Source organism: Dipteris shenzhenensis, chromosome 26, assembly GCF_047967505.1.
Source record: "Dipteris shenzhenensis isolate YYH24624 ecotype China chromosome 26, Dip_SZ_1.0, whole genome shotgun sequence".
Lineage (NCBI taxonomy): Eukaryota > Viridiplantae > Streptophyta > Polypodiopsida > Gleicheniales > Dipteridaceae > Dipteris > Dipteris shenzhenensis.
Genome location: NC_141621.1, coordinates 42,941,771 through 43,013,859, shown reverse-complemented (window position 1 = coordinate 43,013,859; position 72,089 = coordinate 42,941,771). Strand labels below are relative to the sequence as shown.

At 40.4% G+C, this 72,089-nt stretch overlaps 1 protein-coding gene and 1 non-coding gene across 2 annotated transcripts; both read right to left on the bottom strand.

Moving 5' to 3' along the window:
- Positions 1-26,335: 26,335 nt before the first annotated feature.
- On the bottom strand, positions 26,336-26,638 carry LOC147885116 (signal recognition particle RNA). The gene has a single exon (XR_015543597.1).
- Positions 26,639-44,073: 17,435 nt separating this feature from the next.
- On the bottom strand, positions 44,074-58,142 carry LOC147885115 (uncharacterized). Its single transcript, XM_087397273.1, has 21 exons — positions 57,831-58,142; positions 55,832-55,877; positions 55,612-55,742; positions 55,377-55,472; positions 52,571-52,732; positions 52,199-52,339; positions 51,923-52,060; positions 51,310-51,453; positions 50,906-51,043; positions 50,438-50,587; positions 50,194-50,343; positions 49,789-49,905; positions 49,568-49,711; positions 49,385-49,473; positions 49,166-49,283; positions 48,740-48,867; positions 46,393-46,471; positions 45,809-45,897; positions 44,981-45,183; positions 44,829-44,906; positions 44,074-44,512 (listed from the first exon to the last, which is right to left on the bottom strand). The coding sequence occupies exons 1-21, from the start codon at positions 58,140-58,142 to the stop codon at positions 44,484-44,486; spliced, it is 2,682 nt and encodes an 893-aa protein (XP_087253399.1). The 3' UTR covers positions 44,074-44,483.
- Positions 58,143-72,089: the final 13,947 nt, after the last annotated feature.

The following is a 72,089-nucleotide window of genomic DNA, read 5'->3' as shown; positions in this document are numbered from 1 at the left end:
CATGAACTCGGCAAATGAGAAAGCTGTCCGATCACAAGAACCACACAGCTGCCCCTTGAATAAAATAAATAGAGAAGACGTATCATGGGAACTCAGCTTGTGTTGCTCGCCGTCCCACCAAGCTAGGTACCTCTCTGAAGTACCATCCAGTGCAGTGCACTTGCGTAACTCATGCTCCCACTGATGACCTCTAGCTCATCAGCCCCACTCTAAATGTGCACCTTCATCTTCTCTTTACTGGTCTTCTAACCTCATCCTTAGGTCTGGTTATTGATCAACCTCCACCAGCCTCCACCTTTACCACAAAGTCCAGATCTGTAGACCATATGTCCACCATGAAAACTGTCACACCTGGGTCTGTACAATCTAGCTCAGGGATGCTTTAGCAAAGCAACCACTAAGAAAAGCTCTTCAATTTCCATGTTTACACATACAATGCCCAACCATCTTTGATTGGTCCTTTTATAAGTCAGCCTTCTTCTTCTTGCAGCCCTTTGCAGAATGTCTAGGCTTGCTGTAGTAAAGGCATGTCTATTTGCAAATTTTAGCATAGAGAAAGTGGATGTGGATCTCCATATCCCTTGCTCCCAAAGAGAGAATTAGAAAATATATTTATTTTGGTGCCATTATTGGTGATTTTCTTTAGAACAATCTCTTGGATGACTTTTAAAAGCCATAATTGTTGCTACAGCTGAGGGTATGATTGTTTGATTCAAGTGTGCATGCTTTTGGATAAGACTAAATAGCAAAACTATAGAACATTATAAACTATTAGCATGTGTTAGACCTATGAGAAAACCAACTCAATCCTTGTTTTTCATATGTCATATAGCTAAAGAGATCTAGAGTTGTCTGGTATACCCCTATGAGTCTCTGTTGAAGTTGAAACTAAACAGAGATTGGAAAAGGGAATACACCCCACAGATTAAAGGGGTTATTTTTTTCAAGTGTAATCGATGAGTAATTTGAGGTACATGCAAACCCGAATTGGGGTGGAGTTTTTAAAACATATAAAGATTTTGCCATAGTCGACCTTTACATCTCTCTATGGATGGCAGTCGTGGGCTTTGTGAGATAGCCTAGCATTGTGATGTTGCCACAAGGTTGTCACAGATGGGGTGAGAGCTCATTGGCCATGTGTGCAATCTCCAATTGAGTTGAGGTCTCTAGAGGGTAGGACTGGGTAAAGGGCTCAATGACCTATGTGCTCGATGAACTCCCAATTTATTATGGGCTTCTCTTGTGAAGAAGTTTGTGATCATATCTTATTGAGGGTCGTCCCAAAGAGGGGCCTCACAAGCGTGGGTCGCAATCTAGTGATCTCATGTACAAAGAGTGTAGTGCATTTGAATCTAATATCTAGGGCACCTCATACCCCTCCCTCTCACCTCATGCATGTCATATAGAGTATATAGCCTGAAGTCTCTACAACATTGCATGATTGTGATTTCACACTCCGCCTCCATCTTTTTGAACCTAGAGAAAGAACTTCCATTAATGCTTGAAACATGAACCGTACAAATCAGCAATCCAAAGGCACTGATTCGGGGCAAAAAGACAGAAAACACAGCTAGCTATCAGAAAAACCCAACTCACCTAGGAAATCTCTAGAACAGGGGCTTAGACAACCAGGGTTGAGGTATATACATCCAGAGAAGGCCTCTTGCGGTAATGCCATAATAGCTTACTCGTAGGGCCAAGCCTTGTAGAAAGACGCCTTTCGGCGGTCGCTCTAGAACTTGAAGTCTCATGCTCTTAGATGGCCTGCATGGTGTAAATGATATCTTGCCAAATGGTGTGGAAACCATCTCTCATAATGCAAAGGTTGTTGGCTCCAAGGAGAAGCTGCATCATATGCCTCTATTCTGCAAATTCGTTGGCCCTAGATCCTAGAGGATGGAGAGGTTGGGTCAATGGAGAAGGCATTGCCTCCCTCCATCAGCCATGCAGCCATCACCAAGTGAAGTCACTCTACATCCTCTACGTACTAGCCACAATCCGAAGGATCCCATCCAGATCCTCTATGTTGCTGCATAGACCCGCAAACAACGCGAGATCATCATCTACCATCTACCTGCATTTACTCCAACCAAGGACCAATGGGCAAGTCTCTGTCCGTCACCATCTAGATGAAGTACGAAATCTTCGAAGGCCAAGGGATGGTCAAAAGACGTGATAAAGAAAGGGAGATAACCTCACGGGAACTTGTTCTTCTAATCAATGACGCTCTCTCGAGGCAAAGACATCACCCTATACGAGTCATGTATGAGAAAAAGGGCACCTCCTCCAATCTGTCTGATCGCCCTACATGGACATGCCAAAACCACTCACTCAGCTCCCACTGAATGGTCTAGTCCTTGCCCAAGCGACTTAGTACCATGACTCTTTTCCACTCAAGCCAATCCAAAACCTTGTCGGCCTCAAGGTCCTCATAGTCTCAAGATGGAGGAGGCCCCCTGTTTGCATTGCTAGGAGCCAAGGGACTATTGCAAAACCTGAATCCTGAGAGGCACCCCAGTGCTCTCAAAACTTCCCGTACCAATTTGGGGGGGGGAGGGGCAATACGCAATCCCTCTCACATATCTTGGGGATTGCGCGTCAATCTCTACCATCCAAGTGCCTATATCTCCCTCAAATGAAAGAGTGCCTATCCTTGTGAATGTACCTCCACGAGAAGGCTGTTTCATGTCCCAAAAGACCTTATTGGACGCCACTATCCCATTGTAACCAATTGATGTCTGTCTGTTGCCCTGGCATTATTCTCTTTTGGTCCCACACCTTCAGATGCTAGATGAATGGTTGCCTCTCAAACTCCCAATTGAAGGCAGAGTTTACTGATTTGAAATTGCATTTGGTTAATGCATGACAACCTAGAGCACCCAGGAGTGAGGATAGGCCTCGAGATAAGAGTGGAGTCCCTCGTGGTATTCGACCGCTGCCAAACTCCCAATGAAGGCTCCTCATCAGGGGGAGTCCTTCCTTGTAAGGGGAGCCTTTGAAAAATTCACCTATGGGACAGTTACCACTAACCTCTCGTATGGGGGGGGGCTTGTTGAGAAATCCACACTGAAGCTAGAGCTTTCAGGGCTTAGAGCTTGGGGTGAGACCACGTACCACTAATCTCTGAGTCCTGAGTTTTTCACCAAGTATCATTGACTGTAGCTCTTCTAGTGTTGGAATTTGTCGTTGAATGGCAATACTTTGGACTAGATTATGGTATTCCTCTCCTAGTCCATTCAGGATGACTTGAACCATTTCTATGGGATTCATAGTCTCTCCAGCTACTGCTGTGAGTTAATTGTTGTAATCCTTGATTCTGAGTGCGTAAGCATGACCAATTTCATTGCTATTGCAAAAACTCTACTTGATTTGATTTATCAATGTGAGAATCCCGGATGTGTTCTTAGACTCATAAAGAGTTGCAAACATATCCCATGCTTCTTTTGATGTCTTCATTGTGTTGAGCTGTCCAAGCATGACATCATGCACGTTCTGGTTGATCAAATAATATGCATATTTGTCTTTCTTATCCCATTTTGCCTGTGCTCTGGCAATGGCAGGATCTATTGCAGATGTGGACATTATTAAAGCAGTTGTACGTCCATATACTTCTGCTACGGCAATGGTGGGAGTTGATGCTGGACCATTTGATGGTATAGGTGAAGACCCACAAACATACTCCTACTTGTCTTGAAGTACAAGAATGGTCTCCATTCGGTATTTCCATGTGCCGTAGTTGGAATTTTCTAACTTAGCAGATGTCTCCAAATTGAGGTTGCTTGTGATAGACATGATGCAAGATAGTACTCGAATTGACTGTGAAAAACATTGTCTTAATCAAATTCAATTTGAACTGTCGATGAAGAAAATTTGCAATTTATACCAATCTATTATGAGGCTTATGTGAAAAATGATGCCAAGAATAGCCAATAGGCTTTACACGGCTCAATATAGCATGAACAATGAAAAAAAAAAGCCAATAAGGCTTTACAATGGGGGAATGTGAGCGCATAAACAAATGATGTACAATCTGTTCTACAATCTATCCACTAATCAATGTGTCGATACCTTTAAAAACTCTAAAGTGTGCGCACTAAAGTGTGGAACGTCAGGTTTTAGAATGTGATGATGTGAAACAGTATGTGAGTGCAGGGACTAACTTCAAGTAGGAACTATTAGGGAATTTTTGGGCATGGCTTCAATTGGCTACTTTGGAGTTCTCCCCTCTATGGATGAACTAGTTTACTCTAATCTAGAGCTAGACCAACCGTCGAGCAATGAAAAGCAGCAAATAATTCATTTTTCTTTTGTTCACTTTAGTTGCTGGTGGGTCAGATGCGTCGATGTAGAGATTGAAATGTGTGTAAGAAGTGGATTTAATGTCGATGCTAAAAGTGTGATAAAGGTACCAAAATATGCGCGTATTGTAAGGAGCACATAGAGCATGAAAAATCGAGCATTTTTCCTTTTTGAAGCACCCTCAAATTCTTCTTGGATCAAAGGATCGATCTAAGTGGAGGGGGGAAAAAGAAGAAATGATGATGTGGCAGCTAGGTGCACATGGAAGATGCACAACGCGCCTAAGAAGAGATTACTATGCCTCTGGAGCACTATAGAGGTGGCACTGCCTAGGTGCACATCCAAGGTGCTGAGTGTGCCTATGAAGGGGGGTGTGTGCCATGCGGCACTGATGAGGTGGTAGGGTGATGTGGCACTGGTCTTAATGATGTGGCATTGATGACTAGACCTATTGATGTGGCAAGGATGGCGTGCCACGATGATGTGGCCAATTGATTGCACCAGTGATGTGGCAGATGATGTGCCATGGGTGGTGACGTGGTAGTGTGCAAGGTCACTAATGATGTGGTAATTGGCGAGGCATGATGACATGGCTGATAAGACATGGGACATCTGGTGGGTAGCTGATGACGTGGTAGGATAAGGTAGTGTGACACATGTTAAAAGCTCAAGGTACTGACATGTCACTTGATAGGAGGAGATAAGCCGAAATCTGTGAGATTCACATGGAATCTTTTAAAGATTCCATTGACAAAAAAATCCATCAGATAAGTCTCTCAATAGAAGTGGGCTCTCACAGAGAACACTGAAGAGAACTCACTATCTCACAATATCTCTCACACGAATGGTGCCTCAGTGGAAGGTACATCCATGCTCTGATACAATGAACAAATATAGAGGGAGAAGAGGAGAAGAGTGGAGATGAGGAGAGAAGACACAGCTAGAGACCACACCACAAATGACTAACCATACACTAGATTTAGTTCGAAAGATGACCACAGGATGTTGAGTTGAATCCTTATCACTCTTTCCTTTTTAGCACTCTTTTGGGTTAGTGCTATGCACAGATGATCACATGATGTTGAGTTGAATCCTTAGCACACCTAGCTCCCTGGAGATCATGCTCCATCCAGGAGTTGAGAAGGGTTGTTGGAGGTCAACCTCTCTTGATATCACATGGCCAAGCTATGTAGGGAGAGAGTATCTTGCTTGTGGATGTGCATGCCTAGTGAGAGGTTAGGTTAGGTTGAAATGAGGGCCTTTGTTGTGGGTGTGCTCGGCCTCTAATGAGGTGTTTCATGCTGGCCAGGTTTAGGGGCCTCTGTGGGGCCCAAGCACATGACCCGCCCCTTGGAGGCCCTTTCTAGGCCGAGGTGGGCTGACCTACTGGTCAACCACCTAGGCCAAGCATGGAGGGTGGGGAATCAACCCCTATAGGTTGTGTGCAGCAGCCCTTATAGGGCAGGAGAGTGTGGCAACGAAGGGCAAGACCGTGTGGCAGCCATGTTGGCCCTATTGGGCAGTTTCGTTGTCTCTAGAGTCGGAGGTAAAGATCTTTGTAGGGCAACATGGCATCCCCTACATATAGGGCTTAAGGGTTCGGCCCCTAGATACTGCTGAGTCGGCTCTATAGGCTCAAGGGAAGCCTCCTTAAAGGGTTGTGTGCTAGTCCCCATGGGTTGTAGGGGGGGTCGGCCCTAGGAGGTGGTGGGTTGGCCACTTTAAGCCTAAACACTATTCCATATTAAGTGAGAAACATTGTGTGTTACCCACTTTTAAGATTCCCACAAAATAGTACCAAAATTTTAACTAAATTTTGAAATTGATGTGAAATTTAACCCTATCTATTTAAAAACATAATAGTTTTATATAGATTTTGTTTTGGGGATAATTTTGAAAATTATAAAATAAAAAAGTCATTGATTTTTAAAATGAAATAAAGAGGTAATTTTAAAATCCTTTATAATTATCAACCAAATTTTTTGATAAGATGCACTTTGTGATTATTATAGATTAATATTTATGACTTTGTGTAGATGGTAAAATTGTTTGCTTGAGAATTCCTATTTTCATAGAATTTGTGACTTATTGTACAAGATACGATGAACACTTTAATGTATATAGAAGTATATAATAAGACAACCTACAAATACTCTTAAAGGGAGACTCTCTTTGAGATGAGAAGTACTGTATGCTTCAAAGTTGTTATTCATTGAATTAATCAATGCTACCTCAATCCCTTTTCCCTCCTACAAAGAGAGTTGATTATATTACTTTATTTTAATCTTTCAAATTTGAAACTTTGTACACTTTACATTTGGAAGCCTTCATCAATTAGATATTAAGTTTAAAGAGGAGGCTGCCTATCTAAAAATGATAAAACAAAGATGATATGGAAGTTTGAAGACAAACACTCTTATTTGAATAATGATAATCTTTAAAAGTACATTAAAATATACATTAAATCTTGCTAAATAATATATTAATAAACAAACTTTAATTTATTTATTGCAAAATAAATGTAGAAATATTATAATAAAAAAACGTAATAACACCTAAACATTATAAATTAAAGAAATAATAATAAATATACTAGACTTTCAAAAACTTAATTACCATGACGATTGCATACTATGAAAGAAAGAAAAAATCTTGATTATAATAACACATAAACATTATAAATTATATAAAAATAATAATTATACAATACTTTCATAAACTTATTACCATGACAGTTACATACTATGAAAGAAAGAAAAGAGAGCTCATATTAGATAAAAGAGTATAATGTCATTACATCAGATATGTACTACATCAATTGAAAGATTTGACATCTTAAATGTCATACAATTGCTCATCAAGTCTCTCATTTCTTTGCTCAATAGATTCCAAAATAACCACTTTAAGTGTTGCTTCCTCAAATAGCTTCTTTATTATTAAAGGTAAGTAAGGGCTATCCAGAAGCCAACTCTATTGCTGCATTGTACATACTATATTTTATTCTAACTTCCTGATCAACATCAGAAAGATTCTTGATGATCAGCATCAGAAAGATTATTGATCGCACAGAAGGATCTTTCTCAACAACAATACACTTCCTATGCTTTTGCAAAGTGCACATTGTGGTCATTCTGTCCCTGTAAAGAAATCACAAAACGAGTCATCTTGCATTGTATATAAATCCAAAAGCTTATTGATTAGAACGATGTGGCTTCTGGTATGGGTCGATGATAGATTTGGTACCATCAATATACCTAAGTTTTTGAGTGAATGTAGGAAAATCAAAGATATTATTTGCATTCTGACGAGGACAATGTAAAACTATTTTACCCTTCTTTATTTGTAGAGAAGTATCCAATGGACATCATTTCAAATTCATGCATCATTTTGTTTCTTGGTACATGCTTCAAATTGGCCTTCACTCTGTTAATCAAATCAATGAAAGCAAACATTATAATCTATTTGAATGTTTCAAATTAAATCGCAGCATGTATAAAAACTAATGAGCAAAGCTATATAGAACATACATGCCAACTAAAATCAGTTTCTTTAGTTGGCGTGGCATCATTTTCCTAAGAGCTAAAGAGATCAAACAACTACACACTTTTTCTTTTGACAGTATGTCAAAATTCATTTTAGTAAAATGGTATGGCTTTGTTGCAGCTATCAAAGTTATGGGCATATGGCTTCGGGATGTAAGCACATGTTTGTCGAAGCTTTGTAGTGTGGCTTGTAGCCATCTAGTTGGATGTCAGTTGAGTGTCCAAGTGTTTCCTGCCTCTGTGCGCTCGGATAGCAAGCGTCAAGCAGGGAATTGGCTTCCAATTTGAGTTTGATTAACATCAACAGTTGGCTGTTAGACATGAGAAAATAAGAGGAAATTCATGGCATGTGTCCAAGATGAGAGTAGTATTCTTAAAATCTTGATGTGATTGTGCACAATCCTGGCAGTACTCGAGGCTTGCAATCACCTACGTTTACATCCTAGGAACAATCCCATATATTCTTAAAATTTTTTTGTGATTGTACACAATCCTGAAAGTACTTGAGGCTTGCAACCACCAATGTTTACATCCTAAGAGCAAGACGACCTGGTAATCTTACGCTCATGGAGGTTGACACATGCGATTTAGGGCTTCCAAATTTAGCTAAAAACTAGTGCACAAGCTGATATCTTCTTGCAAATATTGGGCTCCAAAATGTGAATGCAGCATGCTCCAAGAGGATGAGGTTGCAAAGTATGCACCTACATATATTAAAGCATGTAATAATGTTTTACTCGCCTACATTTGCACATGAGGGCTTAATTGATCACGACGAAACTTTTGACCAATCTCTACAGAGGGAATTGATAGAGAACCAGGAAATTCTCATCCAAAATGGACGAAAATTCTTTCAATGCAATGAATGGAAAGTCTCTCAACAGAAGTGGGCTCTCACAGAGAACACTCAAGAGAACTCACTATCTCACAATATCTCTCACACGAATGGTGTCTCAGTGGAAGGTACAACCATGCTCTGATACAATGAACAAATATACAGAGAGAACAGGAGAAGAATGCTGATGAGGAGAGAGGACACAACTAGAGAGCACACCACAAATGAGTAACCATACACTAGATTTAGTTCAAAAGAAAGAATATATACAAATCCCTCTAGGGGGGTTAGGGTTTCCAACCCTTTCCTTTTAAGCACTCTTTTGGGTTAGTGCTATGCACATATGATCACATGATGTCGAGTTGAATCCTTAGCACACCTAGCTCCCTAGAGATCATGCTCCATCTAGGAGTTGAGAGGGGGTGTTGGAGGTCAACATCCCCTGATGTCACATGGCTAGGCTATGTAGGGAGAGAGTGTCTTGCTTGTGGATGGCATGCCTAGTGAGAGGTTAGGTTAGAATGAAATGAGGGCCTTTGTTGTAGGTGTGCTCAACCTCTAATGAGGTGCTTCATTGTGCTGGTCAGGTTTAGGGGCCTCCGTGGGGCCACTCATAGAGCACGTGACTCTTTTCTAGGCTGAGATGGGTTGACGTACTAGTCGACCACCTAGGCCAAGCATGGAGCGTGGGGAGTCAGCCCCTATAGGTTGTGTGTAGCAGCCCTTATAAGGCAGGAGAGTGTGACAGCCCTGTCGAAGGGCAAGAGCATGTGGCAGCCATGTCGGCCCTATTGGGTAGTCTTGTCGCGTCTCTAGAGCTAGAGGTAAATATCCTTGTAGGGCAGCATGGCATCCCCTACATATAGGGCTTAAGGGTTCGGCCCCTAGGTGCTGCTGAGTCGGCTCCATAAGCTTAAGGGGAGCCCCCTTAAAGGGTTGTGTGCCAACCCCCATGGGCTGTAGGGGCGATCGGCCCTAGGAGGTGGTGGGTTGGCCACTTCAAGCCTAAACACTATTCCATATTAAGGGAGAAACTTTGTGTGTTACCCACTTTTAAGATTCCTACAAAACAGTACCAAACTTTTAACTAAAATTTGAAAGTGATGTGAAATTTAAGCCTATACATTAAAAAACATAATAGTTTTATATAGATTTTTGTATTGGGGATAATTTTGAAAATTCTAAAATCAAAAGATTCCTTGATTTTTAAAATAAAATCTTTCAAAAGAAAGAGGTAATTTTAAAATCCTTGATGATTTATCAATGATAAGATGCACTTTGTGATGCATATTTATTTGTTATAGATTAATATTTATGACTTCGTGTAGATGGTAAGATTGTTTGCTTGAGAATTCCTATTTTCATAGGATTTGTAACTTACTATACAAGGTATGATGAACACTTTAGTGTATATAGAAGTACATAATAAGACAATCTACAAATATTCTCACACGGAGACTCTCTTTGAAATGAGAAGTACTATATGCTTCAAAGTTGTTCTTCATTGAATTAACCAGTGCTACCTTAATCTCTTTTTTCTCCTACAAAGAGAGTTGATTATATTACTTTATTTTAATCTTTCAAATTTGAAACTTTGTACACTTTACATTTGGAAGCCTTCATCAATTAGACATTAAGTTTAAAGAGGAGGCCACCTATCTAAAAATGATAAAACAAAGATGATATGGAAGTTTGAAGACAAACACTCTTATTTGAATGATTACAATCTTTAAAAGTACATTAACATATACATTAATAAATAAAATGTAATTTATTATTAAAAACATTATTGCAAAATAAATGTAGAAATATCATAATAAAAAAAACGTAATAACACATAAACATTATAAATTAAAGAAATAATAATAATTATACAAGACTTTCAAAAACTTAATTACCATGACAATTGCATACTATGAAAGAAAGAAAAATTATTGATTATAATAACACATAAACATTATAAATCATAGAAAAATAGAAATTATACAATACTTTCATAAACTTATTACCATGACAGATACATACTATGAAAGAAAGAAAAAAGAGCTCATATTAGATAAAAGTGTATAATGTCATTACATCAGATATGTACTACATCAACTGAAAGATTTGACATCTTAAATGTCATACAATTTCTCATCAAGTCTCTCAGTTTTTTGCTCAATAGATTCTGAAATAACCACTTCATGTGTTGCTTCCTCAAATAGCTTCTTTATTATTAAAGGTAAGTTGGGGCTATCTAGAAGCCAACTCTATTGCTGCATTGTCCATACTTTATTTTATTATAAGTTCTTGATCAGCATCAGAAAGGTTATTGATCGCACAGACCCTTTGCAAAGGATCTTTTTCAACAACAATACAGTTCCTATGCTTTTGCAAAGCACACATTGTGATCGTTTTGCCCCTATAAAGAAATCACAAAACCAGTCATCTTGCACTATATATAAATCCAAAATCTCATTGATTAAAACAATGTGGCTTCTAGTATGGGTTGATGACAGATTTGGTACCATCAATATACCTAATTTTTTGAGTGAATGTAGGAAAATGAAAGACATTATTTGCATTGTGATGATGACAATGTAAAACTATTTTACCCTTCGTTATTGTGGAGAAGTATCCAATGGGCATCATTTCAAATTCATGTATTATTTCATTTCTTGGTACATGCTTCAAATTGGCCTTCACTCTATTAATCAAATCAATGAAAGCAAACATTATATATATTTTAATGTGTCAAAATAAATCTCAGTATGTATAAAAACTAATTAGCAAAGTGATATAGAACATACCATATCATGTTCTCCCAAGAATGAGTATGATCCCCTAGAGATCTTGCAATAACTGATGTTGCTTGGGTAGAGGAGTGGAAAATAATAAAGCTCCAAATTGGAGCTGTGTTATGTGCCTTACATGCCAACACCATAGCATCAATCTGCTTGTGTCCCAGAGTGATGTCATTGGTAGTTCCCTTTAATTTGAAACCATAGGGAATGTCGGCTATGGCTAGCTTGTAGGAACATCTGGAAATATTGGAACCAATATCCTTCATATCCCAGTAGAAAACATTATAATAATTAACCCTTAAAGGCTTAGAGAGAGGGCTGAAGCTTTTCATACTGTCATCCTTCTCTAAAAGAAGGAGACCATCCTTCTCCAAAAGCTTTTCATATTGTCATCCTTCTCTAAAAGAAGGAGACCATCTCTCCTCTCCTTTTCAAGCCTTGCTGCTGATATGTTGTGCGGGACCTTACATGGCTACAACAATTGTATGTCCTCTCAGCTTCTAAGAGAATAGCATTGTTTGCCTAATATATCAATAAGCCCTCAACGTCCTTGTGCTCTAGACACCATTTGTTGTGAGGGTACTAATGGGTGGCCTTGGAAATGTCTTGGGAGCCTCCTTGGGGGAACTAATCTACTGCCAATAATTTTTGCTAACCTGAGAATGTTGAGAAGTTTTTCTTATTAGCCCCACTAGAGACAAACAACTTCTTTTGAGCTGCAGGTAAAGCAAATTTTGTCCTACTTTTCTTGGGGGCTTTGGTAGGAGTTGGAGAAGAAAAGGAACCCAAAGGGTTAGAGTCGTCTCTGGGCTGCTTGATTTTGAGCTTGAGTAGTCTGCAACAAGAGAGACATGACAAAATAGCATTTGAGATAGAAATTTTTTATAAAATGATGGAACAAAGTCTAAAACTAAGGACAATCTAAGTTTTGTAGCATAAAGTCTTTTTTTAATGCCAAAAGCATACAAAAAACCTACCAAAACATAATATTTTATGAAAGAAAACTCACTAGACGAAACCCCAAAATATGCTTGAAAACCACAAGTTTTCCTAAAACTCTCATGAAAAAAGTATAAAAATCGACCAAGGGATCACAAAACTAATCCCAAGGATCAGATTTGTGTGTGACAACACACTATCTCTCACGCTTATCTGATCTCCAAGATCAGATTGGCAAGAAAATTCATGCTCATCCAATCCTTGGGAGCATACAATCATGGTAGGTTTTTCTAGGGATCAAGATCAAAACGTTTGTAGTGGTAAAAATTCCAAAGGGACCTAAAGCGAAATAGGCTGGTTTGCTTATCCAACCCCGAGGATATAGACGCTAATTCGATCCTCGAAATCAGATTTGGATGAAGCTTCATGCAAAAGGACCACTCTAGAACTAATGGCAGTGTTAAGAAACTGATTTTAGTTGGCATGGCCCCAACTTAGCTCCAAATGCATCATTTTCCTAGAAGCTAAAGAGATCAAACAACTACACACTTTTTCTTTTGACAGTATGTCAAAATTCAATTTTAGTAAAATGGTATGGCTTCGTTGCAGCTATTGAAATTATGGGCATATGGCTTTGGGACGTAAGAACATGTTTGCCGAAGCTTTGTAGTGTGGCTTGTAGCCATCTAGTTGGATGTCAGTTGAGTGTCGAAGTGTTTCCTGCCTGTGCACTCGAATAGCAAGCATCAAGTAGGGTACTGGCTTCCAATTTGAGAGTGATTGCCACATCAATAGCTGGCTAGACGTGGGCAAATCAAAGGAAATTCATGGCATGTGTCCAAGATGAGAGTAGTATTCTTAAAATTTTGTTGTGATTGTGCATAATCCTAGCAGTACTCGAGGCTTGCAATCACCGGCATTTACATCCTAGGAACAATCCCATATATTCTTAAAATTTTGTTTGATTGCACACAATCCTGGCAGTACTTGAGACTTGCAATCACTGATGTTTACATCCTAAGAGCAAGACTGGTTATCTTGCACTCATGGAGGTTGACACAACATGCGATTTAGGGCATGCCAATTTAGCTAAAAACTAGAGCACAAGCTGATATCTTCTTGCAAATATTGAGCTCCAAAATGTGAATGCAGCATGCTCCAAGAGGATGAGGTTGCAGAATATGCACCTACATATATTAAAGCATGCAAGAATGTTTTTTTAATATAGAAAAAAAGGTTTATATTATGAACAGTTCATATGATATACATTGATGATCCACAAAAAACAGTTATATCCGCAGTTCTGTGTATCTTAAAACATCTAAGAAGAGAGCTCATAGCTGCCTCAATCTCAGTCCTCAATCTCAGTCTCATAATAGATCGATCCCTTGAAGTGGCACCCTTGATTAAAGTTCTGACGATGCTCCAGCTCGTGGTTTTTGATCTCTGCAAAGAACTGTGCAAGGTCACTGTCATACATCTTTGAAGCCTGCTACCCATTCAGAAAAAATATATTCTACGTCAATAAACTTATCATTAAATTGGAAATCATTTCTTGAAATCCACACAAACCATAATGCATGTGCCTGCACTAATGCCCAGCGTGAGTGTTTGACTTTAGATGCATGTCCAAGTAGAATTGCTTTCCAATTGACTGGCTCGCCTAGTTGCCTTTGCACTCTCTTCCAGACTTTCCTAGCTGACGGGCATGCTACAAAAAGTTGGAATACATCTTCCTGTGCACTCTAACAGCATCGGCATTTGCCGTCCCCTTTTCCAATCCTGAGGCCTCTTGCATTTGTCCAAACAGCTTTTAGCAAAACCAACCAAAGAGTCAACATTTTCTTAGGAATGGCTTTGGCCCAAATATAATGGAATCTCCACTTCCAGCGCAGTGTAGAGTCGGAGGTGTTCCACCGGGAATTTAATATAGGAATCATATCTTCAATAGAATCAAAAGGAGTAGGAACAGGGAGAAAATGTGGGGAGTGAATGACAAACATGGCATCTTGATTAGTTAGTCTGAATTCTCTCTGAATTTCAAGCGAGGTCTTCCATCTGATCTGATCTCTTTGCCACATCTGAACCCAAGATTGGATGCCCTTGTTGAACAGGTAGCAGGCTCTTGTAAAATTGATATTGCTAAGTAATGCATTTTTGTGTATCACTGATGCCCAAATAGAGTCAAGCTTCCTGAAAGAACCTTTGCCAGAGAAGCGCAGTTACATTTTGATAAATTCAAGTGATCTCCATAAGGATTTCCATACACCATTGCCCTTAGTAGAGCAGGGTTTTGGACAGAAAACAACAAATAAAATTGGGTAATTCTTCCATCTCTTTGCCCTAACAGGTCTAATGAGCTTGAAATTTCAGGTTAGGAGCATAACCCAATCCAGTTCCATGTTAACAAGGACCTTGAAAATCCAGGTTGTTGCCAATTTCGCTACTGCCTGCTTTATCTTAATCACTCCCAACCCCCCTTCACTCTTTGGTCAAGTGCAGAAATCCCATCTTACCTTGGAGATTTTGTTATAGCCTCCCTACATAAAGGACCTGCATCTAGCGATGAGTTTATCAAGTCCCGCTTGGCTAGGATGCCAGCAGGACAAGTAAAAGATAGTTATGGGGTAAAGGCAATGATTAAGTACCATCCTTCTTCCTGCCAAGTTGGATTGAAAACCTCTCCACTTTTCCAGTTTGGTGCTGAACCTGTTGTACCCATTCCCATCTGTCCTTCATTGACACCTCGAAGCCCATGGGTATGCCAAGCAGTCTGAAGACAATGCCTTTTTGGATCAGTTGACAGCCTAGATGATCCAACTCAACTTGAGCCTTTCCATTGCCCGTGCAATATCCGATTTTACTATGATTGATGAGAGAACCAGAAGCTAAACAATACATTTCCAGGCATTCCATGACTGCTCTCACGTCACGTGTGGAGTTTCTAGGCATAAGATTGGTATCATTTGCAAATTGTTGTGTTACCATCTGCTTACCGGGCAACTCAATTCCTTTTAATGAGCCCTCAATAATTTTTTCTATGAGTAACTAGCCCAACGAGTCTGCAGCTATAGCATACAGTAGAGGGACAATGGGGCAGCCTTGCCTAATTGATCTTCTCAACTCGAAAGGTGAAGACATCTCACCATTGATGCACACATTGGCTATGGAGTTGGACATCAGTAGTTTGATTGCGGCGATGAAATTTGGTCCCAGACCCATGTCTGTCAAGGATTGCAGAAGAAAGGTCCAATCAAGCCTATCCTAGGCTTTATCAAAGTCTATTTTGATAAAGCAAATGTCTTGCCTAGACTCCCTAGCATGCTCACATCCTTCCCACATATTAACAATAGCCTCTAGGAGGTGTCTCCCTTTTATGAATCCCTTCTATTCTTGTAAAATCCATCTGTCCATCTTGTTCTGTATTCTTAGTGCTAGTGCCTTGGCAAATATTTTGTAACTGAGTTAAGCATCGTCAGAGGTCTCCAGTTCTTTATTAAATCTTTTCTTCCATCTTTTGGAATAACTTTAACTATTCCGCTGTTTAAGCTGTCCTCTCCAGGAGTTTTGCCGTCTTTCATGGCTAGCATTGCTTCCTTAAGTTCACCCAGGGTTAGAGGAGCTTCCAAGCTTTAATGGTCAAGACCTGTGACAACCTTCTGTCTTGAAGCCTATCATTTGTCTGCATCGTTTGTGACAAAAGATTCTTAAAGTGATCAGCAATGTAATCTCTATTCTCAGTGTCCGATTGAACCCAAATGTTTGGACTGACTTCAAGGAGTGGGATTTCCTCTAACATTCTCTTCCTACATATAATCTTGAATGTTTCTTTGGTTGGCCTATGAAGCTTACCAACCCACCATCTTCTGGTGTATAATTTGGCTGATAAGTATCGTATGCTTTCAAGCCTGGCTAGTTCGCTCTTAGCGAGATGGAGTTCGACTTGTGCTTGTGTTTCAGTGTTACATGCCTAGGCTTCAAGTGCGTCGAACCTTTTCTGAACATTGGCTATTCTCTGAGGTCGAACTTTATCTCTGAGCTTTCTAGCTTGCTTAAGCATTTCCTGCGTTTTGAGGATACTCCTGATCCAAAAGTTAGCCGTGGACTCATCAATGAGTCTAGGAGCAATCCACAGCTCCTTCACTTTATCTTGTATAGTCCCTAGCTGGAAAAGGCTAGGATCAACCTTAAACCAGAACGGGACACTTGTACTTGATCCAAAGTCACACTGAAAAAGAAGTGGTTTGTGTCAGAGAATGCAAAAGTGGAAAAGACTGTACTTTTTCAATTAGAAGCATCTTTAGGAGAGTTAGAGAGAGAGAGGCTCTATCTAAACATGCTTCTCTTCTTGTGTCCCCAATCTGCCTATTGGACCAAGTAAAATCTCCTGCCCCAATAGTGTCAACCAAATGGAGAGAATCTTTGAGGTCACTCCAAGAGTGCAGTTCAGATCCTCTTAAAGTATTCCCTTTTCCCAGCCATCTATCAGCACTTTTTTCAACCATGTTGAAGTCTCCTATGAGCACAATGTCATCTCCGAGGTTCAATAGGGACTGCCAAGTGGTGCACCTCTCACGATAGCTAGTAGGTGCATAAACTGAAACTAACGAGAAGGAAATGCCCTTGAGTAGGCATTTCAAAAGAATTTATCGGTTGTTAGTGTCAACAACCACATCTAGAACACTCTAAGAGTAGTGAGACAGAATTCCAATTGCACACCCCCCTCTTGTCAACACTCCTGAGTCGAGCGTCTAGAGCTTCACCTATTGTTTTAATTTCTTGAAGTACCAGAAAGGTTAAAGAGATAGAGTTATCTCTCAACCAAGTGGACATGACAGGAATCAACATACAGTTAGCATGGGAAGGCCTCAACAATGATGTTTGCGGTCTCTCTACAACAAAAGCTTCACTAGTAGCGCAACAGATCGACAACTCCAACAGCACTTCTGTCAACCAAAGCTCTCTGGATCCACAAGTTCACAACACCCACGAGTGGCCTTTGCCCAGCGACCTACAACGTCAACACGTTTCTGCACAAGCAACCCGTCTCTCATGGTCATACAAAGCTCTCGGATCTCCAACGATGCGGACACAGCAACAGCGTAACAAAGTGGTTCACCGACTCAGTGCTCCACCCGATGGCAGAATCCAGAGTCAACCACAACACAAGGCTCGCTCCCGCGACTTAAATACACAGGAGACCCCGCTTACAAATCTCTTATGCCAAATGTAGAGCTCTCGACTGAGCCATAGCCAACTGCAGCCGCCAACTTCAAGCACATAAGCAACCCCCCCTCTCCAACACCCCTTCCCACCTCCCCCCCTCGAAGCAACGACCTCGTCAGCCTTTCCACAAGATTCACCATAATGACCACAGTGCCTCAACATGCCTTAGCAACGACTCCAGCTACAAGGAAGCTCAACGCCTCACCATAGCCATGGATTACATCGGTGCCCCTATCTGATGGATTTTTTTGTCAATGAAATCTTTTATCTCACAGATTCCGACTTATCTCCTCCTATCAAGTGACATGTCAGTACCTTGAGATTTTGACATGCCGCACACTACCTTATCCTACCACATCATCAGCTGCCCACCAGTTGTTCCACGTCACTCCTTATCAACCATGTCATCACACCTCGCCAATTAGCATGTCATAGTGACCTTGCACACTACCAACTCTGCCACATCATCGTGACACGCCATCCTTGCCATGCCAGTAGGTCTAGTCATCACTGCCACATCATTAAGACCAGTCATCAGTAGTACCACATCACCCTACCACCTCATCAATGCTGCATGGCACACTCAGCACCTAGGCAATGCCACCTCAGTAGTGCTCCACAAGCACAGTAATCTCTTCTTAGGTACATTGTGCACCTAGCTGTGCCACATCATTATTTCTCCTTTTTTTCCCCCTCCACTTAGATCAAGCCGCATCTCTTGATCCAGGAATAATTCGAGGGTGCTTCAAAAAAGAAAAACGCTCGATTTTTTGTGCTCTATGTGCTCGTCACATTATACACACATTTTGGCACTTTTATCACACACTTTTAACCTTGGCATTAAATCCACTTCTTGCACACATTTCAACCTCTACATCAACACATCTGACCTGCCAACACCTAAAGTGAACAAAGGAAAAGGGAATTATTTGCTGCTTTTCATCACTCGACAGTTGGTCTAGCTCTAAATTAGAGTAGAGTAGTTCATCCATAGAGGGAAGAACTCCAAAGCAACAAATCAAAGCCATGCTCAAAAATTCCCAAATAGTTCCTACTCAGAGTCAGTCCCTACGCTCACGTGCGGTTTCACATCATCACATATCCTGAAACCCGACGTCCACACCTCAGTGAGCAAACTTGAGAGTTTTTAAAGGTATCAGCACCTTGATCAGTGGACAGATTGTATATCATTTCTTTCTGCACTCACATTCCACCAATGTAAAGCCTTATTGGCTATTTTTTGGAATTTGTGCATGCTATATTGAGCCGTGTAAAGCCTCTTTGCTATTCTTGGCATCATTTTTCACATAAGCCTTGTAATAGATTGGTATAAATTGCAGTTCTTACTCATCAACAGCTCAAATTGTAGTTGATTGAGACAATGTTTTTCACAGTCACTTCAAGTACTATCTTGCACCATGTCTACCACTAGCAACCTCAATTTGGAGACATATCCTAAGTTAGACAATTCCAACTACGGCATATTAATACCGAATGGAGACCATTGTACTTCAAGACAAGTGGATGTAAGAAAATAGTACGCAGCGGAAGATAACAACAAAACGCAAGTACACGATGGAAAGCTGGAGAGAATACAAAAAATTCTGATATACCAAACTGCTGATACAACTGATGGTTGGCTGTCCACCCGTGCGCTCTACAGACAGAGCTTCGATGGTGATCTAGACAGATGCTGGACGGAGGACTATGAGCGTGAAGAACTGGTGATCTGATGATAGGGGGTGGCCACTTATATAGTGTAAGTGGTTGACGGTCGGCCCTGTAATAGGCAGTCGGCCTAATAGACAGTCGGCCTGAAAGACCAACCGACCCTTCAGAAAACATGCCGTCGGGCAGATGAAGGATCGCGCATAGGTCATACCGTCGGGCCTGGGGCTACCGGCAGCCCCCGGACCCTGCCGCTGGGGGCTTTGCCCCCAGACCCCCACCGGGGGCCTGCGCCCCCCGGACCCCCTGCTATCGGGGGGGCTATCGCCCCCCCGAACCCCCCCTTTGTGCAGACGGGTATCTACTCTTGGCTCCTAAGCCGTCTCATAACCATCTGGTCTACTCTAAGACCCCTTCCAGTGTCTAAACTGGGGATCCCTCCCAATATCTGATACCCATCATGGCTTCTCCTCATATGGGGGCCTTACAGCATTGGGTACACAGAATATTGGTGGGTTACATGAGAGGTGGACATTTGAGCTAACTCTAACAGTGGAAGTATGTCTATGGGTCTTCACCTAGACCATCGGACAGTCCCTCTCCCACCATTGCCGTAGCACAAGTATACGGATCTACACCTACACTAATAGTGCCCACATCTTAAATAGATTCATCCATTGCTAGAGCACATGAAGAATGTGATAAGAAAGACAAATAACCAAAACGTGCAAGATGTCATGCTTGAACAACTCAACACAGTGAAGACATAAAAAGAAGCATGGGATATGTTTGCAGCTCTTTATGAGTCTCAGAACACATCCAGAATTCTCACATTGAGAAATCAAATGAACTAGAGTTTCTGCAATAGCAATGAAACCGGTCATGCTTATGTACTCAGAATCAAGGATTACAACAATCAACTCACAACAGCTGAAGAAACTATGAATCCCACAGAAATGGTTCAAGTCATCCTGAAAGGACTAGAGAAGGAAACAAGAATCTAGTCCAGAGTATTGCCATTCAACGATAAATTCCCACACACAAAGAGCTACAGTCAATGTTATGTGGTGAAAAATTCAAGACTCGGAGATAAGTGGTGCGTGGTCTCACCCCAAGCTCTGAGCCCTAAAAGCTCTAGCTTCAACGGGGACTTCTCAACAATCCCCCCTCCATACAAAAGGTCAGTGGCAACTGTCCCATAGGTGAACTTTTTCAAAGGCTCCCCTTACACAGAAGGGCTCCCCCCTGATGAGGAGCCTTCATTGAGGGTTTGGCAATGGTCGGATACCACGAGGAGTTTGAGAGGCAACCATTCATCTGGCATTCGAAGGTGTATCAAAAGAGAATAATGCTAGTTGGTTAAGGGAAGGCCTGCCTCTTTGAGAGATTCAGTAGGAGCCGAGTGAGTGGTTTTGGCCTGTTCGTGTAGGGCGATCAGACAAAGTGGAGGAGGTGCCCTTTTTCTCATACATGACTCGTATAGGGTGATGTCTTTGCCTCGAGAGAGCGTCATTGATTAGAATAGCAAGTTCCCGTGAGGTTATCTCCCTTTCTTTATCACGTCTTTCGACCAGCCGTAGGCCTTCGAAGATTTCCTACTTCATCTAGATGGTGGCGGATGGAGACTTTCCCATTGGTCCTTGGTTGGAGCAAATGCAGGTAGATGGTAGATGACGATCTCGTGTTGTTTGCGGGTCTACGCGGCAGCATAGAGGATCTGGATGGGAGCCTTCGGATTATGGCTAGTACGTAGAGGATGCAGTGCGACTTCACTTAGGGATGGCTGCATGGCTAACGGAAGGAGGCCATTCCTTCTCCATTGACCCAACCTCTCCATCCTCTAGGATCTAGGGCCAACGAATTTGCTAAAAATAGAGGCATATGATGCTGCAGCAGCCTACACCCTGTGCCTTATGAGAGACGGTGTCTAGCATCACGGGTTGGAACATTTGGGTTGCCCACTATAGTTTTATGATGGAAGGCCATCAGGTTCCCTTGGCAGCCACCCTTGTCACCATTTCGCAAGATATCATTTACACCATGCAGGCCATCTAAGAGCGTGAGACTTCAAGTTCTAGAGCGACCACCGAAGCCCTACAGATAATCTTTTATGGCATTACTACAAGAGGCCTTCTCTAGATGTATAGACCTCCACCATGGTTGTCTAAGCCCCTGTTCTAGAGATTTCCCAGGTGAGCTGGGTTCTTTGGGTTTTTCTAATAGCCATCTATGTTCTCTTCTCTTTTCCCCAAAATCGGTGCCTTTGGATTGCTGATTTGTACGATTGATGTTTCAAGCATTAATGGAAGTTCTTTTCTCTGGGGAAAAAAAGATAGAGACGGAGTGTGAAATCACAATCATGCAATGTTGTAGAGACTGGCTATACACTCTATATGACATGCATAAGGTGAGAAGGAGGGGTATGAGGTGCCCTAGATATTAGATTCAAATGCAATACACTCTTTGTACATGAAATCACTAGATTTCGACCCACATGCACTACCTGAGATCACTAGATTTCGACCCACACTTATGAGGCCCCTCTTTGGACGACCCCTCAATAAGACGTGATCACAAAATTCTTCACAAGAGAAGCCCATAATAAAAGGGGGGTTCATTGCATTGAGCACATAGGTTATTGAGGCTTTTACCCAGTCCTACCCTCTAGAGACCTCAACTCAATAGGAGATTGCACACACGGCCAATGAGCTCTCACCCATCTGTGACAACCTCATGGCAACATCACAATGCTAGGCTATCTTACAAAGCCCACGAGTGCCATCCATAGAGAGATGTAAAGGTCGACTATAGCAAAATCTTTATATGTTTTAAAGGCACCAAAACTCCCAACAGGACCCCAATTTGGGCTTGCATGTACGTCAAATTACTCATCAATTACACTTAACAAAAATAACCCCTTTAATCTGTGGAGTGTATTCCTTTTTCCAGTGTCTGTTTAGTTTCAGCTTCGACAGAGACTCATAGGGGTAACCACGGGTGTTTTCCCACATGATGTAATCTCATCGCGTCCTTGGCCTTTCATACATGTTAAAGAATCTTTCTTTCTTTGTTTCGTTCTTTAGGTATATGACATATGAAAAACAAGGATTGAGTTGGTTTTCTCATAGGTCTAACAATGCTAATAGTTTATGATGTTTTATAGTTTTGCTATTTAAGTCTTATCCAAAAGCATGCACACTTGAATCAAACAATCATACCCTCAGCTGTAGCAACAATTATGGCTTTTAAAAGTCATCCAAGAGATTGCTCTAAAAAAAATCACAAATAATGGCACCAAAATAAATATATTTTCTAATTATCTCTTTGCGAGCAAGGGATATTATGGAGATTTACATCCACTTTCTCCATAAAGTTACCTTATGCTAAAATTTGCAAATAGGCATGCCTTTACTACAGCAAGCCTAGACATTTTGCGAAGGGCTGCAAGAAGAAGAAGGCTGACTAAGAAAAGGACCAATCAAAGATGGTTGGGCATTGTACGTGTAAACATGGAAATTGAAGAGCTTTTCTTAGTGATTGCTAAAGCATCCCTTAGGTACATTGTACAGACCCAGGTGTGACAGTTTTCATGGTGGACATGTGGTCTACAGATCTGGACTTTGTGGTAAAGGTGGAGGCTGGTGTATGTTGATCAATCACCAGACCTAAGGATGAGGCTAGAAGACCAGTTATTGAGAAAGAGAGAGGTGTGAGAGTCTAATTCTGGGGATGATGAGCTAGAGGTCATCAGTGGGAGCATGAATTACACAAGTGCACTCCACTGGATGGTAGTTCAGAGAGGTACCTAGCTTGTGTGACGGCGAGCAGCACAAGCTGAGTTCCCAGGATGTCTTCTCTATTTATTTTATGCTGTGTGGTTCTTGTGATTCGGAGGACAGCTTTCTCATTTGCCGAGTTCATGAGATGGTGGCTTTGTAGATGAACTTCATGGAGGTGCCTGGATTGCTCAGGGAGACTGGCATGTTCATGACAGAATTTGCAGTGCCAATATCTCTGTTTCAAGTTGGCTTACCAATACAGAGCTGGACCTGGAGGAACATCAGCTAAAGGTATGAGGACTGAAAGTTTAGGACATCTTCGGACTGTTCCAAAGAGCTGAGGCAGCTGATGGACATTTCCAACGATGAGTGGACATTGGGCAGGTGAGAGGGCATGTTTGATTTAGGGGTCACCTCCCCACCTGTGAACCCCCATATGAGGACATGGGAGAGGAAGACTGCCAGCATGTCAAGGAAAAAGAGGGCTTCCATTTGGTCATGTGAGAAACATGCCACCTAGGTAGATCTAAGAGAGAAAAGGAGCATGTGGGCAACATGAAAAGCTATCACATGGGCAGCACATGAAGCCAGACAGGGGGGAGCAAACAGGTGTGGAATGGGCAGTAGCAGGTAAGGCCATTTTTTCTATCCCCTTCGTTCCCACTAAAAAGCTTTTTCTTGGGGCGTTATTCCTAATTTCACCTCCTAGCTTGACTGAGAGGTAGAGCCTGACTTAGGCTGGGCTCAAGGGCTTTGCCCCCTGTGCACGAGCTGGAAGCTCTGCACGAGTGTGAATGCCATTAGTTCGAAACTCCAAACATGCCACGGGATGCCCAACTTGAGTCCTGTGCCTGACCTGGAAGTTCTGTGAAAGCATGAATGCCACTAGTTCAAAACTCCAAACCTACCACTGGATGTCCAACTTCAGACCATGCTAAAAATTAATGAGCTTGTCATTATCATCCACTCCTAGCTGAATGGATATTTAAGTGAATTGGCTACCATAATAGCTAGCTGTTTCATTGGAAGCCTAGGTCATGTTGAAGAATTGGTCCTTGAGTCGAACCATGTACTGTGGAGGCAGAAATCTCTTCTTGATGTCCCTGCAAAGGGTCCTCCAGCTATAGAAAGCCACCTTTTCAGTGGGTCGGAGTTATTCAGGCACCGCTTTTGCCACCGTATGACTACTTCACCACTCAGGTGCATGAATACAAGCAAACACCACCCCTTGTCTATCCTTCATTGATGAATGGTGAATTAATTGTCAATCCGACTGATCCAGGCGATTAGTGTAACGGGTCTGTCTTGCTCTTCTAGCACTGGAATGAGATCTTCTTCGGTACGCCAATACTCGTGTGATCCACAGGGTCTCGCCCATGTCGCTAGGAGGCCAGAGTAAACAATCGCCTTGTTCCTACTTTCAGTGAAGGGCTTCCTAGTGATCCCGGTGGTCTTGTAGCTTCATCATACCATCATCTTCATCATAGTCTCTATGGTGAATGCTGACGCAGAGTTTGTGAGCCTCATTCTTGAGTCTGTTCGACTGCTCTGACGGTCTCGAGTATCGAGTCTGTTTACTCTACCATAGCCTTCGCATGACATGTGTCCACAAGAATGGAATCGAAATAGCAGTAAAGAACAGCCAAAACACTCAAAAGTGGATCTGCTCTAAGACTCCACCTTTGCACTCCTTCAAACCTTTATGAGCTTCAGTGGCTCTCAGATGAATGATCTAGCAAGGGGCCCTGACTGGCATGTTGCCTCTATATGGTTCCCCAGACCAGGATAGTTGGTGGCCAAACAGCTGATCTGGCCAAGCACAGGCTGGAGCTATAAATGCCAGTAGCGCTGCCAGTCTATACCCACATTCTGGGCCCATTTCTGTTCCATGCATGGCTCTCCTTTGCCCTCTGCTGGCCTGCATAGAACTATGTCCAGCAGATCCAACCTTCTCTGCTGCAGATCTGCCACCCTATCTTCGTGAAGACATTGCTGTCTATGTGGCAGCCATCTGCTGCTACATCCAGCCCTATGTGAGACCCATGTGTCGACCCATCTGCTGTCCAAATGGCAGCCCTAATGTTGGACAATATCCATGTTGATCTGCCCACAGTGGCACATATGGCAGCGCCCCATCCTACACAAGTGCCCTGCTCCTTAGCTCTAGAGGGCTCACAGGTGGGGCTTTCTGTAAAGAGACTGCTTTCAACATTGTACCTCTCGATTTCGAGGGGTAAGGACGCCAGGCTTTGGATGCATTTTTAGGCATTTGTCTTCAGTAGCCAATATTGCTCTTTATCGCTAGACTACCTCAAGCAAAAATCAGGATTTGCCCCAAGACTTCAACATGTGCAACCAAGCAGATTTGGTTAGTATCAACAATCCGACTTTTGTGCATCAGCAGATCTATGAATCTAGGACAATGTGGAATTAAAACGAGGTTAAGACCGCACATTCAATTGGCAGATTGGGCTAGAGGTGTAATAGGCACATGTGAGGCAACTTTAAATAGTGGCATTCAAACATATGGCCATACCCATAGAATGGTTACGATACCTTGGGTAACGTAAGGAGAGCATGGTTCTCACCTTTGAGAGTTACCATGCAGCCACATCTTCATTTCTTACTAGGCGTAGGTGAAAACCGTTGATGTGTTTGGATTGGGAGAGAGCATATTAGACTTGGCTTAGCGACTTTGGTTACATGATGGCACACCCGTTTCTCAAGGGTGTCTAGATATGGACGTGACTAGATCATGCCAATGGTTGATGAGACGAGGATTATGTGACGACTCCTACGTCTCTCTAAAACCAGTGGCTTGGCCCAAAATTGATGGGATAGTGTCCTCAAGTCACTGGTGCGTGTGGCCTTAACGTTAGTAGCTATAAATCTAGATCTCCAAGCACCAGGTGCTCCGACTGCTGCTCCACCGATCCTCTATGATGCTCTCATGTTTAGCACAGGCAAAAGGTTGAATAATTGGGCCAAACACCGCTGCTATAAACCTCTAGGCTCCTGGACGTCAAGCACATACTTAGCTGTCCATCGTGAGGGTGTAAGGCTAGTAACCGTTTTAAGTGCCATGCCAGCTTGGCAACTGCAGCCTCCAGCCAGTAGCAGGATAATATGAGGGCGGGTGTGTACATCGCATGCGCCTGTAAATTTTAGATTTCCGTGTCTAATTAGCTTCAAAGTTTCGCCCCTCTGATGAGCTAGATAATCGGTCAGCACCTGAATGGGGATCGCCCAAAAAGATTTTTGGGGGTTGTAGGTTTGCAGCTGTAGGCCACGAGGATGATCGGCAGCGGCACGCAGGCTACGTAATCCCTCCACTGTCGGGAGCGGGAGGTAATCGTTGCTCCGTTGCCGGCCTAACGCGGTCTCCTCCACTTCAGAGAGATTGCAGCCTCACCCCTGCGATGAGACTTCAACCTCCACTCCAAACTTGGAGATGGGCGCGCCCGATGAATGCCTTACAGCCGGTCCTGCGTGGCGGGCAGATGCATCCTCAGCAACCCCTCTATCCCCCGCTCGGGTCACAAGCGTTGCGCTACCAAGCTCGGATGGAAACAAATTACTCGAAGTTGGACTCATGTACTCTGTTTCACATTTTGACATTTTTGTATATGGGATTTCCGTTGTTCCAGAAACTTCCACGTGGCAACATAGCAGTTTTTCATCGCACACTAGAGATACCCAACATCATTTGGATTTAAGATCGAGCTAGACGCGAATGCCACAGCAGCGCAATCGTAGGGCACTTGCCTCCTTGGGTGGCAGCACACATTTGAGTCCTACAGCTTGATGCACGGGCCGAGGGCAAGGTGCCCCTAGATAGGGCCAAATGGGTGGGAGTGCAAGTTTTGTTTTCTCTTTAAAAACAAGATGAATTTCATTCATGTGGCCTACCCTAGATGGTGAGCTGCGGACGAATTGCAAGCTGAGAGGGGGAGAGAAGAAGAAGAGAGAGAGAGACAGAAAGCGGGGGAGAAAAAAGTGGAGGATTGACGGGATGAAGAAGAAGAGGAGAGAGAGAGAGAGGTGGAGAATTTCATGGGATTCTCACATGCTCCTCCAATCAATGGACGCCAAAAAAAAATGAACATAAAAATAACTAAATACTTGATTTTTCTCTTTGGAGGCCAAACGATTACTAAGGCCTTCCCATGGTGGGCACGCCAAAAAAAGATCGAGCTAGACTACCTTCGGTTCATCACCAAAGGTGCCATCTCCTCAAGAACACCTCCTATGATTCGCTCCACGATCATCCTTCATCAATGAAGATTGAGTGAGGTCCTTGGCAATGGGCATTTCTGCTTTCCTTGGTTCCACATTTTCATCATTGTTGATAGCACGCTCTACTAGGGCCTTGGTCTTCTCATTTGATGTCTGCATTTGTACTTCATGATCATGGTTCCCAACATGTAACATGGTTATTCAAAGTCTCATCCTTTGGCATTACATAGTATGACATCCGAGAACATGTTCCTATGCACCTCATAGGAGGATGCCGTTGTTGATTCAGTCTCATAAAATGTGGGCTTGTCATGCTACTGCACATCCAGCACAATGACTTATTTGAATATGCTCTTGAATGCCACACTAGTCTTCACTAGCTTGGTCCGATAATGACCATCATGTTTGTGCTCCATCCCATCCATGCCATTAAGCTTACCCTCAGAGGGCGGGAATTCAAAGATACATCACCATTGTATTGTCTTGCGACCTCCATTGAGTGCTTGTTCTATCCTCTTTATTAACCTCCCCAACATGCTTCAAGTTTGATGATACTACCTCTGGCTACCATTCTCACCAACCAATTTAGAGCCTATTGCAATTGCTAGATCATAAGCCACATCTAATAGCCAATGTAAGCAAGATATGAATGCTTAAATATATGTACCACCCAAATGCAAGCCTACAACACATGCCAAAGCAAGAAGAAGTTACATCATGGAAATCATCATTTGGTGAAGTGAAGCTCATATGCTTCTTGCTTGCTTTTGCATAACCAACCTTTTGCCTTGTGTGCATGATTAAGGGAGGAGAGTAGATATATAAGATACTACTCTAGCTCGTTCTATCTTCCAAGATTCTTATGACTTACTTATGGATTAACCTAGAGTTCCATAGTTCCAAATCATAATGTATTTTTTCTTTACATATTTGGCTATGATTTGTATGTTGTAATCATTTTCTCACCATAATGTGATCATGAACATGTGCACCATAGTTCAAACTTCCCACACAATATGATGGCTAGAATTGTTTTAACTCCTCCTCCTTAGTTAACGTTTCTTGCTTAAAAATGTCCTCCAAGCTCATGCCTTATGCAAATATTTTGCTCTACAATCTTTCTTGCCTTGCAACTCTTGAGCTTGCATTCATGACCTTCAATGTGTTGAAATCGATGATGGTAGACATATTGTATGTACTTAAGAGAAGAGTGAAAGAGTGGTATGAAGAGAGATTGAGTTGATTGGATGAGACTGGAGATGATCTTGAGGGGGAATATTCCCTCAATTGCATGCCCTTGTTTGGCTATTGCCACAATCAATGTGTTAGGCAATCGGCGGGAAAGGGCTAGTGTGGAGTCCTTCATTGCTAGATGAAAATGAGGGTAGGGTTGAGTATATGTAGGTGACAATCTATTTGCTCAAGTACGTCGGCATAGACATATTCTATAGTTGCAAATTTTCCCCTTCAAACTTGTGTGCATGTGGCTAAGTTGGCTCTTTACATGGAGTGAGGAGTGGGACAAGAGGAGTCCCTTACCATACCAGTGGTTTGCAAACAACTTGGAGCAGCAATCGGGAGCCTATAATAGGAGAAAGGGACAACTCATGTCCGTAAAGAGTATCTTGGTCTCTACCACTCCTTCTCCATTAAGTAGAGCTCTTGTGAGCCAATATTCAAGTAAAAGGTGACCGAGTAATCTTAAAGGATGGGAGATAGGCTAGAGGAAGGGAGAGGAAAATTGATAATATGGATATATAACATTATTTTATTTTTTTCCCCCACACATAGACGACCAACTATGAGGGGCACACCGCACCTGGCCTATGCTAACAAGAAGTGGGTTTGAAAAGGGCGGCAACTCAATTGGGCGAGTGCACAAACCACCTGAGCTGCAATCGCTTTACAAAAGGGAAATAGCTAAGCACAATGATTCTTGATTAGGCCAAAACACTCAACTGGTCCAAATGCCAATTGCTAAGAGAAACAAAATCTGTAGGTGCTTGAAATGTTGGTCAAAGTCTTGCCAGGTCGATGGAGAGGAATTTGGTGCTTCATAGAACCACGTAAAGGTTCAAGGTTGGTGGAGATTTAATCTCCAATGTATGAGCAGACCACTTTCATAGGAAGAAAGTGCCCCCCCGCTTTCAATCTACAAGATTCTAAGGAAACTAACTGCCTACAATTTTTAGTTTTAAAAATGGTAACATGCTACATTTTATTATATAGAGAGGGATATACAAAAAGTGGTCATCTACAATGGTCATCTACAAGGGGCAAACTGCTCTTGACCAATGTTATATAGGTTCACCATTAGAATCCCAGAATTCCCACCAAGAAGTTGTCTTCCCAACTATCCTACCAAAGTCTTTTAACATTTGCTTCACTAGACCCAAAACTATTAATTCCCTATAGCCAACGCCAACTCCTTTCTTGAAAACAACACCATTACGAGTAGTCCGCAAAGAGAGCATGAACATAGCCCTTATATTTGCCAACATGTCACCAAGGTGGACAATAGACCACTTGTATCACCAAGCATGACCAACCTCCAGTTCATTTTGATAGAGAACTTGCTCATCAAGCACACCTTTTGAATTGTTGCTGCAATGACACAACAAACCTTCTTGGTGATAATGCATGCCCAGATTAGATTCATGGTGCTTCCCCGCAATGTTCACATAGTGGACACAACAGGTTGTTCATTGACCATTTAGCCATTCTACTTCACACAAGCAACCAGAACAAAGATATTCCTTCATTAATAGACTATGGAAGATAGTCTTTGGCAACTAAGATATTCCTTCGTCAACAGACATATTAGAGTCTAAGGCTTGGAAGAACAAAGATCAACGTGCCATTGCCATTATTGGTCTTGGGCTTGCTGACACACTCATACACCATCTCAACTTTGTCATTAGCTAACCATGTATGGAAGGTATGTTTGGTAGTAAAATTACTAACTTGGAAGCTTAAATTTTTTAAGCTCAAAATGTCTGATACCAATGAGCACACTGACCATCTAGTTGCTATGTATTCTATCATCAATCAACTCACAAGCCTTAAGAGTGCCCAATGATGAGTACAAGATGATAGTCCTGATTAAAAGCATCATGAAATCAAACAATATGATCTCATATGTGGCATAACAATATGATCTCATATGTGGCATAACACACATTCTCAAGATTTGATCTCTACCTATTTTGTAAAGTTGACCCACAATGAGTTGTTATGAGAATGATTTTTAGATCAGTTTGTTTGCATCACCTAGTTTGAGTTCATGAGTGGTTTTCCTATAATGAAATACTGAATGATTTTGCACACTAAGTGGGAACATCATCTATTTGAAATAACATAAAATTTGAAAATTAATCCTCTTCTCTTCTCCTATGATCAACCATGACATGTAGTGTTGAGCAATATCAACAATGGATCTTCCTTCAAACTTTCAATTTGGAAGAAGATGCAAAGGAATTCTCCATGTTGTCATCGTTTGCTGATCTTTTCTTTATTCCTTTAGTCTTTCTCAAGAAGTAGTGACACCATATTTCATGATGGCTTACCAAGTTGACACTATTGATGAAGCCAAAGAAAGAAAAATCCTCTTGTAGGATACTAGATTATGGCCAAAGTATGGAAAGATGCATTTGATCAAGAAACGTGATGTATGCCAAAGAAATATCAAACCCCAACACAAGGATTTCAATTCATGCACAAAAATAATTTGAAAAATGGGGGATTTATTTTGTGGGACCCATACATCCATAGTTGCTAAGAGAACACTGGCTCAATATGCCATTGTGGCCATGGATTACTGCACCATGGGCAAAAGCCAAAAAGTAAGAAATCTAGATGCTAGAAGCAAAAAAATATTTCTATATGAGAATATAATATGGATGTCCTATAGAAATTATGATAAGAGAATTTGATGTGCCATAGAAATTGTGTCAAATAGAGGCATAGTTTCTATGGATCTGTTCACATAGAGGCATAGATTTCATCAATGAAGTCATTAAGGAATTTTTGGTTGGATTTATGGTCATCCACAAAAGAAGAATAGATTACTACTCCTAGGTAATAAACAATTTGAATCCACAAACAAAATACTCTATGATGTTCTCAACCAAACAGTGGAACCAAAACATTCCAATTAGGCAGAAAAGCTAAATGTGGCCTTATGGACGTACCAAACAACATTCAAGGTCAATACATGATTTATGCAATTCCAATTACCTTGAAGTAGTGGTCTTCCTAGAATTTATGATACCAAACCTACACATAGCAATGTGAGACTGTTTGATAGAGATCAAGAATCCCTCAAAGAAAGCATGTACAGTTGGAGAAACACACAAACTATAAGGGCCTACATACCATGTCTAATGAAAAACTAAGGAGGAGAGTATTTTTTGATAGAAACCTCAAGGATAAGGAAGTAAATGAAGGCAACCTAGTTTTGCTCTACAATGCCAAGTTCCACTAGAGCAAGCTCAAGATCTAGGTCAAGATCCACAAGGGCAATCTAAAAAATCTAGGTCAAGGCCTTATAGTGTCAAAAAGATCAATCCAATTGGAACCATATTGCTAGGAACCCTCAATGGAGTCCACTTCACCTCAATGATTGATGGGAAGCAAAGTCAAGTGCTACTACAACAATTTACAAGATGAGTCTGGAGACGTGGGAGTCCAAAATATTCACTAGTTAGGATTTTAAACTATCATTCAAGCATTGAATTGCATATATAAAATTAGGCACCATATGTAATATTAATAAATTTTAATATGAAACATTTTCATGCACAAATGATAGGTTTGTACTAATAAAAACCCATAAACAAAAATGTTTCATTCTATCACTTAATACACAAAGCACTATGGATGAAAGAGAGTGTAGTTTCACAAAAGACATGCATTAGTGCAAGAGATAGCATAACAAGAATTGTGTAATCGATCGATGCTTTTAAACTCCAAGGTAAAGATAAATCAACAAGAAAAATTAGAGACCTAAGAGGCTGTCCCCATATGAGCCTAGACCAACTTCGCAAGCTAGCGCCATAATAAAGAGTATCGTCTCCATAGTGGCCCTCTACACATATTTTCTAGCACCCTCACCATCTTCCAAAGATGGTCTGGAGGATGCTTGAGGGTCCCTCCTACATTTTTCTCCAAGGTGATGTGTTCGTTTCACCACTGACACATGGCCAACCCGGCGTCAAGTCAGGGAACATCCACCACAAACGTATAGTCGATTGTCATGCAACTACAATGTCAGTGCATGAATGCATGTCCAAGGATATCCACATGCTTTCTACCATGCAACTTCCAATGTCCACCATTCTCCAACCTACACATTCACGCAAACACAAAGATTCTTGTCATATGCTTTCCTATGACTTTCTATTCAAAGGCTTCCAGCGTCCAACACTCTCCAACCTACACATTCCTACAAAAACAAAGATTCTTTTCTTATGCTTTCCTATGACTTTCTATCCAAAGTCTTTCATGTGGCCTAGTGAGTGCCTCTGCCATGCTCAAATGCAAGCTCTACTACTATTCTACGCTTTCCATTCACTCACTTACTTCCCCTGACTAGTGTTGCTTCACATGCCTCCATATATAGCCCATCAACAAATGATGAGGAGCTCTACACCTTCATTCCAAGACCTTGTCGAGGAGGAGGACTTTGTCCCTAGCACTCAAGCTAACACAGATGTGGAGATGTCCTCCCAAGAGGAGGCTTCCCATCCTATTCGTATGGACATAGTTTCTTCTCTTCATGGAGTTTTGGATGGCTCAGCATGCACGGGTGTGTTTGCAACTTCTCCTTCCTTTGTGCTAGCTCCTCCACTTCCAATCAAGTGGGCTTCTTGCACGTGTCTGCATCCAAACCCCAAGGGGGGAAAGGGTTTACAAAGGTTTAAACAAAGGGAAATTAGATTAGAAGAGAAAAAATAAGAAAAGGGGGGGGGGATTATATTAAGAGAGGGAATATTTTAAAAAATAGAAGAGTTTAATAGGGGTGGGGGGGAGGAGCCCCATTGATATTTAAGAAATGAAAAGGGTCTAAAAAGGCTAGTACTTGACCTGTAGAGAGCAAGGTTGGTCACAAAATTAGTTCAAAGAGAACTGAGCCAGAGGGCGGGGTAGACAATGAGAGCGGGGTTGACAGTAGCGAGACTGGTTCAAAGGCGAGTTTAGGAAAGAGAAGCAAATAGAGGCAGCCCGTTGGCGGGTTGGTAGGCTATAGAGACCATAGAGAAGGTAATGAGATAATTAGTGAGTAGAACGATTTATGGGGGGATGCACAACATAGGCAGCGAGATGAGAAAGGAACAAATAGCACGGAGTAGAGGCGCTGTGACGGGCCGCGATACAAATAGTGCCACAGTGATGTAACGGGGCATTATGGCCGGCATACACAGTGAGGCGCAAACAGTAGCCGCCAAAGAGTAGTGAAGAAGCTTGGGAGCATGGGGATGTGCAATGAGGCAGGGAATCGGGAGGTGGGAGGAGTAGGAAGCTACGAGAAAGAGCTATTAGAGGGAGTTTAAATAGCTAGAATTGCTCAATCAAAAGGAAGGGTAAAGGAAGAGTCGGTTGCGAGGTAAGTAGTCGGGTTAGTTAGGGAAAGGTTAGAGTGAGCATTGGTTAGGGAGAGAAGTAGGGTTTAGTTAGTAAGAGAGAAGTTAGGAAAAAGTAAATAAATTCAAATGAAAATGAAAATTTAAGTATTTAATAAGAAAAGATGAAATTGAGGAGAATAGGGGGTAAAGAAAAAATATTAAGAAAAATGGAAAAAAAGGGGAAATTTTTTTTTAATTTAAAAAAGGTTTAAATTAGGAAAAAGAAAAATAAAAGGGAAAAGAAAAATAGGGAGAATTAGTGAGAGGAGAAAATAGGGACAAATAGGAAAAACTAGGGATAGTAGAAAAATAAAATTAGAAAATGGAAAAAACAAAAAAAAAGAAATTTTTGAAAATTTTAAGAAGAAAGAAAATTAGGAAGAATAAGAAAGGAAAAAGCATAAAGGAGACCAAAGGAAATAAAGGGCAAAGTTGGAAAAAAGGAAAAGAGAAAAGCAATTAAGAAAAAATAAATTAATCAAGGAAAAATAGAAAAAGTTAAGGAAAAAAGGAGATTCAGAAGTAATAAATCAAACAAGAACATAAAGGGAAAAATAAGGGAAAATGAAAAAAGTAAAAAAATAAAATAAGGATAATATGGGCAGCTTGAGGATTTTAGGAAAAATAGGAGGAATTAGGAAAAAATTAAGGGAGATTAAGGACAAATATGGAGAAAATTAGAGATAAATAAGGGAAACATGAGGGAACTTGAGAAGAAAATTTTAGGAAAATTAAGGGGGGAAATAGAAAAAATTACGTGCAAAATTAAGGGAAACTAAGGAGAGATCAAGGGAAATTAAGATAAAATACAGTAAAAAAAAGAAAGAAAATTTGGGAAATTAATAAAAAGGGCTTTCAAGGGATTATAAAGGGAAGGAAAGTAATTAGTATGTTCAAGAGGAAAAAAAGATGATAGTAAGTGTGTGTGTATGTGTGTGCGTGCGCGCGTGAGAGAAATCATCATGTGAAAATACAAACATACCATCTTCTTTCCATGTATTTCCTATTTTAACTTTCAAACTATGTGCATGCATTTAAAACCAAATGTCATTCATTACTTACACATCAAGCTTTTTAAAGTAAAGATGAAGAATACGGTTGAATAAGCTCTCTCTCTCTCTCTCTCTCTCTCTCTCTCTCTCTCTCTCTCTCTCTCTCTCTCTCTCTCTCTCTCGCTCGCTCTCTCTCTCTCTCTCCCCCTCCCTCCCTCCCTCCCCCCCTCTCTCTCTCTCTCTCTCTCTCTCTCTCTCTCTCTCTCTCTCTCTCTCTCTCTCTCTCTCTCTCTCTCTCTGCATTGGAGCTATAATATGAATTTCAATTATGTAAATTCAAATTGTTAAATTCTTTATATTGTCTCTCCATATCTTTTATACTATTAAATTTTCCAAATGATTAATAATAATGTATGGATCAAGTTGGTGTGATATAAATTTTCTAGCATGCTACATTAATGTGGCCAAGATCAATCTTATTCCTTCAAATTTGATTAATTAAACAACTTCAAGAATAATTTAATACAGCATTATTTCCTCTTGCATATGTTTAGAAAAATAAAAATAATGTATTAAAGTTTAATGACCATTTAAATTAAAATCCAATGCATTACAATTACTTCATGTTATGTGATTTAAAAGAATCCAAAAACATCTTATGTTATATCATAGAAATAAAAAAAGGAAAAATAATGCAAAATAACCACCACTCTTCAAGCCATGCAGGTGCCATAGTTAGTAGAGACATCAAAGGAAAAATAATACCAAGTACACATTCTTCAAGCCATGAAAAAAGTCTTGTGCTTAGAAGAGATGTCAAATTTGCCTTCAGATACACAATTTTAGCTTTAATTCTTAGGAGAATAATCAACTTTGTAGAATACGAGGAAGGACAAGAAATTTTTGTTTAGCTCTTATAGTAACTAGCCAATGAAGTAAGCATTCTTTCTTGTGGATGAGGATGCAAATACAAAATTGCTTAACTTTTCATGTTTTCAAAATCATAAATTAAAAATGAGACTTTTACAAGTCTCAAAATAACTAAACATGTTTTATCAGGTGCAATACCTCTCATACAATCTTTAAGGAGTTAACAGTAAGAAGACTAACAAACATGTCTCTTATTGGGTGCAATATTTGTCATAGGATCTTTAAGGAGTTGATGGTGCCTACAAGCCTAAAGTACAACTAAAGAACCATAAGTTGTCCTTGAGGCATGTAGGCTACCAAATGCTGCTATTGGAATAGATATGAAGCCTTGGATCCCCCTTGGATCCAACCAATAATCCACATCATATATGGGCTATATACTATAGCTATCCTATGGACTACTCTATTGATCACTACAAGTGCCAAGATATTGTCCCAATGGCCTACTCATAATAGTCTAAAGTCTTGGATCCACAACCACTACTATGCATCATGTATGAATTGTATACTACAACTATAGCTACCCTGTGGACTAATCCAATGACCACCACAAGTGCCAAGATATTGTCCCAATTGCCTACTCATAATAGTCTAAATTCTTGGATCCAACCACTAATGTGCATCATGTATGAATTGCATACTACAACTATACTAACAACTAATCTACCAATCACTAGTTGTGCCAAGATGTAGTCCCAATTGCCTACTCTCTAGAATTCTTGTGGAATTTGTAATTTTGTTGCATAGGCAATATATAAAGGCTAGCACACAAGAAATAGAGAAACCAAGGGGGGAACATGCAAGGGAGAAGAGGAGGAGGAATGCAGAGGAAAATTTAGGGGTGGGGGATGGGGGGGTAGGTTGAAGGGGGAGAAAGGGGTCAAGGAGAGGAGGAGCATCGAATGGGGGAGAGAGGGAAGGAGAGGGGAGGAAGATTTTGCAAGTGTATATAAGGGATGTAGGTCCATACTCTATCAAAGTTTCATATCCCTCACATCAAAATTGGCCCATCTTCTTAACTCTAAGGGCCAATTTTATAAGTGCATGCACGTGGGGCTTCTTGGGTCTCAAAATCAAGCATTTTGGACCAATGTACTAACAAGATAATGTCCAAAGGGGATGAAATTTTGTAAGTATATAATTACATATATTACATCTACTCTTATCAAATTTCATGGCCGTCTCAAAGGCCTAATTCCCATGTTGCATGGGGCCTCCTAGGTCTTAAAATTATGCATTTGGACCCACTCTATTAGCATGATGATGTTGAAAGGGGGTTAGACTTTGAAAGTGTATATATAGGATGCTGGTACATACTCTTGTATATGTGTCCTGTGAAGTCTCAAATTGAGGCATTTGAAGCCAATGTACTAGCACACTAATGCCAAAAGGGAATGCAACTTAGATGTGTATGTAGGGTATTAAGATAAACCCTTGCAAAGTTTCATGGTCATTACATCTTTTGGGCTCAAGGCTTGATTTCAAATGTGCATGCACATGGGGCCTTGTAGATCTCAATGTTCCATCTAAACCCAATGAACTTACACACTAATGTTGAAATGGGGTGAGACTTTGAAATTCTATGTAAGGGATTTAGACACATAGTTTTACAAATTTTTATGGCTATGGTATGAGAACTACCCATTGTTCTAGTTTCCAAGAGAGGTGATTTCACACATGCATGCACATGGAGCCTTTTAGACTTAATGTACTGACAAGCTATGTCAAAAGGGGATAAGACTTTGGAAGTAGGTGTAAAGGATGTAAATACACATTCTTGCAAGGTAATTCTTCAGTCTCAAAATGAGGCATATCTTTAACCTATTAACCATGGAAAAGAGAAAAGAAAAGGGAGGACACGTGGCCAAGAGTTTTGCCATGTGTATTCAATTCTAGCATTAAGAAAAGATTGAGGGGATTGATGACATTGATTATTCATTGTCCATGGTTAATTTGATTCACCCATTTCAAAGGAGCTCAATCGTGTTATTGCTTGACATTTTGATTTGATCGAAGATGGAAGATTGTGAGGGAAGTCCCAGCCTGACCTCCAATTTATCTCATGATCTTCATTACATTGTGTTTCTCTAGTTTCACCATTGCTCAACTCTATTTTTCTCTAGCCTAAGAAAGTGTACAGGTGTTGTATTTGCTGCAAGTGTAGCCTCAAAGGAGAAGATAACTTCATGTTTCCTAAGTAAGCCATACATTTTTTGTGCTAAATGTCTACACTCCACTAGCTTCTTTGATATGTGTGGCATCGTGCGATTGTCAATCGATCCCCATGACTACCAATGTTCTAATTATGCATTGCAAGTAAATTGAGCATGCTGAGAGAAACTCAGCAAAGGGGGAAATGATGCAAGGAATTGCAAGAAAGAAACGGCCTTACGAACTGATCAAAGGCATGGATTTCATCCACTACATATCCTTAAATCATCTATAATGCTGTAAAAAAAGTCAGTTGTGCTGAGGCACAATGAACCGGAGCCCAATCACCACTACTGAGAAACAATCCACGTATGTTCGTAAGAGCCTCATTGTTGTTGATTGCATTGAATACAAGGCAATAGCTAGAATAGTGTGGACTTCCTATCACGATCCTCATCATCAATATTGGGCAACAATATCCATGGGTTTACCTCCTTTATCTTCAACTTCATCATGGGGATGTACGTCTATAGTTTCAAAAATATGTCTCCCATGAAGGTTTACATGTAACCATTTTTATTTGCTTGCATCCTTCTAGAAAAATGCTTGCTAACAATGCTTAGGCAACACAACTAGTTCATCAAATGAGTGACGCACTTTCAAAGAATTAATAACATAGAAACTATTTTACTTCCTTTGAATTTTTGCATGGGGAACCCTACAAATCATTTGTTACCATTGTGCTTTGAGCAGCATAAGCTTAAAAATCTTTCAGTTCATGTCAATTATTTGCTTTGAGACTCCAAAATTGTTTTTCTCCCTTTTGGTTGTTGCATTGCAAACCCTATAAATCATTTGGAACCATCATGCTTTTGATAGCACAATCCTAAAAATCCTATAGTTCACTTAAATTATTTGCTCCAACACTCTAACATAATGTAGCTCATCATCAATTACATTTGTGGGGCATTTGTGCCTCTTATTACTGAATAACTTTGTTGTTGAAATGATGCAATGAGAAGAAAGTCATAGTAATTCATCATGAATCAATACTCTCAATGTGAAAGTGATGACTACAGGCTCCACATACCATGATGGACACATGCTTATAATAGTACAAAAAGTGATAACATTGAGATTGCAAGTCTCAAGATGGAATTTATGTAGAAGCAATTTCATTTACAAGCCAAATGAAGCATGTAGAATCAATTTCACTTACATGCCAACTAAATCTAAATAATATCTCCTTCTTGTTAGTAACATCAGATCCATTAGAGTGTGCCTTGCTTATAGCATCTTGCACTAATGTTTTTCTAAAAGTATCTCTAAGTGTAGAGGATATCTTACTTGAATTTTTACCTATCCCTTCCAATTTGTTTAAGACTTTTCCTATCTTGCAACCTATTTTCCTTCTCATTTCCATAAATCTTCATCCTTTTTTATATTCTTTGAATTATATAAAATGTGTTCACAGGATTCATGGGATAATTTTACCTCTTCTCCTTTGCATTGCAAAACCTTAGCTCTTATCTTCTCATCATCCTCATCATTCCATACCCTTGGAGACTTTGTTCTACACTTATTAGATGTTCAGCGACATAAAACAAAGATTCGTAAAAAAGCCATTTCTTTGTACTAGTCTTTTCCAATCATCATTAACAAGTAACAACACTTGCAAGAGACATCTCATCCACAAAATGATTAGTGTATGCTCTTGTCATCAAACCCAATTTAATTCTTTTAAATTTACTGACCTATATAATGCACATGCTTGCATATCAGTTAAAATAATATATGAATGCAGAATAAGCAAAGAATACATGAATTTTTAATAAGCAAGCAATATACAAATGTATATGCACACTTGCTTATCCCGCCAACTACTCCTAGTCAATAAATGACCTCATAAAAATCTCCAATCAAGGGATCTTGGATGATTAATGGTAAAATACATTACAATACACAACTAAGCAAAATATAGGTGAGACAAAATTGTTTATGAGGGTGACCCAATAATTCACATATTATAACACCAACCTGTATAGTAGATTATGCCAATCATGATTCTTCATCATTATCGCGCAAGTCTCTAAAGGATGCTCCATATTGATCTAGTGAGTGTACTTATGGCTTATCTTTCCTTTATCGTAGCTATTTTTTTTTCTTTATTAGCTAATAGTTATTCTTAGATAAGATCCCTCATATGTGACCTATTCACCATTATTATTCTAGTTTGGCCGTAGTTGAGGTTTTAAATCAACTATTTAAAGTTTTTTTCTTGAAGTTATCGCATCCTTCTCGCTAATCATATATTTCCAGAAGGCTTTCCCTATGTTATTGAGCATATACATGTGATCTAAAGACGTGCAATCTCCAATATGACAAGCTACAACAAATAAATATCATATGTTTGCTTTGTGTCTTAGTTTTTTTCTCTCTCCCTTTCAAAATACAACCCACTTCTCATACCAGTATTTTGGATTTATACCTAGGTGGGCATTGTTTTGTTTCTATATTACCCTCCAAAGGATGCCTATCCCTCAAGCAAAAGCATGGTTCATTAGTAGAGACTTCCTATAATTTGGATACACCAATTCCCTTAGTAGATTTCAATTCATTATCTAGTGTTGAACATGTGTGATGTCCTTTGTTTGAGAGACATGTAAATTTTTTGGATAAACAATTAAAAGCATGCTCATCAATTATTCGATTGAAAATAATAGTAATAACATAAAGTATCCTTGTGAGTAAATTTTTTTAATAAATAATTAAAAAGCATGCTTATCAATTATTCGATTGAAAATAATAGTAATAACATAAAAGTATCCTTGTGAGTAAATTAAGAAGATACTTACTTGAAATTAATGGTAATACCATAATATTTATATATACTTAACTCAAGAAGATACTTAATTGAAAACAATGGTAATGACATAATACTAAAATATAATGAGAGCAAGATAGTAATAAATTGTCCATGCAATATGTAGTGAAACTTTTTCCAGTGGTGGGAGATCTAGAAATTTCAAACATTTCAACATCATTCCATAGAAGCTTCAATCCTTCTACTAGTAGCTCAAAGTATACATTCATTTCTTTTACTTAACATTCTTATGAGAGGTACACTTGACATACATGTATAGGCACTTAAACACTATAACTCTGTGTGTGTGTGTGCGCGTGCTCGTGCACGTGTGCAAGTACATGTTCGAGTGTGTGCATGTGCATGTGTGCGCGCGCGCATGTGTGTGTGTGTGTGTGTTATATAAAACATATAAGAATGCATTAAAAAATGATCATACAAGGAATCAATAAGGTTATATAAGGTTAGCATTAAATGCTCTTTTTTAATTACCATAAGTAGTGAAATATTTAGTTAACCAAGACAACCAGCCATGTAGACCGACTTGTTAAGCATGCTCCAAAAGGACTAACTCCATCAAAAGAACTTAAACGATCAAGTCTCATCCTTAAATGTTGGCCATGTTCTTTCAATATATTCGCACTTACTTAAATAATGACAATCATGGTATTAATGAAATTCCCTGAAGAACTTTCTTGGTATGTTGCAATAAATATGTTGTAACAAAGCATAATACTAACCTTGACAATGTCAAATATTGCTCAAAGAACGTGGCATTAACACCCAAACGTACTTATCAAGTAGGACATGGAACTTCTTTGTTTTTAAGTTCCAAAAATGCTATCATGTATCAAATCTAAGTCTTGTGTGAAGGCCATGAATATTATCTAATGAAACGAGTTAATAGTTGTGGAGGCAATAGATCATGCCATCATATCAACGTATATTAGTACAAGAGTTGATCAAGCGTGACTCTATTCTGTATTGGCTTGTTGGTCTAGCCACATCACTAGAGGTAGCTTGTAGAGCATCACCAAGAAAGAAACATTCCATTAACTCTAAAGCTTACAAGCCTAGGGGTATAATTTTTTAGGCATGTATGATACATAAACTCGAAATACCTCAAAGAGTAAGAGCATATAGACATTAATCAACGTGAGACAATCGAGACAAGGAGATCAAGAAATCTAAGAAGAAGACACGACTGATGGAAAATACAATTTGTTATAAGCTGTGTTTGTCATAGTTGTAGAAATATGCTCATTATATGACGATGAATCCACTTGCCAAGCTCACCAAAAATTTTGCTATTCATATCTTAGCCCTTACTATTAATAGAGTTCATTGCAAAGTTGTCCAACAAAAATTCATTCTTCTTACGTTTGTGAGACATATATCATTGGTGTTTATCACACGAGAACTTATTTAACAAAAATAAGGATGTTTGTATATATGTGTGAACTAGAACTATAGCTAGTGCTCACCTCTCCTCTAACCATAAGTGACCCTAAGTTAGTGGCCACTAATTATTCTAGTGTTTATAGCCTTAAATCTTCCATCAATGCCACTTTAGTATAGACTAAATACACCATGTGCAATGTCCCCTGAAATTTTTTTGAATGGAGGCTTAGTTTTATTAAACTCTACAAATGGAGACCTTGCATCAAGGAAAATTTCCCAAGTTCATTTGATGGGAGAGGCTTTTTCAAGAATTTATATTTTGCGGCAAGTGTCCAATGTGAATGTTTGTGAAGCTATGTATCAAGCTCTCTATCAAGCTACTCGGCTAAGAGGAAGGCCTTCTACTTTAAGAGACCACACCCCATTGCCCACTTCTTTCTCTCTGTCTCTCTCTCTACCCGCCCCAAACCTTGTGGACAAGATACTGTGTACAGATATAACAATGTTAACAAGGTAAAGTTGAGCAAAGGACTTTGTATCTAATGGAGTGTAAGAAAGATTGTTTAGCTTAGATGCTTTATTATTCTTGTGCTGGTGGGCTCGTTCTATTAAAAATACTTCTATTGCGCTAGTCCTAACCCATGGCCAAGGATTACCAATGAAATTTCTTGAATGGGTTCATGCACTCAGCCCTAGCTTCCACTTCCAATATAATTTATGCGTATGAAACTGTTTGATACGATTCCATGGTTGCCTCTTTTCCTAAGATGTATATGATTCCAGATAATGTTCAAGGGGTGATGTCATATTAAATTCCAGTACGGACATTGTATAATGTGCATAGCCAATGAGAGTGTTTGACAGATGACTCTTTTCCTAGGACGTACATAATTCTAGATACTATCTCACGATTATACCAAGGTTTGCCTTACTTTTGTTTACATAATTTTAGATGCCTCAGATACTTTCTCACGAATATACCAATAGGTATTGCCTTACTATTATTTATACTCAAAACTACTTACATATTTGACTCTGAAATTTCAGTCGATGTGCTTTTAGATGCATTTGCATCTTATTTAAAATTTCGTTTGGACTTTGTCTCCATTTGTTGAGTTTCACGTTGTTTTAAAGTATATTTCCCATGCGAGTTTTATCTATCTGGATGTATTGCCTCCTATTCAACTTGTTAGATAACATATTCTTCAAAACCATTACATCATTCATCTTTGATTTCAATTCCTCTTCCATTGTCTAATGGTTGTCTACATTTTCTTCAATTAACTATTATGGCAACTAGATTTTCAATTTGTTAGATTGGATACAGTCCAACTTGATTAAAGGGTACTACAATTTTGTTCATAGTGAACATACTAGAATACAATGCCATATTATCTTCCAACCGTCCCCCAAAGATTTCATCAAAACAGGAATAAATACTCACCTTTAATATAATTGATAGCAGCACAATCGCTAAATTAACTAGAGCTCATTGGTTAAGTCAATTGTAGCGTATGCACTTCCTTGACAGTTCACTCACCTTCCTTCAAAAAACTACAAAATAGTATCTTATTCCATATCCTAAATATTAACATTTTAAATCTTAGGAGTCTGCACAAGTGATAAATAAATCTATATTACGTAGTACACATGAAAATGTGGGATATAATTTTATATTGCTAGAAGTAAATGGTTAGTTTCTCCATCAGTTTCACATGTACTTCATAAAAAATTTCTAGCAAAAAATCCCATAATATGCGATTCATTAAACATCTCCTGACAATAGGGCTTAATTTACCAAGCAATGAAATGAACCAATTTTTCCAAGAGCTCCCTGTGCATCAGGGTGAAGATCGTACAATTGTTGTCATTGTTTTATTTGAGATTCTTCTCCCCGTCATTACTGCGTAGCAATACTTGGATTGTGTGACATACATAACACCTCTTCGACTTTTTGAAGACATTTCAAACGAGCCCTTGAGACCGATAAGGACAGTACAATCTTCAGCAGGTTTAGGGGGAAAGCATATCCTTCTAAATGATCAGGAAATAAAAATCCCAAAAGCTGTGGGTAAACAGACAGAAAATCTACACAGCAGGAGAGACCCTCTGACATCAACAAGATAAAGAACGGGACTTTGTATTGCACATGCAGAGTATGCAGCACATACATTGCCAACAGTATGAATCACATTCCCACCTTCAGAGAGTCCTTAGTCGTCTCCAAAAGTAGTTTTCTTCCCTGAAAGGACAAAAAACAACGTTAGGCATCCCTGCAATTTCGCTCATCCACACTCCCTTAGTCCCCTCCAAAAATAATTCTCTTCCCTGAGTGCAAAACAAAAGGTTAGGCATCCCTGCTGCAATTTTGCTCATCCTCAGGTGATATTTCTAATTTTTTGGTCTCATAAAATTTTTTGGCCTTCAGTACACAGTAATAATCCTCTTTCTTTCTTATGGTTTTCCACATGGTAATAAACCTTTAGTTCTTTCTCTAACGTGTCCCTGCTTTTTTAAGAAGTCCCCCACATATAACACAAAGGCCAACAAAAACAGACCTGTTCCAGATAAATTGACTTTTTCCTTCGGTGTTCCGAACCCTCTTCCACCTCTTCCTCCTCCCCGGCCTCCTCTACCTATGCAACACAAGAAACGTTATGAAGATGTTTATTCTAGTTGAAGAAAAGACCTTGTCATCACATCTGCTTACCACGATCCCCAAAATCACCCCTTCCCCGGCCACCACGGCCACCACGACCTCCGAAATCCCCTCGTCCACGCCCACCACTGCTGCCGCCGCCGCCACCCCCACCAGCCTCCTCAATATATAATGAGCGGCCATTAAACTCCGATCCATTGTATTCAATGGCCTTGGTAAGACCATTTTTGTCCTTCATGTCAACATATGCAAACCTGCACTCACTTTAAAAGTTAGCATAGGGACAATGAAAACCTCACACGCACATGTGTTTATGTGTGTGTGTGTGAGAGAGAGAGGGGGGGGAGGGGGGGGATCTAGAAACTTTTAAGATTGCAGAAGGAATGTCAATTTTCCTGGGTGACACAGGTAAATAGTGGGACGGGGCACGGGCCAAGGGTGTCAAAGCGTGATTATTTAAACCCTCTAGAAAACAGGCGGAAAGATTAGAACTATTGGAAAGAGATGCAAGGAATAAAGGAGGCCCAGATGCAAGGAACAAAGGAGGCCCAAGTTGTACAGGATAATTTTGAAGCAAAATGAAGCAAAAAGAACACGCAAAGTTCAGAGCTTTTTCTCAAGCAAGATTCAGATTGATGCAGTCAGCAGTCAGCAGTCACCAATCACCATGAGACACAAATCTGTAGAAATATAACAGGTAAACTACCTTAAAGCCACAAGCATCCCAACCTTGTGTGCACCCTCTCTCTCTCTCTCTCTCTCTCTCTCAGAGACACCACACACAGGTTAGCACCATCAGAATGTGAACAAACGTGCCAAATACTAGAATGTGTGTGGTGACTGACCTAAAAAAACAATGCGCCAATGTATTCAGCTCACCCCTTAATGTTTCCAGTCTCTCTGTCAGTTGGAATCCGTATGTTCTGCACTCCACACTCGCTAAAAAATTCTGTCAAAGAGTTACGAATCTGCACAAAGACCTAATTTCGTGAGAAATTGATATCATGTGACTTTGAAATCAGACATGAATGACACATAATAGTTCATATACCTAGATGAATCCAGGAACATTCCCAAACTCATCCTCTAAAAACACAACATAGTGCAATTCCAATCTCACGATAGTCACTCATAAGATTGAAAACCATAAACTCCATCATGCATAGCAGGGACTAGCTACTATGACATCCCCACTGACGTCATCAGTGCCCAACAGTGGGTGTAGACCATAGTATAAAAATATGCTCACACATCCAAATCCACACACCCACACATACTTGAGCATCCATTTATACAAAGTCTTTGAACTGAGTTTCTGTCTGCACTCCGGAGGTGAAGGGCAAACCCAGCCATGACGAAGGCTAGCACTAAAGGAGAAGGCTAATCAAAAAGTAGTCCAAATCTTTTCATTCAAGCTATAACTGCTTGTAATAGTTCACTTAAAATTGCAAGCATTTACTTACACTGTCTTCATCCTGAAATTTGTCAAAACCTCTAACGAAAGCAGTTGCATCAGAGCTGGATCTGGGAGTCCCACCTCCACTGCAAGAAGCAGAGCAAGACTTAATAACCCATGACTGGATGCATCCATACATCTCTCTCTCTCTCTCTCTCTCTCTCTCTGGGCGTGTTTGTATATGTTTTCGCATATATACAGATGAATAGATTTAGATATAATCTGCATCCCCCCTCCTATATATATATATATATATAACTATATATTTACACAAATACACACATTAAAAGAGAGAGAGTGAGTGTTTGAGTGTAAATAGTACCTCTATAAAAAAATGTGAGTGTAGATATACAAAGATATATATATATATATATAGAGAGAGAGAGAGACGTACACACACAAACACGAATTCCAGAACATGCCCAAACTCTTCCTATAAAAACGAATAGAATACTGCAGATTGAAACCAAAAAACACATCAAGCAGGGGCAAGCTACCATGACTCAGCAGTGACGCTAATCAAACAATTGATGGCTTCACCATTGCCCTTACTGGATAATTAAACGAGGTGCCAAAACCACTATAGACCCTGCAGATGGATAGCAAAAATACTAAGCTAACTTAACATTTTATATATTTATATATATATATATATAGAGAGAGAGAGAGAGAGAGACGTACACACACAAACACGAATTCCAGAACATGCCCAAACTCTTCCTATAAAAACGAATAGAATACTGCAGATTGAAACCAAAAAATAAAGTATCCCAATGAGTTGGAGGGGTATACCTATCCTCGAGAAGGCCCCATCCATCTAGTGATAGCATGCCACACGTGCCCTTCTAGCTGGTGGATGTGTTATAATTCTCTTGCTGGCTGTTGACCGTTCTTGTCCATGTCTTTTGTTTCATCAGCTTTTCCCTATCTTTGATTGTGGTTCCTCTTTTATCTGGCAGCATCATCTCCACCTTATATTATCTTTCTTCTTTTTCATCTCCCTTTATTGTGGCTCTCTGTTTTGCCTTGGTCTCTTTCTCTCTGCCAACTCTGCTTTTACAAGTTATGCCCCCTTTTCATGGGTTTATTCTCCTTAGCAGGGGCAAGCTACCATGACTCAGCAGTGACGCTAATCAAACAATTGATGGCTTCACCATTGCCCTTACTGGATAATTAAACAAGGTGCCAAAACCACTATAGACCCTGCAGATGGATAGCAAAAATACTAAGCTAACTTAACATTTTAAAGTCAATTTAAAACACTAATGATTCTTATGAAAAAAGTCAACTTGACAAAATACAAACTAAAAAAAATGGAAGGCCCTTTGGACCAAAAAACAACCATCTTCTGATAGTCCCTTAGCAGGGTGTGCAAGTCTACATTACAACAGAGGCTTCAGCAGGGAAGAATAATCACTAGGTGAGACTTCTCTTTAAAACAAACCTGTAACTGCTGGTGAAAGTCTCAACCAAGTATTATCATCTTAGTGTACTTACATTAGCAAAACCTCCATGCATGGAATTAACCAAATCACATAAACAATATCCAGTATGAATGGAGGCTTTTGCATAAGAGAGAGAAAGAGACAGAAAGAGAGCACTATATACCAACATAGCAACGTAAACAAAGTTACTCATTCACTATTCACTTCCACAAGAATGAAAGGGCCAAAGCAGCAAGATTCAGGCAATATTTTCCTTCAAGAAAACCGGATTGAAGTCATGTCACGCCAATAACCATATATCTAGATCATTCCAGGAACATGCCCAAGCTCATCCTTTGAAAACACTACAAATAGTGCAATTTCGATCTCATAATCATATTGCAAGGTTGAAAACCATAAACTCCATCACGCATGACAAGGGACTGACCAAGCACCGATGCCATCAACATCCAACAGTGGGTCACACATACATATACACACACATCCACGCACAATTGAGCATCCATCCATACAAGTCTTCATACTGAAATTCTGTCAGCACTCCAGAGGTGAATGGCAGACTCAGCCATGACAAAGGAGGCACTAAAGCAGTCAAGCTGCAACTGCAACCTGCAGTACAATCAAATATTAATGTCCTCTGTAAATCAAAACTCATTGACAACCATCCTTGTCAGACTTTAAAACATAAGCTAGTATTCCATGTGAATACTTTCTAGATCTAAGGATAGTACCTCTTGAAGACTGTAGAGCTCAAGAATAAAGAGTACATTTTTGCAATGAGCAAGACAACAAGCATCAATGTGCCATCAAGAAAAGACAGCATATCATCTATGCAAATGAAAATATACTTAATAGGAAGAAACATCAAACACCGACACAGGCAAACTTTGAAAGACTATGGACATGCACCTGAAACCTCCACCCCTTGGTGACTTCCAGTCCGGTCTTCCTGCACTTGATGGTGAGAAAACTCGCTCCCTGGCTAGATCAACAAAGATGTCACGTCCTCCAAATGACTGTCCACTCTTGTCACAGGCCTGCCACATTTTCCAAGAGAGATCGTTAAACACTGAAAATCATACAAATAAATTGAGAAAATTTTCCTCTATGGTTGAGTAATGACATGTCCAGTTTCACAAACTCTTCATGACACAGAATGACAAAGAATAAAGAAACCTGCAGAGGGACAAGATTATTAATGAAATAAAGAGTAACAGATGTGAATACCACCAAATACCTACATTCCTAAAGCAATTAAAGAACAAAGAAGCATCGCCCCCTAAAAAAAAGAAGCAAATCCCAAAGGCTAATGCGACAGTGGCAGATGTAAACAACCTTCTTTGCTCCTTCCTCTGTAGTGTATTCTATATGTCCAAATCCTCGAAACCGTCCATCGCTTCCCATTGCAAGCCGTACCTCGTGAATCTCCCCTGCATCCTGAAAGAATTCTCGACTGCCATAATACACCGACAGCACAGATCAGTCAGCCAAACATGAACAAAGAGCTAGCTTGCTTGAACAAAGTGACCAGAGAAATGAAGCACATGAGCTTACACGGAGTCTTCATCAGCACTCCAAGCCAAGTTCTTCACAAACACAGTTTTACTGCCACCTTCAGTAGAGCTTTTCGCAGGTGTTGCAACCTTCATCCAACAAAGGCATCAACACTGTAAGGCCAGGCCCACACTACACAAGTATAGCCACAAGGCTACAAAATTCCTGAGGCCAGAAGTGCACCTGTTTAAATTTCTCCTTTCCATTCTCGTTCTCCTTTTTTTTCTTAGGCTCTTCATCCTCCTCTTCAGATTCATCCTCCTCATCTTCACTACTCGGTGCAGCACCATTCACATTGCCTTTAACAGTGGCCTTTGATGGTATCGTCTGATACCAAAAATCCTTTCACTCAAGGAACACTAGGAGCACAAAATAAAGAATCTACAAATCCAAATTCATTATACCTGCTTTGCATTCTTTGAAGGTTCTTCATCAGACTCACTCTCATCGGTTTCCTCAGAGCTTTCTTCTTCTGTAGATGCCTTAGCTGGAGCTTTGGGTTTTTGCAAACTTGATTTAAGCTGCAGTTACCCATCATCGAGGCTATTTAAAACTTCGTTTCAGTGGCTCTAAAATATAATAGTAGACCTTTTTTGTAAGAAGAGCCAGAAACAGCCTCTGAATGCTGTTAACTTTTGGCTTCCCTAAAGTTTTTTGCTAGTTCATCATTAACTCCGCCTTAATGAAAGCTTCACAACCAGTATAAAACTATTGCTTTCTTGGTTTTGGCCATACAGGAATCATTAATCGATACAAAAATATCATCTAAACGTAAGACTCCACTTGATGAGCTCAGTTGATGGCTACACCTCAAATTTCTGTTTTTGTACATTTGGCTCGTCATCTGACTCCTCTTCACTACTATCTTCAGAGCTACTTTCTTCGCTGCTTTCTACCTTCTTCAAAGAAGAAGGCCGCACTCCCAATTTCGCAACATTCTTAGACTCCTTAGTTTTTGTCTACAAGAACATTTCACACTGTTTATTAAAACCCAATAATACTATTCAATTAAACATCAAACAATCTCTCTTCTATTAAAGATGTGATAGTTACCACCTCCAATTTCTGTTTCTTAACTTTAGGCTCCTCATCTGATTCATCTTCACTACTTTCGTCAGAGCTACTCTCCTCACTGCTTTCCACCACCTTTGCAGAGGCTTTCCCTACAGGCTTTGCAGTACTCTTCACTTCCTTAGTCTTGGGCTGAAATAACAACTACAGATTAAATTTGAATTCTGGTATCACCAGATCTGAGTAAATTTACTTTTGAAAGAAAACCATTGATATGTTTTGCACACTGTCAGCTTTGACTTTCTAGCTATCTTACACAAAATCAATTTGCCTGGAAACAGTTATATTCCAACTTTCCTCCCCTACTTTCGATCAGATTAGGCTCTCTGTCTTGCTACTTTCTTCAGAACTACTACTCAACCTCTCCACTCGCTTCACCCCAGAATTCCATTAAACTTTTGAGCTAGACTTCATAACCTTGGGCTTTGTATATGAGAAATTGACATTTACCACTTCCACGGTCAGTTTTTTTCCTGCAGGCTCCTCGTCTGACTCTTCTTCACTTTCTTCAGAGCTACTCTCCTCACTGCTTTCAACCTTCTTTACTGGAGGCTTCACTAATGGCTTCCCCAAAATTTTCACTTCCTTCTTTTTCAAGTAATGTGAATCTCAGGATTAGTTACAGAACCCAGACAAATGAAATTGCAATCCATAAACACTAAACTCAAAGGAGCCAAGCAAAATCCTTAGAACGTGAAATCATTCAATCATAAGTACCTCTGACTTTGGCTTATTAAGCTGAGGTTCATCATTTAGTTACAGAACCCAGACAAATGAAATTGCATTCCGTAAACACTAAACTCAAAGGAGCCAAGCAAAATCCTTAGAACATGAAATCATTCAATCATAAGTACCTCTGACTTTGGCTTATTAACCTGAGGTTCATCATCAGACTCTTCTTCATCATCACTCTCTTCTGAACTATCTTCCTCATCACTCGATTCCATCTTCACAGGAGGCTTCAGGGAAGGCTCCACTGCCTTTGTAACTGGTTGCATCTGCATGAGAAGAGGAAGAAAATGTTTTTTGATAGAAAAAGATAGTTTGCATGAGATTGAGAAAGGGCTTGTGATGTTAATTGTTGATACTAACACTGACCCCTCAGGAATGAGGAGATGAGGCCTTTGTATCAGTTACAGCTCACATATTACACAGATTACAAATAAACACTAGCACACCATAAATTTGATATTTAAAATTTCTAGCAGCACTATTGCTGACTAGGATATCCACTACAATGCAGACAGTAAAAATAAAAGAACCAAGATTGAAAAAAAATAGAAAAAAACTTCCAATACTAGTCTGAAAAGATGTGTATCTCAACAGATGGGGATACAACACCCACTGGCTATGGCAAAAACGAAAAGCAGTGTACTATGAACTCCAGTGGCAATCCCTGAGAGTTAAGACAACAAGTGGCATTTTATCTACTGTAATAAGAAACTCCTTATTACAAGGCTCATTCACCTCTTCATCACTCTCAGATGAATCTTCCTCCGAGGAGCTTTCCTGCTTTACCGCAACCTTGGCAGCAGCAGGCTGCAGCTTAGCTTGAGAAGCAGCAGGAACAACTTTTGTACTTGCTTTAGCCAAAGGCTTTACAGGCTGCAAAACCCAACAGAAAAGTTTTTGTGATATCCTAACTTAAGCAACTCAAGTTAATTGTTAAACCTATAGGAATTACTATTCAAACATGTAAGACGAGAGCAGTAGACTGACTGCACAAATCAAGAGTTTGCTCACCTCTTCATCACTTTCATCAGAAGAGTCGTCCTCCGAAGAGCTTTCCTGCATCGCAGATGCCTTGCCATTCTTGCCAGTAACTTTGGCAGGCTGCAATTTAGAAGTCAATACAGCTCCAGCTTTTGCAACTGGCTTTGCAGGCTGCAAAAAATAAAATAGAAAATCAAATACACATCTGCAAGAGCTTTACCTGGGAGATTCTTAAGACAAATGAAGGACAGAAATAAACTGAACATAAAAGAGACCTATGAAACCATTCGCTATACTTTAACCACACATCAACCTCTGGCATAGCAGAGTAACCTGCATTCTCTTTCATCAATATGCAATGTCTGTATACATGAAACATCTTCAAGTAAGCTTTTCACAAACCTCTTCATCACCGTCAGAAGAGTCCTCATCTGAGGAGCTTTCCTGCTTCCCACCTTTCTTGCCAACCTTGCCAGCAACACCTTTAGCTGGCTGCAACTTAGCTTTGGGGGCACTTGCAACAGCTCCAGGTTTCACACTTGTTTTAGCTGGAGGTTTCATAGGCTGCAAAGCAAAACTCCACGAAACATTCAAGATGATCACATCAAATCTTTTGGTGCATAAAAGCTTTAAATGTATGTATATGTGTGCGTGGAGAGAAAGAGAGAGAGAGAGAGAGAGAGAGAGAGAGAGAGAGAGAGAGAGTCAAATTCATAAAAGTAACTGATCACATCTGTAAGAATAATTCTGAAGGCCACCAGTATAATTGCAATCAAAAATTCTGCTGAGTCAAAAACGAAACCCCTGTTGTGTCTGCTAATTAGACCACTCTATATGGGTCACTCACCTGAAGATCAGTTTCTACCCCTTGGCAGGGCCGGCTTCAATGAGATAACAAGTACTACAGAAGCCATCTAACTACCATTACAAATTCCACGAGGAACTCTACTGTATTTTGTCTACAAACCTCACTTCACCAAATTCTTCACATCCTCCTAGACCTCATTTTTATTATTTTTCCCCTGCGTTACGCACCTCGCCAAAATTTCCCTGTGCTTCTAATTGGCTCCCCCATTCAGGTTTACCACATTCATAAGCCTTCAACATTGGCCCAAGCACCGCTCATAGATGTGCGGTAGAGAAGGTTTAGCAACATGTGAATAGCACATTTTAATAAGCATACAAATTTCAGAAATTATATTCCTTTACCCATTCAATTTTTTCAACAGATGCATCCATAATGATGGTAAGAACAAGTGGCCATTGTGGCTCATAAAAAATAAATAGAAATCATGCATGGATGATGTGGTCTACTCCCTAATTTATTTTATTACTAATCCCCTAATTAGACCAGATATACCCAAGCTTCAGAATCATAATTCCTTCCCCATTAAAATCAGGTCATGGGGAGGAAAGGGGAAAGGAAGGCTGGCTCAAAGGATGAAAAGTTGAGGGCGGAAGCTTAATAGTGCATTCCTTAATGATTTTAGAGTGTGCTTCTCTAAATCTCTTCAATAGACTAGATGAGAAATGAAGGCCAAGATCATCCAAACTTTAAAATTGGTAATTTCTTCAAGCAAGAAAAAAGGGAAGGAAATGCAATGCACAAGGGGCGGGGAATGGAAAGAAGCACCCAAGAGGAAGAAGAGTGAAGTTTTGTTTAAACCAAGATAAAAAGAAATGTATCTCCAAAGGAAATCTCATGTTCCCACCAAAAGATGCACTGTCGTCCAAAGTTTTCAACAAAATAAGAGGTGAACATACATCATGACATGTTTTTAATAGTTCTCAAATACGATCCTCAAATCCAACCTTCCAAAGTCTTAAAGAAAACAGAAACAAAAGTAGAACATATAAGAATTTTGGTGTGGGAGTAAGCTCACATTCTCCGATATTAAAGAAGTGAAGGTGTGGGTGGGAGTGTGAGAGAGAGGAGGGGCAGGGGGGGAGAGAGAGGGGTGAATAGTTCTCAAATACGATCCTCAAATCCAACCTTCCAAAGTCTTATAAAAACAGAAACAAAAGTAGAACATATAAGAATTTTGGTGTGGGAGTAAGCTCACATGCTCCAATATTACGAATTTAAAAGTGAAAGCAAAGAAGTGCGCGTGTGGGTGGGAGTGAGGGGGGGGGAGGGGGAGAAGGAACAGTGAGAACATGAACAATGAGACACAAAGAGACCGGGGGAGGGGGGAGGGGAGGCAGGGGGTTGATCTAGTTAATGTAGAGCTTCTCCAAAGGTAAAAGTCAACTTTGGTCAACTACATCACATTTAATAGGGAAGAGTCTGAACATTCATCTGTATACATAAAACTTAACCATAATTTCAATCTACTTTGGTAACCCAGTCCATATCTGATATGCTTTTTTAAAAAAGATTATCAATATTACACCAAAAGGCAATATCTCCCAGAAACCCCCTTCCATGTTCGAACATCAATCCTCACGACTTGCTGATCTTTCCTTAGATAAATGTTGTTGGAGCGCCAATCATGGTTCAATCCTACCATACGCAAGAAAGGTATCCCTAGAATAGCCTCATACCCAGGGCTATTTTGGAAATCCATTACAACAAGGCACACCCGATATGTGAGACCACAGGTTTCGATTTTAATGTTATTGAGTACTTCTATGGGATGAGCCATGCCTCCATCATCTAATTTAACTACCAAGGAAGTACTCTCTCGGATAGAACTTCCCCACTTTTCCCAGCATTGTTTCATGGACTCTGCTTGTTTATACCTGCAAGTTATCTACACTCCAGTTCCTTGCGATGGCCCCTCTTCCCAAAACATTTAAGCCTCCCTTTTGCTCCCTTCTAATCTCTTGCGAATGTCTTCTGCCTCTGAATGCTCTTTGGCATACAACATCTTCAACGCATTTCTGCTTTTTTAACTTCATCGCCAGTTTATGTTACTGCCATAATATCATTCATATTACATTCTCAGATGCTTGTAAAACATTCCACCAATAATAAGAAATCCACTTAGGCTTCGTACAGATACAGGTTGACACTCAGATTATGAGCATTGCTCAGAATCTTGAGGGCAAAAGAGAGACTTGATCAATGTTTATGGACCTTTACTTAGGCTCTCCTTCCAGTCATTATCAAACATAACAAATCCAATTGAAGCCATCAATCCAGTCCAGGAAAATCTGGCAGGACATAAAAACAAAACAAAAACTTATGGAGCAAACTGGCCATTACCTCATCATCAGAAGAAGATTCTTCACTGCTCTCCACAATCTTGGCAGGAGGTTTTGAGATTTGGGAGCCTTTCTTTTTAGGAAGCACTTTTGGAGCCTACATAGTCACAAACAGCTTAAAACTGCACAAAACATTGAGAATGCAAACACTCCAAAATCTGCAACCATACTACTGAAACTACCAAGCAGAGAGAAGGACTGCTGCATGTCAGATGATTAGATGTGGAGACAAACACCTCTTCCTCTTCAGATTCAGATGTCTCTTCTGGAAAAGGTTTTTTCTTTTTTGTTAAAATGGAAGTGTTCTCCAATGTCTTCTGCTTCTTTGAGGGCTTGACCAATATAGCTTCCTCCAGGCCTCGCTTACCTGCTACAGCAGCACAAAAAGCCAACTTACATACAAAAATGACAACTGGCTATATAAACCTTTTACAAGTATATGATAGCTAAAAGCACCTTTCTTCTTTTCCCCTCCAGGTGTATTATTTCTAGGCACTGGAGTCTGCATGGACCATTCAACGAAAAATTTAAATTAGCAAATGTTAAGTCACAAGATTTACAGAGAATTCCATAAATCACTGCCAATTAAGACTCACTAAAGGAGTCACTACATCACTACATCACTGGGAATATGACTGATATCATGCTAAAATATACCAAGATATGCAGGAGGAGCAAAGGGGAAGGAAGGGGATTAGAGAGTTCCTTTGATGAAGCCGGAGGTTCAAGCAAGTGCAAACTCCAAAATTCCAACATGTATTTACATTTGAATACACTAAGTTAAGTTTCATTATAACACTCCATGCCATGACTTATGTTTATGGAAGCTAGAAAATCCTGAGAGCAGGTTACTGAGAAGTTTCATTGATGAACAACTCCCACACTTGAAAATAAATACGAAATTTTCACGATGAGATATCATAGGAAGAAGGGGACTTCTCTTGAAACTCAAATGGTTTCAATTTGCTTGAATATGTTTCCACCTTTGGAGAAGAGCTTGATCTTCTTCCGCCAGCATGATTTCATTGCACCTACTACATCCATCCATGAACAAACACATCTCGTGCCTTGCTACTTTGTCCAAGATGCTATCCGTGAATGCTAATGGGAATCAGACTTTGATTGTTTGTTTGTTAAGCTGCCAATGGTCTACACACACTCTGAACCTGCTGTTTTTCTTTGGCGCATTTAGGATTGAGAATGCTTCAGACTGTCACGATCTGTGACGTATTCCTTTCTCTATTTCTAGACTTATGGATGGTTTGATGAATGTACACTTGTGGAAGGGTATGCCCTTTCGACGGGACACTTCCTAAGAGGCACAACCCTTGCCCTTTCGACAGGACACTTCCTATGAGGCACAACCCTTCACAAGAGACATCCTATTGAAAAGACATTTCTATTGTAATGTACCCTCTCATCAAGGGTCACACCCTTCACAAGGGGTACACACAAGGGGTACACACCTCTTCATGCACACACTTTAGAGTACACACCTTTTCATGTGTGACTCTTCACTCTCTATATAAGAGAGGCCCAATTGTATGGATGACACTACAGATACACTACAGACATTCAAGCAATACAATTATTCCTTGTTCTCTGCTATCTCAGTCTCCTTTATGTTCCTTAGCACATTTCTAAATATAGTAAATCTAGGATTTCTTACAGTGGTATCAGAGCAAAATTCGCTCCTGCCTGTAGGAAATGCCCCCCACCTTCTAGCGCTGATCTGATACATCTTTTCCGCTAGAAGGATACCCATGCACATCGTGCATGGAAGAGATGGAGAGGATGAGCATAAAAGTTTTAAGCGCCAACCCTGCCTAAAGTCATCCATGGCCTCTCCATCTCCCACACATCACGAGTTGATGTGAATGGACACGACAAAAATCATTCTTTTCAAGTGCTTGGGCTGTCCCAAAACCAAGGGACGCACCTTTTCCACCATCGGACACACCTTTTGATGAAGAGTCTCGACTCCTCACTCAAGGGACACACCCCATCATGGACACAAGGACACACCTATTCATGTAGGGACGCCCCTTTTAAAAACAGGGACACACCCCTTCATGAAAAGGTGCACCTATTCCAAGGGTCACACCCCTTCGAATAGGCACACCTTTTAGGCACCAAGCACCTATAAAAGGGTACCTAGAGGGGTTAAAATGGAAAACCCAGTCCCAAACCTTAGGTTTACCCTAGCTACCCTAGGGTTAATTAAACCCACCATTTAATTTTTGGGCAACCACCCAACCTTAGGCAGCCCCCAACGAAAAAGGGACGCACCTCTTTGACATTTCGTACGGATTTGCATGCACCGTACGGATTTCCACGCAGCAGCAGCCCGCCTCAGCCATCGCCATTCGCTGACAGCCCACGCAGGGTCTGCCCGCCTCAGCCCTCGCCATCTCGCTGCTAGCCGCGCAGGTTCACTGCCCGCCTCAGCCCTCACCATATCGCTGCCAGCCCGCACAGGTTCGCTGCCCGCCTTGCCCTCGCCATCTCGCTGCCAGCCCACGCCAGTTTGCTGCCAGTTTTCACGCACCATCTCGCTGCCAGCCGTGCCATTTTCGCTGCCAGCCCCTTGCCTTTTTCGCTGCCAGTTTCCTTGCCCTTGCAGCCCTGCTCCTTTCCAGCCTGCATCGTGTGCAACACCAGCCTCGCCAGCCCTTTCCTGTTTCGCCAGTCTCCCATGACAGCAGCAGCCTGGTGCGCCAGCCCCTATTGCGATCCAGAATCGGGTACCTACAGCCTGTTGCGCCATTGATAGCCTGCTCTCCTTAGTTCGCTACATTTGCCTGCCAGATCAGCAGCAGTTTCAGCCTCCTATTGCGATGAAGACAGCCTATTAAAAGCCCAGATCTGCTCCTCGCCACCCATTGCAACATGGACCTCCGGACAGAAATCTGCAGGCCTCTTCTACGCAACAATTTGGCAGATTAAATCATAGCCAGGTGGAGTCTTTCCATTCTGCTTTTAAGGATTCTCTTGTCATTATCAAATTACAGCAAATGAAAGACGCTCCCTTAAAGCATGGAAACCCCTGGTAATTCACCCGACATTTCAAGGACACCTCAAGCATCATCTACCACACAATATCGTGTTCAGATTGCACAACCAGCCCATTTCGGAGCTTTTGCATCGTGGGATTTCTGTGTCACGTGCCCTCCTAGTGATTTGGACCACATCCTGTATCTTCTGCGTGAGGCACCTTTGTTACATTACTTCCTCAGCACAGTCCAGGTTGTGTTCCGCGAGACACGAAGATACCCAGAACCCGATATTCCTCAAGAGTTTGCTGTCCATCTTTGGAGAGAATTTTACCCCTCACCTTCAACATCTCCAGGGTACTCTCCACCTCTTTCAGCTCCCAGATATCCTCCTATACAGGTTGTACCTTCCCCAAGACAGTATTTACACTGAAGGCACTCCTTCTCCTGGATATCCTCCACTTCTAACAGCAGCTCCTTATCCCTTCTCAGATCCGTGGACTCTACAACCTACTCCTGTCCTCTCACGAGCAGTAACACCACTTTCGGCATCACCGGTGTTACCTCAAATAGGACCTCCTTTACCAGACTTCCACGGGTGGTTCCATCCTGCCTCGCCTGCCCCCTCCAACATGAGCAACCTCAGGGAGCAGCCCGAATCTTCTTCCAGGAATGGTACAAACTAGAGCGCAAGTTCGCACTTTTCTCACAGGGATCTCCGATATGTCGCAACGCTCGCGTGAAGCCTCTCCAGAGATCAAAGACTCAAGTCCAAAAAAGACCCCTGAAGTCAACGTACAAGGCGAATCATTACTACAACTTCAAATTTCCCAGCTTCAGGACAGCATCTCCGACTTGGTCCAGAAAGTTCAACTTCAAGATTCTCGCAGTACCACACATATAGAGGATGACGTGACGCAACCACATGACTATGCGGATTCATTCCCACCAGAGGTAGAAAACACTGAACTACTGCCCTCTACCATTTACTTCAAGCTTCCAAAACTAAAAGACTTGACATCAATACATGTGCATTTTTGCGAGCCATTGGTCAACTGTTCGGCGATTGCGTTGACCAGTGTAGACTGTTGACCTCACTGAAGGCAAAAAGATCACCTTGGCAGCCTCCCTCCTCAAGGATACAGCTTTTCTATGGTGGCAAAGACGCTTAAAGGACGGCAAAAGTGTGTTAACATGGGAACATTTTGAACACGTGCTCCGTACGCAGTTCATACCTGCCAAAGCAGACTTCCAAGCACGATCAAAACTTCGACAGTTGGGACAAACAGGCTCCCTGTCTTCCTACATCTCTCAGTTCACCACATTGGTACTGGAGATTGAAAGTTTAACTGAGGATGATCACCTTCATGCTTTCATCTTAGGCCTAAATCCCTCGTTACGCATTGATGTCCTTAAAGCAAACATCACCACCACTGCAGGCGCTATTGCTTACGCAGAGCGCATTACAGATTTTCAAAGCACAAGGAAGCAGAGTGCTAATCGCACACAGAATTCTACTATGGCCAAAGGTACTCGCCCTCAGGATAACACCAGGTTTCGAAAAAACTCCGGTAATCAAGGTCAGCGACAGTCTCAAGATCCCCAGAAGACTCAAAAATCATATGCTGGATTCCAACAGAAGCACTCCTCCAAGGATCGCGCCTCTTCTTCTTCACAAAGTCATTACCGACATCCCCAACATAAAGGTGCGACAACTGACAAGAAGAACAACTCCAACACAAAAGGACTTTGTACCATCTGTACATGCGACCATAGATGGTTCGATTGTCCCAAGCGACCAAAGCAAAATTCTAATATGGAACCTGGCACTTCCCAAAGAGAAGATGTTACCCAGCACAAGACAAGAAAGGCAAAGCTGTTCGAATGGCAAAGACCATCCACCTGACCCTTGCCAGCAACCCCAAACCTTTCCTGGCCACTCAAGTACTTTGTATTCAAGGATCAATTCGTGAAACAACGGTCACTATCCTCATCGACAGTGGCTACTCTCATAGTTTCCTAGCTAGTTCTATGGTCAATAAACTTCGGTGGACCACCAGTCCTAGTCTCATGGACTATCAGATTGAACTTGCAAATGGAACTACTTTCTTATGCAACACCAGGATCAAAAACTTGTCTTTTCGCATCCAACATTCTACGGATAAGTTGAACTTCGACATCATGCCTCTTTCTCGATATGATGTCATACTTGGACAACAGTGGCTCTACGACTATGATCCATCAATCAATTTTCGCAGCCATACTATCCAGTTTGTCCACCAGGGAAAACTTATTGAGCTAACTGGTTCTAGGGACTCTCCTTCAACCCCAATTGCCTCTACCCTATAAGTAAAGAAGCGGGTTCATAAACGCTAAGTAAAGACTTCACTTCTGTTGATTACGACAGTCGAGCAGACACCAACAAAGGATCCTCCTGAATACCTCAACCAACCTTTTTTCCAGCCTTACCTAGATATTTTTCCACAGAAATTGCCAAAGCAGTTACCACCTCGACGACCAATGGATCACCCAATCGAACTTATTTCCGACAGTGATCCACCGTCGAAACCTCCTTATCGGGTTTCTTACACTCAAATCCAAAGACAGGTCACCGAACTACTCGACAAAGGTCACATTCGGTCCAATCGCAACCCTTTCGAATCTCCTATACTACTTGTGGAAAAAAAAAGTCAATGCACCTCTGCATCGACTACCGAGCCCTCAACAAGCTCACTATAAAAAACAAGTATCTATTACCTCGCATCGATGACCTCTTCGATCAACTTCTACATGCAACCCATTTCTTAAAGATTGATCTTCGTTCAGGTTATCATTAAATACGCATACGAGAAGGCGATGAGTACAAGACAGCTTTTCGAACAAAGTATGGACACTATGAATGTTTGGTCATGCCCTTTGGATTAAACAATGTTTGGTCATGCCCTTTGGGTTAAACAATGCCCCAGTCACATTCATGACACTAATAAACGACATCTTCAAGCCTTTCCACGATAAGTTCGTCATGTTACCTCGATGACATCCTCATTTTCAGCAGATTCCTACATGAGCACAAACAACATCTTCACCAAGTTTTTGAAGTTCTCCGCACAAACTCTCTCTACATCAACATTGAGAAGAGTGAGTTCTTCAAGACCCAACTCGAATATTTGGGACGTTATTTCAGCTCAAGGCATCTCTGTGGATCCCAAGAAGGTCGAGGTAATCAGAAACTGGCCTACTCCTAACAATGTTCATGATGTCCGCTCTTTTCTCGGATTGGCAAACTTCTACCATACCAAAGGTCTATTAGTTTTTTGAAATCGCAGCTCCTATGTCCGAATTATTGAAAAGCACAGCAATTTTTCAGTGGCTTCCCGAAACAGAGTATAGTTTCTGACAACTCAAGCAAGCACTCACTATCACACCAGTTATGGCTATTGCTGACCCAAACCTTCCATTTGAGGTCATGACCGACGCTTCCGACATCGCTACAGAAGCAGTCTTGATGCAAGAAGGCAGAGTTATTGCTTTTGACAGCCATTAACATTCAGATATCCAAACCCGATACCCGGTTTATGATAAGGAGTTTCTTGCCGTTGTACATGCTTATCGCTCTTAGAAACATTATCTCATGGGAGCCGACTCTGTGGTCAAGACAGACCATCACTCTTTAAAGTATATTTTTACTCAGCCAGTCATGAACGCTCGAGATCTGGATGACTCTGACGCTACTTGGCGATTGAAGACTTACAGTAGTGCCCTGATATTTTACAGCAGTATTTTCAGAATTTACCGTGATATTTTCTACATTAGTTCATTATCTCCACCAGGGTCTTCTTTTGAGTGGGAGGGAATGTCACGATCCGTGACGTATGCCTTTCTCTATTTCTAGACTTATGGATGGTTTGATGAATCGACACTTGTGAAAGGGTATGCCCTTTCGACGGGACACTTCCGAAGAGGCACAACCCTTGCCCTTTCGACGGGACACTTCCTATGAGGCACAACCCTTCACAAGAGACATCCTATTGAAGAGACATTTCTATTGTAATGTACCCTCTAATCAAGGGTCACACCCTTCACAAGGGGTACACACCTCTTCATGCACACACTCTTTGGAGTACACACCTTTTCATGTGTGACTCTTCACTCTCTATATAAGAGAGGCCCAATTGTATGGATAACACTACTACAGATACACTATAGATATTCAAGCAATACAATTATTCCTTGTTCTCTGCTATCTCGGTCTCCTTTCTGTTCCTTAGCACATTTCTAAATATAGTATCTAGGATTTCTTACACAGATAACCTCACAACTGAAGATTTCCTTTAGCATATGATTGATTTCTGTCTTTACCAACTTAGGAAGTTGAAGCTAGAAATGCAAAACTGTAAACATGATAATTAATATAGTTAGACTCATGTTAGGGAGAGAGAGAGAGAGAGAGAGAGAGAGAGAGAGAGAGAGAGAGAGAGAGAGAGAGAGAGAGAAGTGTGGAAGAGAGAGGGAGAGGAAAAACTACTAGAAAGTGGCAGCTCTGAAACAAAGGTGAGAGAGTGACACATGGATGTGAGAGTGTATGCCTGGGGACTACAAGCTCCAATTTCAATTAAGGTGCCTATATTCATTCTTCAGCACTTAGATTTACCCTCTAGTGGTTCACACGACTCTAAACAATGTATGTACAACTTACATACAAATTTTGCAACTCAAATACAAAATGTTCGTCACAAAACTATGTGCCCAAACTTGTGTAAACGCACAACTATGAGAGAAGTTTAAGAAACTTTTCAAGAAACTTCTCACAAACTCACTATTAAACAGCGTACAATAAAATGAGACCTAATGCTGTCATCAATAAGTAATAGATCTTGTTTATCATGAGAGCTTCAAATGATGGAATGGAACTTATGCCCAACTCACACTTGTGAGAGATCTTTGCTTGTTGAGAAGACTATTAGTGATCGGAGTGAACGGTAACACCTTCATTGGGAGACAATTTCGTGTCTATCAATAGTATGAATCCCATACGTCGACCAAAGAGCTCGATAAGCGCTTGAGTGAGCAAAAGTTTGCGCTCTCCATTCATGAAGAGGAGCATAGTTGCCAAGCGAAACGGAAACGGAAGAAAAAGAAGAAACAGAGTTTCCAACTCCCGCCGAAACAAAAATGGAAGAAACGGCAATATGATACAATTTATGTATAAAAATTTACTTTTTATACGTAATATAAGTATCAATAGAGTGCAAATCATACATAATACAATTATCTATACTTGAAGCATCATGCATGCTATTATGATTCTAAATTCCTATGATGATTGATCTGTCTCGTATCATCTATTATCCATGAATGATGCTTCAAGAATCAACATGTGTCATCATTCATGAACTAATTTCTAAGTTCCAAGTTCTAACAAGTTTGAAGTTATCACAATCCGAAGTTTGAAAGGGAGGATGGAGAGGTGAGAGTGAGGATGGAGAGGTGAGAAAGGATGGAGAGGTAGAAGAAGGATGGAGAGGTAGAAGGAGTCGGAGAGGTAGAAGGAGTCGGAGGAGGAGGAGGAGGATGAGAGGTAGAAGGAGGATGGAGAGGTAAGAGATGAGAGGTAGTGGAGGGATGGAGAGCAGGCTGAGGATGGAGAGCAACTGCCAGCCTGTAGGATGGAGAGGATGGAGAGCAGGCTGCAGCCTCTAGGGTGGAGAGCAACCTACTGAATGGAGAAATGGAGAGGAGAGCAGGCTGCGGGTGCCAAGGCCCAAGAATCAAAGATGGAGAGGCTAGAGAGCAGCAGGATGGAGAGCAGCAGCACAGGAGGTGGCGGAAATGACGACATGAGGCGACGAATCGGTGAAAATGTTTTAATCAAAAGAGGGCCAAAAACAATTTAATCAAAAGAGAGCCAACCACCCCCAATAAAACACCCCTCCCTTTACACAAAGCCACCCGCAAACCAACCCACCCCCCCCCCCAAAAAAAAAAGATATTACTAAACGGCGTTTCTTCAAGAAACACTGAAGAAACGCCGTTTTCATTTCGCCATTTCCGTTTCCTAGCAAGAAACGGCCGTCTCGTGCAACTATGAAGAGGAGGGCACATGTCAAGCAAAGACACAATGGAGGAAAAGTGGATAGAATGCCGAACATGTCCAACGATCAAACCTAGGTTGTGTGAGCACTCTAGAACTCTCCCAAAGGGGTGGGTTCAACACATCCCTCAAAAAAAGCAAGGAAGTAATCATAACTTTAAAGGCCCCTAACTAAGGTGGCATTAGAGAAAGTTGTGAAGGATGAGGATGAAATGTCTTAAAAGTGGAATGGACTCCATATTTACAGCCCACAAAGATTCTTGTCATATGCTTTCCTATGACTTTCTATTCAAAGGCTTCCAGCATCCAACACTCTCCAACCTACACATTCCTACAAACACAAAGATTCTTTTCTTATGCTTTCCTATGACTTTCTATCCAAAGTCTTTCATGTGGCCTAGTGAGTGCCTCTGCCATGCTCAAATGCAAGCTCTACTACTATTCTACGCTTTCCATTCACTCACTTACTTCCCCTGACTAGTGTTGCTTCACATGCCTCCATATATAGCCCATCAACAAACGATGAGGAGCTCTACACCTTCATTCCAAGACCTTGTCGAGGAGGAGGACTTTGTCCCTAGCACTCAAGCTAACACAAATGTGGAGATGTCCTCCCAAGAGGAGGCTTCCCATCCTATTCGTATGGACATAGTTTCTTCTCTTCATGGAGTTTTGGATGGCTCAGCATGCATGGGTGTGTTTGCAACTTCTCCTTCCTTTGTGCTAGCTCCTCCACTTCCAATCAAGTGGGCTTCTTGCACGTGTCTGCATCCAAACCCCAAGGGGGGGAAAGGGTTTACAAAGGTTTAAACAAAGGGAAATTAGATTAGAAGAGAAAAAATAAGAAAAGGGGGGGGGGATTATATTAAGAGAGGGAATATTTTAAAAAATAGAAGAGTCTAATAGGGGTCGGGAGGAGGAGCCCCATTGATATTTAAGAAATGAAAAGGGTCTAAAAAGGCTAGTACTTGACCTATAGAGAGCAAGGTTGGTTGCAAAATTAGTTCAAAGAAAACTGAGCCAGAGGGTGGGGTAGACAATGAGAGCGGGGTTGACAGTAGTGAGACTGGTTCAAAGGTGAGTTTAGGAAAGAGAAGCAAATAGAGGCAGCCCGTTGGCGGGTTGGTAGGCTATAGAGACCATAGAGAAGGTAATGAAATAATTAGTGAGTAGAACGATTTATGGGGGGATGCACAACATAGGCAGCGGGATGAGAAAGGAACAAATAGCATGGAGTAGAGGCGCTGTGACGGGCCGCGATACAAACAGAGCCACAGTGATGTAACGGGGCATTATGGCGGGCATACACAATGAGGCGCAAACAGTAGCCGCCAAAGAGTAGTGAAGAAGCTTGGGAGCGTGGGGACGTGCAATGAGGCAGGGAATTGGGAGGTAGGAGGAGTAGGAAGCTACGAGAAAGAGCTAGTAGAGGGAGTTTAAATAGCCAGAACTGCCCAATCAAAAGGAAGGGTAAAGGAAGAGTCGGTTGCGAGGTAAGTGGTCGGGTTAGTTAGGGAAAGGTTAGAGTGAGCATTGGTTAGGGAGAGAAGTAGGGTTTAGTTAGTAAGAGAGAAGTTAGGAAAAAGTAAATAAATTCAAATGAAAATGAAAATTTAAGTATTTAATAAGAAAAGATGAAATTGAGGAGAATAGGGGGTAAAGAAAAAATATTAAGAAAAATGGAAAAAAAGGGGAATTTTTTTTAATTTAAAAAAGGTTTAAATTAGGAAAAAGAGAAATAAAAGGGAAAAGAAAAATAGGGAGAATTAGTGAGAGGAGAAAATAGGGACAAATAGGAAAAACTAGGGATAGTAGAAAAATAAAATTAGAAAATGGAAAAAAAAAAAGAAATTTTTGAAAATTTTAAGAAGAAAGAAAATTAGGAAGAATAAGAAAGGAAAAAGCATAAAGGAGACCAAAGGAAATAAAGGGCAAAGTTGGAAAAAAGGAAAAGAGAAAAGCAATTAAGAAAAAATAAATTAATCAAGGAAAAATAGAAAAAGTTAAGGAAAAAAGGAGATTCAGAAGTAATAAATTGAACAAGAAAATAAAGGGAAAAATAAGGGAAAATGAAAAAAGTAAAAAAATAAAATAAGGAAAATATGGGCAGCTTGAGGATTTTAGGAAAAATAGGAGGAATCAGGAAAAAATTAAGGGAGATTAAGGACAAATATGGAGAAAATTAGAGATAAATAAGGGAAACATGAGGGAACTTGAGGGGAAAATTTTAGGAAAATTAAGGGGGGAAATAGAAAAAATTACGTGTAAAATTAAGGGAAACTAAGGAGAGATCAAGGGAAATTAAGATAAAATACAGTAAAAAAAAGAAAGAAATTAAGGGAAATTAATAAAAAGGGCTTTCAAGGGATTATAAAGGGAAGGAAAGTAATTAGTATGTTCAAGAGGAAAAAAAGATGATAGTAAGTGTGTGTGTATGTGTGTGCGTGCGCGCGTGAGAGAAATCATCATGTGAAAATACAAACATACGATCTTCTTTCCATGTATTTCCTATTTTAACTTTCAAACTATGTGCATGCATTTAAAACCAAATGTCATTCATTACTTACACATCAAGCTTTTTAAAGTAAAGATGAAGAATACGGTTGAATAAGCTCTCTCTCTCTCTCTCTCTCTCTCTCTCTCTCTCTCTCTCTCTCTCTCTCTCTCCCCCCCCTCCCTCCCTCCCTCCCCCCCCCTCTCTCTCTCTCTCTCTCTCTCTGCATTGGAGCTATAATATGAATTTCAATTATGTAAATTCAAATTGTTAAATTCTTTATATTGTCTCTCCATATATTTTATACTATTAAATTTTCCAAATGATTAATAATAATGTATGGATCAAGTTGGTGTGATATAAATTTTCTAGCATGCTACATTAATGTGGCCAAGATCAATCTTATTCCTTCAAATTTGATTAATTAAACAACTTCAAGAATAATTTAATACAGCATTATTTCCTCTTGCATATGTTTAGAAAAATAAAAATAATGTATTAAAGTTTAATGACTATTTAAATTAAAATCCAATGCATTACAATTACTTCATGTTATGTGATTTAAAAGAATCCAAAAACATCTTATGTTATATCATAGAAATAAAAAAAGGAAAAATAATGCAAAATAACCACCACTCTTCAAGCCATGCAGGTGCCATAGTTAGTAGAGACATCAAAGGAAAAATAATACCAAGTACACATTCTTCAAGCCATGAAAAAAGTCTTGTGCTTAGAAGAGATGTCAAATTTGCCTTCAGATACACAATTTTAGCTTTAATTCTTAGGAGAATAATCAACTTTGTAGAATACGAGGAAGGACAAGAAATTTTTGTTTAGCTCTTATAGTAACTAGCCAATGAAGTAAGCATTCTTTCTTGTGGATGAGGATGCAAATACAAAATTGCTTAATTTTTCATGTTTTCAAAATCATGAATTAAAAATGAGACTTTTACAAGTCTCAAAATAACTAAACATGTTTTATCAGGTGCAATACCTCTCATACAATCTTTAAGGAGTTAACAGTAAGAAGACTAACAAACATGTCTCAAAATAACTAAACATGTCTTATTGGGTGCAATATTTGTCATAGGACCTTTAAGGAGTTGATGGTGCCTACAAGCCTAAAGTACAACTAAAGATACGTCAAAACCAAGAGCTTGTCGGTGTTTCTCGAAAAGCTCTTTACCAAGTGGTTTGGTAAAGATGTCTGCAACATTCTCTTTGCTATTACAATGTTGCAATGTGATGTCGCCAAGTAACACTCTTTCTCTAATGAAGTGCTCTCTGACATCAATGTGCTTTGTGCTAGAGTGATATAATGGATTATTGGCCAATGCTTGAGCCGATTGGTTATCACAGTATATTGTTGTTGGCTTTGACTCATCAAAGTAATCTATTCCTGAGCCATATAGCTTCACATGCACATGTAGTGAGTGCTCTATATTCTGCTTCAGTCGAAGACAAAGAAATAGTTGGCTGTTTGTTGGACAACCATGATATAGTGACCAAGGAAAAATGCATATCCCTATGTGGATCTCATGGTCTCATGATCTTCGGCATAGTCACTATCACAGTATCCATGTAACCTTGGATGACTTCCTCTGTATTTTATTCCAAACTGTCTTGTACCTCTAATGTATCTCAAGACTCTTTTGGTTGCATTCCAGTGAGACTATTTTGGATTTGCCATAAACTGTGCTAGTGAACTTATTGCATAACAAATATCTAGCCGTGTGATAGTCAGATATATAAGAGATCCCCTGTAGTACCTGTCATTGACTGTAGACTTTTTTGAATCTTTAGTAAGTTTCAAACTCTGTTCCCTGGGAGTGGCTGCAATCTTGCAATCTGCCATATGAAACTTCTTCAGGAGACTATCAACATACTTGAGCTGACTCATGAATGTGTGGGGCTTAGAAAGAGACTTAAGAAATTAGGGGAAAAAGACTTATAAATAGAAAATAGGAGAAAGAAATTTAGAAATTAAGAAAGAAGGAAAGAATATATTAGGAAATAATTAAGGGACGATAGGGGAAAGAAAATATAAAAAAATAAGAAGGCTTTTAAGGAAAATAAAAAGAAATAAGAATCAATAAGGAAGAAAATGAGGGAACATTTAAGAAGGAAAATGCGAGGGAAATGAATGGAGAGTGGGTGAAAAGGGGGAAATACTAGGGAGAGAAATTGAAAGAGGGGTTTGGGGGGGTGTTTTTTGGGGGGAGATCTAATGAGCAAGTGACCAAACCAATGGAGGAAGGGATAGTAAGTGTGTGTGTGTGTGTGTACCCACCCTTGCCCCAGTAGGATACAACACACTAGGTGAGACAGTAGGTCATCACCTAGTGTGATGACCTACTATCTACCTAAAGAGAATAAGAAGTATTGAGAAGTGCAATTTGAAGTAATGGAAAAGGAATGGAAGAGAAGTACTTGAGTGAGGTAGGTAAATAGTATGGAAGCAAAATGGTTTAACAAATATATGGGTAAGTTGTGGTTATAGTAATATTAGGCAAGTAAAGGAAGTGGACAGTTTTGACAATAATCTAGTTTAGAAGAGTTTAAAAGGGGACAGGTAAGTGTAATAAAACAGTGTTGCTCAACAGAGACATGAAAGGAGTCAAAAGGCCAAAAAAGCCATGGTGACTTAAATGTATTGTTTGGGAGGTGGGAACCGAAACAGGAGAGTACCGCTTGGGAAGCGGGAGAGGGAGCAGGAAGTGGGTTGTTAAGGGTCTTTGACTGGTGGAGCGAGACATCCCAAGAATGTTTATGAAAAAGAAGGGAGAAAGGAGGAAAACCAAGTTAGATCAGGGAGTCAAAAAGCCAAAGAATGGGCTTGATGACTTAAAGGTCCTATGTGCAACCGTCCAAAGTTGCAAGGGAAAGCGTGTGTGTGTAAAAGACATTTACAACACCCCTTTCCATAGTGAAGAGTAGACAATTTAGAGTAGGATTGAGAAATGTTTAATAGACAAAGTTTGAAATAAACATCCACTAAAAATGAAGTAGCATCACCAGAGGATAAACAAAAGAAACTCTCTTGTCTTATAGTTAATTAAACAAGAAACCCCCCTCGGTTTCTACTTTGGTTATTCTCTTTTGTTCAATTTTAAAAAAAACCCTTCCCTCTCTCTCCTTCTTTCTCTGATAATTTGCTCTTTGACATCAATGTGCTTTGTCCTGGAGTGATATACTGGATTCTTGGCCAATGCTTGAGCCGATTGGTTATCACAGTATATTGTTGTTGGCTTTGACTCATCAAAGTAATATGTTTATGACAATAGTCTTCTGAGCCATATAGCCTCACATGAACCTATAGTGAGTGCTCTATATTTTGCTTCAATTGAAGACAAAGAAATAGTTGGCTGTTTGTTGGACAACCATGATATAGCACCTTGACCAAGGAAAAATGCATATCCCTGTGTGGATCTCTTGGTCTCATGATCTATGGCATAGTCACTGTCATAGTATCCATGTAACCTTGGATGACTTCCTTTGTATTCTATTCCAAATTGTCTTGTACCTCTCATGTATCTCAAGACTCTTTTGGCTGCATTTCAGTGAGACTGTTTTGGATTTGCCATAAACTGTGCTAGTGAACTTACTGCATAACAGATATCTGGCCATGCGATAGTCAGATATATAAGAGATCCGCCGATGAGCCGCCTGTAGTAACTAGCTTTTCTGAATCTTTAGTAAGTTTCAAACTCTGTTCCATGGGAGTGGCTGCAATCTTGCAATCTGCCATATGAAACTTCTTCAGGAGACTGTCAACATACTTGAGCTGACTCATAAAGGTGCTGTCTAAATCTCTCCAGAACTCAATAGCAAGACAATAGTGCATAAGTCCAAGATCTTTCATGTCGAACTTTGCTAATAAGTCTTGTTTTAGCTTTTTGATGAAGCCATCCTTACTTCTTGTCACAATCAGATCATCTACGTACAAAAGTGCAATAGTAATGTCTTCCCCTTGAACTTTGTAGTATAGAGTATGATCTGCATTGGACTTCATGTATCCCAGATCAACAAAATACTTGTTGATTCTATTGTACCAACTTTTGGGTGCTTGCTTTAAGCTGTAGAGACTTTTCTTGACATGGCAAACCTTATTCTCCTTTCCTGGTTCAACATAACCTACTGGTTGTTGCATGTAGACTTCCTCATCTAGATCACCATTGAGAAATGCATCCTTGACATTGAGCTAGTACACATTCCATCTGCTGAGTGTCGCTAGTGATATCAAGAACCATATGGAATCCATCTTTGCTACTGGAGCATAAGTCTCATCATAATCTTGACCACATTGCTCTGCACATCCTTTTGCAACTAGTATGGCTTTGTATCTTTGAATACTTCCATCTGGATTATACTTCACTTTGTATACGCATTAGTTTGCTATGGCCTTCTTTCCTGGCAAAAGGTCACATAATTCCCAAGTATTATTCTTATATAAAGCATCCATTTCTTCACTCATAGCAGTTTGCCATTCTGGCTTGTCTACCGCATCTTCGAAGTACACTGGCTCTTCTGCAGCCATGATGGTAGTCATAAGAGCATAGTTGGTGGTTTCAACCTGAATTGCTTTGCCTTTTTGAGTATATGTCAATCTGGCTAGAGGTCTGCTTTTTCTAGTAGACCGTCTGAGCTGCTGTGGCTCTGCTTAGGGTGTTTCAGACAATTCTTGCTCTTCTTCATCAATCTTTTTTGTAGATGACTATGAAGTCGATGTGTCTAACTCCTATGTATTTGAGGTTTTCCATTCTGATTCCTCATCAAAGATTACATCTATGGAGATAATGACTTTGCAGTTGATGGGATCGTACAACTTGTATGCTTTGCTTTCTTCATTGTAGCCAACCATGATGCATTTGCATGACTTCTCATCAAATTTCTTGCGAGATGATCATCATGTATGTGGGCATATGCTATGCAACCGAATATGCAGACATGCCCAATGTGTGGCTTATGTCTAGTGAATGCTTCATAAGGTGTCATACCCTATATCCGTTTGGTAGTAGGAAGCCGATTAAGCAAATAGTTTGTAGTGGCTAGTGCTTCTGCCCAATACTGATTTGAAAGATGCTTCTCACTAAGCATTTCTGTCTGCTAAAGTACCATTCTTCCTTTCAGCTCTTG

What these genes read in the sequence shown, in the direction of transcription:
- LOC147885115 (XM_087397273.1), bottom strand. Translation starts at nt 58,142, where the DNA reads ATGGCGCAACAGGCTGTAGGTACCCGATTCTGGATCGCAATAGGGGCT. An exon ending in CTGAATCTGAAGAGGAAGAG is followed by an intron (nt 55,473 to 55,611) that starts GTGTTTGTCTCC and finishes GTGACTATGTAG; the next exon opens with GCTCCAAAAGTGCTTCCTAA. An exon ending in AATTTCAGGATGAAGACAGT is followed by an intron (nt 45,898 to 46,392) that starts GTAAGTAAATGC and finishes GTCTTTGTGCAG; the next exon opens with ATTCGTAACTCTTTGACAGA.